This window comes from Leptosomus discolor, chromosome 1 (genome assembly GCF_034619465.1).
Source record: "Leptosomus discolor isolate bLepDis1 chromosome 1, bLepDis1.hap2, whole genome shotgun sequence".
Taxonomy (NCBI): Eukaryota; Metazoa; Chordata; class Aves; order Leptosomiformes; family Leptosomidae; genus Leptosomus; species Leptosomus discolor.
Genome location: NC_141391.1, coordinates 31,829,790 through 31,901,878, shown reverse-complemented (window position 1 = coordinate 31,901,878; position 72,089 = coordinate 31,829,790). Strand labels below are relative to the sequence as shown.

Below are 72,089 nucleotides of genomic sequence, written 5' to 3'. Positions count from 1 at the left end.
ATGGCAACAAGCATTTGTAAGAAGTCAACAAAACTGTTTTCATTTCAAGGTTAGGCAACATAACAGCATGGTGACAGGAACTGTCACGAGGAAAGAAATTCCACTTTGATAAGAAACATGGCTATTTCTGCTTACATGAACAAAAATATTTTGTAAAATATTCAGGTATCTGAAACAGAATTTTTTTTACTGCAGTTTTACAGTGCTTTATCTTTGGGGAAATCAATTCCAGAATTATGCTGACCTCCTTTGCCAAAACTTTTGGAATCGCTGATTTAAGTGTGATGTGAAAGGTATGTGCTGCCACTCTGCTGTCCCAAATACTTCAACATTAGAGTTTTAACCATGGTTTTCCATCCTGCGGTACCCAGTTTAAACAGGCTGAGAGGAAAGGACCATGGATACGCTAGTTGGAAGGGACCTCTGGAGTTCATCTACCCAAATCTCATGCTCAGTGGGTTACACTGAAATGCAATACTACAAGGAAGGAAACTTTTCCAATGTAAAAGCATACATGCTTACATAGCTCATAGGTATGAGTGTTCCCAGCTAAAACAGTTACAGAATCACAGAACATAGGTGTTGGAAGGGACCTCTGGAGATCATCTAGTCCAACCCCCCTGCCAAAGCAGGTTCACCTACAGCAGGTTACACAGGACTGCATCCAAGCGGGTTTTGAGTATCTCCAGAGAAGAAGACTCCACAACCTCTCTGGGCAGCCTGTTCCAGTGCTCTGCCACCCTCAGAGTAATGAAGTTTTTCCTCAGGTTCAGGCAGAGCTTCCTGTGCTCAAATTTGTGCCCTCTGCCCCTTGTCCTGTCACTGGGCACCACTGAAAAGAGCCTGGCCCCATCCTCTTGACACCCACCCTTTAGATATTTATAAGCATTGACAAGATCCCCTCTCAGCCTTCTCTTCTCCAGGCTAAAGAGCACCAGGTCTCTCAGCTTTCCCTCATAAAAGAGATGCTCCAGTTCCCTCATCATCTTCGTAGCCCTCTGCTGGACTCTCTCTGGTAGTTCACTGTCCCTCTTGAACTGAGGAGCCTAGAACTGGACACAGTACTCCAGATGTGGCCTCACTAGGGCCTCGACCTGCTGGCCACACTCTTTTTAATGTGCCCCAGGATACCATTGGCCTTCTTAGCCACAAGGGCCACTTTCTGCAGGATAAGGGCTTGCAAGAACAGAATGAAATGTGTGGACCTGCGATTTTCATTAAAGAAAAAACCCTACAAAACAACTTCAGTGGCTCCCTGAAGCAGCAGTAGTCAAGGTTGTGCATTCATAAGCTAATAAAGGTCTACTAGTGCTAAAATATCACAACAGGAAAGGAAGAGTAAATATTGAAGGTTCAATAATGAAAACCAACAAAGATAAATAAATTTTAAATTAGAAAAATATTTAAAACATTGATTCAGCATAAAAACCAAAAAAAAAAGTATAAGGATGATCACAATAGAAACAGATTAAATATGACTAAAGCAGATCAAAGAATAAATTAGGTTTATTCAAAGTGCTGATTAAGTGGACTAGCTATCTTCCCATAGGACAGAATGAATCTTCCCGTGAGAAGGAAATGAATGCACAGTAAATGCTACGGGTCACCAGGTCACTAGGTAGGGCAGGAAGGAAAAGAGGAAGTCTAGGGACTGCAGGTGTTTACACAGGGAGTATTCCCTTCCCTAAGACTGAGCATCCAACTCAGGCTCCTAAGCCTGCATGCAGCAGGACCAACTTCAGGACTCCCGAGAGCTGGCTGGGTCAGGGGCTCTGCTCAGGTACTCTCCAGAGGGTCTCTGCCCACAAGCAGCACAGGTAAAGCCTGAAAAAAAGCAATATACTGAGAGAAAAGAAGCAGATGTTTTCTTTGCAGAGTCCATCATCAATTTAGAAAACCATCCCTCAAATCCACCTTGTAATGCTATTACCAATTTGTGAATTTTTCAGTTGCGTGCTCCCTATGCCACCAATACTAAAGGTCAGTAGGAAGGACTAGCAGCATGGTCCTAGCTTCTTCTTGATGAAAATCATTCCGTTTTGGTAATCCACACTGTTACATTTGGTACTTATTTCATCCAGCCCTCAAAACTGAAATCTGGATTTTCTAATAAGAAGGAAGAGACTATAATGTCTGATGAATGATTGTATTTTCGTGAGAAAAACCTGCAGGTTATCTGTAAAATAAATAAATACATACACACATAAATAAATAAGTCTGGTTATTTAGCAATAGTACACATTATATATGTGCATGCAGAGGAGCAGAAGATATTTATCTCTGAGTTCCTCCTCTTGATCTCCCAGCATTGCTCCCAACACAACCCTGCCTATGGTTCCTCGCTGCTCCTTTCTTTGATTTTGCGTGGATGATCGTAGGGTAGAAGTTTTCTGAGCGCTTATTTCTTAGCAAGGGCTACCTGAAGTGTGCATTGCACATGGGAAAATTCAGGAATTGCAGGTCTGTCCTGGAGACAGTGAGGGGACACTAGAAGGAAAGTTAATGCTGAGGAAGCACCATGTGGTGTTGCGGGAAAGGGAGTTTCATCTGAGTTTCATCTTTTTTTTCTAACTCAGGAGTAGTTCTAAAAACTATTCTATTCTAATGGTGAGGAAGCACTGCGTGAGTAGTCAAACATTGGAATAGGCTGCCCAGGGAAGTGGTTGAGTCACCATCCCTGGAGGTATTCAAAAGATAGGTAGATGTGGCACTTCAGGACATGGTTTAGTGGGCATGTTGGTATTAGGTCAACGATTGGACTTGATAATCTCAGAGGTATCTTCCGACCTAACGATTCTATGATTCTATGATGTGGTGTGAGAAAGGGAGTTTCATCTGAGTTTCATCTTGTTTTCTGACTCAGGAATGACATGTATAGCATATTCCATCACTGCTTTACTACTGTTGCTGACCTTCTCACTCACAATTATACATCTTAACAATTTTTAAAGGAATGGAGGGGATACTTTTGGAAGCAGCTGATGGAAGCACCGTCCAACCAGTCACTCAAGACAGATCACCAACAGAGATCAGTGCCAGACACTGCTGGTGATCTGGGCCACAGTCCCTCCCACATGTCTTATCAAACCAGGCACCTGCTCAGATGGCTGTGCCACCACCCAGCTGCTGTCACGGCCCCTGCCATCACTGTGGGAAAGGTCTGGAACAGAAAATGGAAAAAGGCTCTTTCCCCATCAAGGAAAAGTCACACAAGCCTTTGAGTGAGATGGTGGTTTAAACACAGCTCTTCTAACTATCTTTTATGCTGAAACTAAAAAAAAAAAGATAGGCCTTGATCTTGCAAACACAAAGGCCACCTTATTCCTCTCATCTGAAAGGAGAAAAAAGCCTAATCCCATTGAAACCTGGAGTTTTGCCAGGAGCCCCTATAAGTGCAGAATTTCATCCTGCCTGCAGAATACAGGAGGTGAAACTCAGTCAGGAGAGGAAGCTTATCACACTCCGATATTTGACAAGTAGGGTTTCCAGTCTGGGGTCCGCATATTATCTAGCACTGGTCCATACAGACACCGCTGCAGAGCCAGGAGACGGTATTGCAGGAGAGGTTTCCCCTACCACCCCTGCCAGCAGGTACCTGGCAGAAGGGACCTGGCCAAGCCTAAGCACGTTACCATCATCAGCTGTAGCTGGGCTGACCTGACATCCCACCTGCCAAGCACTTGGCTTCATGCGTGTTGGTGAAACTACTAACCCTGCTGAAGTCAGTGCTCTGGTGAAGAAAAATTAAAAGCCTTGGCAAGGGTTTGTTGGATTATCTCTATTGGCAGCCATAAAATTCCACATTTACCTCCAAGCAAAGACTGCAACACAGTATTTCACTGTCAATAGCATGAACACATACAAAATGTTTCAGTAGGAGGATTCTGGTATCCTTGGGCACCCTTCTAGCCTTCCTCAGGGTGCCACCTTCAGTGCACATGCCAACATCTGACCAGGGGACTCAGGAGTGTTGTCTGGGCTCCCAGGTCTGGTTGCTCACCCTGGTCATACCCTAACTCCAAACCCAAAGGCAGGCATGAACACCCCCATTCTGCCTCCCAGAGAAAGGGCTGCCGGGGCAGGAAGCGAGGTGTCCCCCAACCCTGAGCACCGCACTGTGGGCCGCCACACCATGGGGGGAGGTGCAACCGTTGGTACTGCGCAGAAATGGTGACACCAGAGGTCCTACCCAAATGAGCTTACAGCCTAATGGGGGAGACCTTGAGATTTCGTACGGCACGCACCTAACATGCATTTCTTAATTGGGACGTTTTGCTTTGAGGCTCACACTGCTAAGTACAAAAGTCAATGATAAAAGACATCACCCAGGCACAGTATTGATTCTTGAATGACGATTACATAAAAAAATGTAAATGCTTTGGAGTGTTAAATAATTCCCCCTTGGCATCTACTATACACGTTGCAGCCATATTTTTAATTTCATTTAGGCAGTTTCTTTTGAGGAAAGACATCCAAATTTTTCCCTCAGCCTATTCCACTCACTTTACACAGCGGAGTATGTGCAAAGGAAGAGCAGAAGCAGAGGCAAGAAAGGGAAATTGATTGCTGCCAGCCCGGTAGGGAAACGTTAACCTTGCAGGCAGGGGACAAACAGCAGAGTCATCTGCAATATGCAAACCAGCTTCTTCATTTCCATAGCGAGGCAAAGGAAATGCCCTTCAGAAATTCTCAAAACTATTACTGCTATAAAGAAGTTGTCTTTAGCAGGACCCTGTGGACAAAAAGGAATTTTAAAAATAAATACTAAGATTAAATGTATCAGCTAAGCAGTTTTTGACACAGAAAACGATGCTGGGTGGTCAGTGTTCACATAACGCAGATGCAAACTACCCGTCAGTCCCTAAATGCAACCTAATGGGATCACGTTCAGCTAACAGAGATGCTAAAACTGCCTCCACCTCGGTGTCCCTGCCCTGCCCAGCCCCCCTCTCTGCCCTATTCCACATTTCTAATTGCCTCACAACAGACTTTATACCCAGGCAAGATTCCTATCACGCTAGATCAAATGGTGTTTTCTTGATTCAGGACTGCAGGGCCGGGTCTATTTCTGAAATTAATTCTATTTCCAAGATTAATTTGAAGAGGTTTGGCTCAGCTCGACCCAGTTTGCATTAAGAAGCACCAGATCCACACCCGCTCCCCCATCCCGGCAGCGCACCCGCGGCCACCGGGGGCTGCTGTGGCAGGGCAGAAGCGGAAAACCAACAGCACCCCAGCCCCGTTTCCCGCCCCTCTGACGACGGCTGGTACCCGTAGACGCCTCCGCCCCCGCACACAAGCTCTCAGCCGCCCACCGGCCCCGGCGTCCCCGGGCGACACCCCCGCCCCCGCGCTGAACCACTCCCGCACCGCTCCCCGCCGGCTCCGCGGCGGACGGGGTCACCGGCCGCTCCGCGCCCGCACTCCCGGCTCCTCCCTGGCCAGCGGCGAGGGCTCAGTTTAATTTTAATTTTTTTTTTTTCCCGGGAGAACCGAGGGGGAAATAATAATAACAATAATAATAATAACAACAACAACAATAACAACAACAACAATAATAATAATAGTGATCATGATGATGATAATACAATACAAATGGTAATTATCAGAGAACGGTTACCGGCGAGGAGCGGCGCTCAACAGGCGATGCCGGGCGGCCGGGCTGCCGCATCCCCTCCGCCTGCTCCCGCTGCGCCTGGCCACGCCCACCGCCGGGCCACGCCCCCGGCCACGCCCCTCTCGCAGCGCGGCCGGCCCTCAGCGGGTGTCGCAGCGGCGGGAAGCCGCGGTTTGGCTGTGAGGGAGCTGGCACCCCTGGCTATCCCAAAGCCTCCTCGGGGCTGGGGTAGCCTTACACCGGGGTGAGGGGCGCCCGGCCGCCCTCGGCTCGCCCCGGCTCCCCCAGGCCCGTGCCGCTGCCGTGGAAGGGAGGAAGGAGAATTTTCTGGGAGACTTGGCGCAGGGAGAGCCTCGGCTCCCAGCCTGAGGGCCGGCAGCAGGGTGCCCGGAGCAGCCCCGGGCAGCAATGGGTGAATCAAAGCGAGATGTCCTGAGCGCCGTGTACGGTGTTTGGGGATGTCTACGTGGTGTGGCTGGGCCACTCTTTCGTCGGTGGGAGGCAGGAGCTAAGTCTGGTCAGAGGTTCGTCCGTTGTGCTGGTGTTGGACAGTGCTGTGCAAGGCACCTTTTAAACAAAGACATAAAATCCATGATAAGGAGAAGGGAAAATTTCAACTTAAAGATGGGAAAGATTTGGGAACAGAACCAAGAGCAGTGTTGTATCTTATTGGTGTGTATGACACTGTACAGTTACTACATTGCTCAAGAAAATACGTTTTTAAGAGGGTACCCCTGTGAAGAGTTTTGCTCTAAGATGACACAGGGAACAGAGGCTTTTTCCTGATCAGTGTTAACCTGGTTTTGATGCCATGCAGCAGAAGGTTCCTAATACTTGGCCATGGTTAGAGCAGAACACAACTGTATCAAGGTTTCTTTTGATCCACATCTGAAGCCGCTCTGTGCTGCTCTCCCTCTTATGTTTATTGCAAGTTGTTTCCCCCTTCTCTTCTGCCCAACTTTGCTCCTCTCCCATAGCAAGGTCTCAGCCCAGCAGGGTCCATCACAGACGCCTCCTTCCTTTGCTCCTGTATCTTTCGTTCTCCTCCTGCACATTCACCAGGCTGAATTTCCCCACTACTAATTTTCTTCTTCCCTTCTTCAGCATCGATGAGTCTTGTTGGCTCAACTGTCTGTTGCCTTGAACTGAATTACACCTACAGTAGCGACCACAGCTGGGGTAATTTGCAGGCAGTGCTCCTCAAGACACTGGTGATTTCTTCTTAACCAAATCTGTGAATGTTTCGCACCATCCTTGATCTGTCAGACAGTTTCAACACAGGTTACCTATAAATGAGAGAAAACAAGAACATTTATCCATCTTTAGATGTGTGCCCTAACCAGATATGCACTCTATGTCTTGATTTTTATCAAGGTTGGAAGGAAGCCTGGTGGCTGCTCAGAGGAGTTGTGGGGTCTCCATCTTTGGGTAAAGCTCTGAGTAATCTGCTCAGCACTCACAGTCAACCCTGCTGTGAGCAGGAGGTTGGACTAGAGACCTCCTGAGGTTTTTTCGAAGTTGGATCATTCCCTATGCTACGATCCATGTGGCAGGTGCCAGCACCCTTACCCTGAAGAGTGAAAGACTGGAATGACAAGACACAGAGTATCACCAGGGAAGTCCAGACATAGCTATAGCGTGTTTTGTTCCTGTTCTTGAAAATCAACTTCTTTGGCTTTTTAGGATGTCGTGCATTGTGTTTTGTTGTTGTTGTTCTTGGGTTGTTTGCTTTTTCTTTTTTAAATATTATATTCTTCTTCCTGTGCCCACAGTTTATTGCAATGATGCTGTCCCCAGCCTGTGGTTAACGTCATGAACCATGCCAGATTCCAGTTATTTTTCTGTAGTGATAGCTCATCTCGTTGCAATGTTTGACCGTTTATTCAAACTCAGCACGTCTATAATTGAACTCCAGGCTTCCTTTTCAAACTTCCTCTGCTTTTTCCTTTCTCCAACCCCTTGTCTAACTGTCATTCAAGTCCATTAGCTAAGTGTCAAACCTGAACTCAGTCCTGCTTATACGCTTCAGGACTGTTTGTTCTTTTCATTGCGGTATTTTTCCTTTTCATCACTGTTTTATATTAGGCTACACTACATTTAGATTAATCTTGTTCACGTGCAAAATTGCACTGAAGTCTCAAGTTCACCTGCTTTCAAATTAAACTACTGAAATTTTTTTTTTATTAGAGATGTCCTTGCTTCTAGCTGTACTTGACAATTTTCTTAATCTTTGTAAATCTTCCTGTGAGCCATTAGTTTCCTGATGGCACTTCCAGTTCCTCTTCAAAGTCACCTTCATCAGTGCTTTCCCTTCTGTGTTTTCCTTCTGATTTCCAATTGTTTAGGACAAAGTCTTTATCCTGTGGGATGTCTTTTTATGTTTTTGCCCTACACCAAAAAAAACACCCAAACCCCAATCTCTGCAATTTAGGATGTAGATAATTTTGAGATATCAGAGATTTGCTAAACTTGGCTACTAATAAAAAGATTTCTGAAACAAAATCAGGGTGTTTTTTTTGACTGAAATCAGTATCATTGTATTCATATATAAACTAATAGGAAACCAGAAAGAAGTATAAAATTGCTGCTTGCAGACTTGGCCTTTTACCAGGGTTAACTGTTGTTCTTATTAAATCTGTTTATCCAGCAGAAAACTGTTTCTGGGAGCTTTGAGAATGCTTGACATGGGGTGTTTCTCTATTTTACTGTTTTTCCTTGCCTCACCTTTTCTGACAGTGGTGCTGAAAAGCATTCTTTAATGCAAGCATTCAAAAATTAATAGTTCTTTACTTTTTTTTTTTTTTTTAATAATATCAGTGATATATTTCCTTAAACGTTAACGAAAACTAGAAAAACTGTTGAATCGGTCACTAACAGAACAAATGGCCTTTTTGGCCAATCTCCTGCTTTACGATTCTTCTGTCACCTGGTTTATCAGACATTTATATCTCAGCACCTTAAACTAGAGATGACTATTTCTTTTGTTTTCCTTGTCAGATTTTCCTGATTTTTTTTGAATCATATTCAGTCATCTGACAGGATCAAAGGCGAAGCAGAAAATGGTTGAGCAGCCAAAACTGCTTCACAGACCTCTGCCTCCTAAGCTGCCATCTAAACTGTCTGCACCAAGGGAGAATGTTGGTAAAGGTACAAAGACAATTCCTGTAGTGCATGGTTTCAAATTCCGTGTTCTCTAAAATTAGCATAGAAGAAGATAGATTGGAAGTTAAGCTACTAGTGCAACGCAGTGTGAATAACACTGCAGTATGAACCGTATGGCCTGTGTCTCTTTGGGAGACTCTTCATGTAAACAGAAGAGTGTACTGGGGCAGGTCCTGGAACCTGAGTCCTCCACCTATCAGACTTGAACACTACTCACTGCATAACAGAGGCATTCCCTCTAGCTTATCCAAAAATGTGAGAAATAACATGAAAAACTGCTCGCATCAAGAAAAGTTAAATTAGATCACATGGAGTCAGACCATAGGGGAAGTGAGATAAAACTTTGATTTGGACAAAATGAAAAAAATGAGATTTTGTGGGCTGGGTCCTGCTCTTTTCAGAATATGCATCGATGTAGAAAGACATACCTTAGCTTATATTATTTTTAAATCATCAGGATTTCTAATGAGAACAAAGGACTTGCAGTGCCATATGGTTCAGAAATAGCTGGACATTTTGTGTGCCTGTATATGTGAATGAAAAGCTCTTTCCTGTTTATATAAAGCAGCTATTGATTAAATATTTAAGGACTAACCTTTTAAAACTACAGTGAAAAACAATAACATGATCTATAATCAAAACTTTTTTAACCTAAGTAATAAAAAAAAAAAAAAGCTGGAAACTAGGCACCAATCCTGAAATCAGATCTGTAGAGAAGGACCCTGGCATCTGAACAGGTTCACTGATTTCTGTCAAAAATGGCAGGCCCCAGGATCTGCTGTAGAACTATAGCAGACAGAAATGCTAAAATGTTTTTTTTCACAGATTGGCACAGTAGAATGAAGTGGTAGCATGAAAAAAAAAATGCTGTCCCTACAAGCTGAGTTAAAGACAGCAAAGTAAGCTTTTTTTTCCCATCTAGCTTTTGTAATTCTGTAGGAGTATCTAAATAGCTAAACATCTCAGTCTTCACATAGTCAATAAAGGAGGCAAACAGAAAGAAAATATTTTTTTTTTTAATGCTTGAAAAAAATGGTAAATAATTTGACTTCTGTTTTGTTTTGGTTTACAATACTGTCATACTATATTTGGTATTATCATTATGTAATATTAATTTAAAAGGAACAACAATAATATATTAAAAGCAATACCTTTATAACAGTATTAAAAATAGTAAAGAAAATTCAGTTAGAGAAGTAAGGTTGAAAAGTCAGTGATATAATATTTGGCCTCTTAATATTATTAAGCCTGTCTGAATATTATTTTGAAAGGCTGGTAAAATCTATTTCTGTACCATACATTTCCAGTCTGGCACTGTCCAAAGAGATGTAAATATTTCTGGCTCACTACCAGAACTGTGCTTCAATGATTTAAACCTTTTTAAAAGTGATAGATAAACCTTTTATCCTGAAACAAAGTTCTGTTGCGAGGGCTCTCCTTGTAGCAGTACATATTAGTGATGGATGCTGTTTATAGATTATGTGTTTACATAGCAACCTGACAAGAATCTAAGAGCTGCACAGTAAAGTTCGTTCAAGGATCATTTCTCCAAATGTAACCATTACACCTGAAAGATATTTGTAGAGCAGGATGCCCATTGATCAGCAAGCAACTCTTCAGCAATGGTAATTCGATCATCTTGCTGGGTGGAATTGTTTTGCGCTTCATGAAGTGTGAGACAGAACTGAGAGCGGGATCCCTGGGCTAGGAAAAAAAGATACTGTGGTGTGGCAAAAATGTCTTTTCCCCTGCAGGGAGGTACAGAAAGTGAGGATGTAACACAGTGAAGCAGTTGTCTGAAAAGGCAGCAGAAATGTTGCATAGGAGATAGGAGCATAGGAGATTCCACATTAACATAAGGAAAAACTTTCTCACTGTGAGGGTGACAGCACTGGAACAGGCTGCTCAGAGAGGTGGTGGAGTCTCCTTCTCTGGAGACATTCAAAACCCACCTGGACACATTCCTGTGTGGACTACTCTAGGTGGTTCTGCTCTGGCAGGGGGGTTGAACTGGATGATCTTTCGAGGTCCCTTCCAACCCCTCACATTCTGTGATTCTGTGATTCTGTGATTCTGTGATTCTGTGATTCTGTGATTCTGTGATTCTTTGAAATGTCAGGGGGTGTACTGTGCCCAGCAGAGGGCTGGAAGCTGGCAACCACTGTGGTGGAGGGCAAGAAAGCCAGGGAGATAAGCCAACGGTCCCAGCTTTCTTTGAGAGCTGAGTTGTAGCAGAGAGCTATAAAGAGTAACTTCTCCCTCAGCAGGTCCCTGGAAATGAGTCTCCCTAGCAAAGGGAACAGTACATCAACCTTGTGGAACTGCACAGGCCAAATGAAGGATGAATTACTAAGTATTTCTTTGTCGACAAGAATGCTCAGGACTAAGTGACCGCTGACTGCAGTACTGTTCGGAAATTGGAGACTGGCTAAGGAACCAACTGACCTCCAGAATGAGGTCTTTGGGAGTAGCCCTGGTAGCAAAGTCCCAGTCCAGTTCTAGTGTGAGGTGTATGAAATGAACCTCGGCCACAGTAGTGTAGGACACTAAGGCTCAGTGCCATCCCACCACACACGTGGTCATTGAACAGAGGTGAATAAGTAAATAGAGTTTATAAGCCTCTTGGTAATCAGTGAAGAGTGAGCAATCAGTAAGCAATTTCAGTGAGTTCAGCTGGCTGAAGAACTGATTCACTCTCTGAAAAGAGGAACTGTAGATCATGTTTTATTACTAAAAGGATCCAGGACAGAGCAGACAGGCCTTGGACTCTGGTGCTTCAGCTGAGAGTCTAACAGTAGAAAGATGAATCAGACCTCAGGGGCTAATAGTGCATCTGCAGAGGCACGATAAATTCTGTGAAGCTGCTTATGACTTGTAAAAGACCCTGCAGTCACTTTTGGGACAACTTCCAGAAGATGAATCCCCTGTTCCTTTCACAGTCTGACCACAACTGGCCTCACTTGCATCATCATACCTTAAACAAGTCCATTCCATGGTGCTTTTTTCATACGGAAGTTGCCTGAATGTTTGCCCCGTTCCCATTCGGTAGGGTTAGCATGAGGTTTAGGTGGTTGCTGTGGTTGAGCCTACACATCTGGCAACAAAGCACTGCGCAGCTGATCACTCACCCCTACCCTGTCCCCTGAGGAATGGGGAGGAGAAAATACAACCAAAAAATCTTGAGGGTCGAGACAAAGGACAGGGAGGGCTCACTCACCGGTTATGGTCACAAGCAAAAGATGGACTTGAGGATAACAACACAAATTTAATACAAACAACAACCACCATCAAGGATAATGAGAGATACAGCCAGGTCTTAAATACAGCACACCTTCCCCCCAACCCCTCCGGTCTTGCCAGGCTCAGCTCTGCTCCCTCTTCCCCCCCAGCAGTGCAGGGGGCAGGGAATGGGGGTTACAGTCCGTCCGGCACAAGATGTCTCTGCTTCTCTTTCCTCCTCAGGGAGAGGGGCCCTCGCAGCCCTCCCCTGCCCCACCGCGGGGTCCCTCTCACGGCAGACAGCCCTCCACCCACTGCTCCAAGGGGAGTCCTTCCCGCGGGGCCGCAGCTCCCCAGAACCGCCCCAGCGCGGGTCCCTCCCGGGGCTGCCGCCCTCCCACCGACGGGCGGCTCCAGCGCGGGCTGCCTCGGAGTCACGGCTGCTTCGGGCCGGGTCCCTGCTCCTCCGGCCTGGGGCCCTCCGCGGGCTGCAGGCCAACCTCTGGGCCACCGCTGGGCTCCAGGGGCTGCAGGGGCTCAGCCGCCACCCCACCATGGGCCGCAGGGGAACCTCTGCTCCGGCACAGCTCCACCTCTCCTTCCTCACTGACCTGGGTGTCTGCAGGGCTGTCTCTCTCCCATCCTCCTTCTCTCTCCAGCTCATCAACACAGACAAAACAAAAGCAGATTGTCAACAGGTTCTTTTTCTCTTAAACAGTTATTCGCAGAGGCGCCGTTGGTCTGGCCTTGGCCAGAGGCAGGTCCGAAATTGGAGCCAGGGGAGCTTCTTGAAGCCTTTCACGGAAGCCACCTCTGTAGTCCCCTCCCCGCTACCAAAACCCTACTAAAACCCCACCAGACACTGAACCACTGTAGTGATATGGGGAACACCATGGACCGTATGGAAGAACACTCACCAAAGGAGCCCCATCTACTTCTCAGGTGAAAGATCTGATGGTGTTGGCACATGGCACCTTGCAGAATCGATTCAGGATCACTGAACAGGGACTTGTCAGCAATACAAATGGCCATATTTCACATTCAGTAGGACATTGCTCGTGCATTCTTCATTAAACTATGTAGCTCATAAGGTACCTTTGAAAACCTGCCCTTTCCATCCTGCTTACTATCTAACTTTCTGCATACTACACATCATTCAATGTAGTGTGTAAGTGAATTCCATTTGTCTTGAAAAAAAATACATATTTTGTGATTAGCAGTGCTGGAATGCTTAGTCCTGACTGTTGGTGCATTTCCTCTGAACAAGAAAAATCCATATGGGACATGGAGAATTTGTCACATAACCTTTTCCTCAGAAAGGATGCCAGAGTATGCCTCGTTATATATGTCTGTCTTTTATCTTCAGCAGGCAGGATTTTTGGACAAAACCTAACTGGAGTGATAAAGTGTACAAATGATGAAAATGGAAAAGCAGTGTCTGGCCGTGCTCAAGGGCAAGTCAAGCAGACAGATGCCTCCCTCAGCAATGAGCACAGTCCCTTGCAGATCCAACCTGAGGATACATGCCTGTCTGTTCATAAAATGTGCCGTAGTCAAACATAAATCCAACTCAAAAGACACCCTTCTTCAGACTCAGTTCCAGCCTGGCAGGACACAGCCCCAGTTTGACCACATTTCTTCTTGCTCAGTTCGTTTCCAACACAGATATGCCTGCCTCCTTAATCAAGGTAGTCACCATGGGCAAATATAGTTCCAGAAAGGTGATAGATACTCTCCAGGACAAATTCATAAGAATAACAACCCTGCATGTTGGTCATTACCAGGTGCTACTGCAAGCATTCCTGTCTACTCAAGCAGCAAAATGCCAAACCAAAGCAAAAAGAAAAACATTTTTTCTGTCCAAACTCCTAAGAGAGATTTTATTATTACTAAAAATGCTAGTGGGCCTGATAGCTTCCTGTCTTGCAAAAATCATAGATTCTTTTAGATGAAGCACAAGAAAATCCCAGAAGGCAATTTTTACTACCCCACGATAAACGTCTAAGATGGGTGAAATGAATCAAGCACAAAATAAATATCTGCTTTTTGTCCATTTATAGTAAAATAGTTTTCCAGTGTCATTTGCTGGCTGACACTCGATGTTATACACCCATGGTCAGCTGCAAAACTGCATAAAAAGCAGCAAACCGTATTAGCTGAATTTTAAGCACAGAAATAGCTGTTCACTGCAGCCAGTGCTGAGGCTCTGTACTGGCTGCTTACACTGCAGAAGCAGGTGTGGTGGTTGTGGCTGAGAGGAGGGAGGTATCTGAGATTGATTGTGCAAACCAGTAAGTTGAGTGTACACAGCTGTTAAGTTATATATTTATTCACCACCTGGTACTGGTCAGGCATATTATCGTTTAATCTCGGTTTTTGAAGCTGAGAATGCTTTTTTATGAAATTGTTTCATAATATCTGCATTACCATATAACCATTTTATGATTGTTGGTGGGTTGACCTTGACTGGCTGCCAGACCCCCCACCCAGCCACTCTCTCACTCCTCTTCCTCAGCAGGACAGGGGGAGAAAATAAGATGGACATCATCATGGGTTGAGGTAAAGGCAGTTTAATGAGAAAAGCTGCACACAGAAGCAAACCAAAAAGAGGAGAATTATTCACCATCAGCAGGTGATGTCCAGCTACTTCCTGGGAAGCAGGGCCTCCATAGGCGTAGCGGTTGCTTTGGAAGACAAATGCCTTAACAACCAATGGCCTCCCGCAGAGGATGGGGAACGGAGGTTAGGGTCAGGCCACAACACTTCATCTCTGCTGCTCCTTCTTCATACTTTTTCCCTGCTCCAGAGTGGGGTCCTTCCCATGGGATATAGTCCTTCAAGAACTGCTCCAGCGTGGGTCCCCCATGGGCTACAGGTCCTGCCAGAAAACCTGCTTCTGCAATGGCTCTCCATGGGCTGCAGGTGAATATCTCTTTCGATGTGGACCTCCGTGGGCTGCAGGGGAGCAGGCTGCCTCACCATGGTCTTTATCACGGGCTGCAGGTACTCTCACACCTGGAGCACCTCCTCCCCCTCCTTGTTCCCTGACCCTGGTGTCTGCAGGGCTGTTTATCTCAGATTTTTCTCATTCCTCTCTGTCCAGCTGCTGAGCAGTGTTTTGACCTTCTTTAAATATTTTCCCCAAGTTGCCACCATCTTGGCTGACAGTCTCAGCTGTGCCCTGCAGTGAGTCTGTTGGAGCTGTCTGGAACCAGCTGTGTACAGCATGGGAGTGGCCCCTGGCCTCTTCTCACAGAGGCCACTGCTGCAGCCCCCTGCTACCAAAACCTTGCCATGTATACCCAATACAATGACAAACTACAGATTTCCTGGGACATAATTACCCGTCATGCACTAGGCTGGTGTCAAATGGCTAGAAAGTGCCTTTGTAGAAAAGGACCAGGGGTCCCCGTGGATGACAAGTTGGACATAAGCCAGCGTCATGCCCCTGTGGCAAAGAAAACCAACCATATGCTGGCTGTATTAACAGCAGCATAGACAGTAGGCCAAGGGAAGTGATTATAACCCAGTAGTCAGAACTTGTAAAACTGTGTTTGCAGTACTGTGTCCAGTCTGGGGCTCTCCAGTATGAGGTGGATATTGACACACACTGACAGAGGCCCACCAAGATGGTCAGAGGGCTGGAGCTCATGACATGTAAGGAGAGGCTGAGAGAGGTGGTTTTGTTCAGCCTTAAGAGGAGATGCTTGAAGGGACATCCTACTGCTGGCTTCAGCTGGAGTCAAACTCAGAACAGAAGAAGAGGCAACTGGCACAAGGTGGAAAATCAGAAATTCTGGTGAGATACAAGGAAAACAATTTTCCCCATGAGGTTGGTCAAACGCTGGCACAGGTTGCTGAGAGAAGTTGTGGGTTTACATCCTTGGAAAGATTCAGGAGTCAGCAGGAAAAGGCCCTGAGCAACCTGATCTAGGCCTGGTTTGAGCAGGGAGTTGGATCAGATGATCTCCCAGAAGTCCCTTCCAATATGAATCATTTTATGGCTCTATGTCATTCTTGAAACTATACATGCTTTAAAATTAATTTCTTATGTTTAAGGTCTTTCTGACTGCATTTAAGTAATGTATAGGGCTTTTGCGCAAGAAGGTTCTGAGCCACACGTATAAAGGAATCTGGTTCTTGTACATGCAACATGTCTTCCACTATTATTTTGCACTTCTCTTTAGAAATTACCTTGGAAAACCTGATTCACCAGAAGAACTTTTGCAAGACGAAAAGAAAGAAAAGGTGTATACTATACATTACTTAAAGCTACCTGAACTTGAAAGAGAAGAAGGTGCCTTTACAGGTAGGATCAAGAAGTATATGTCACTTTTGAGAGAGACTAGACAGATGACATGGGTTGATAGTCATAAAATGGCACTATGGGAAACAGAGTTCTCGGAAACGCAGCATGCCACTTGTAGACTCTGGAGGACTACAACTGGTACATCCTGTTGCATTAGCAAAATAGTGGAATTATAATGTAACAGATGAATCTGTGATCTTGATTTGGCATTGAAGTGACAGTGAGATTGAAGGTACAAGACCTTAAGCACTCAGGAGAAGGATGCCCTTTCTGAACTGTTTCGGGCTGAGTACACTCCAGCACAATGAGAAGCCTGTAGTGCCTGTAACCACAAATGGTAGCTATGGAGGAAGGCAAACTACTGCCACTACTGTAGGCCATAATCCAATTCTCCTTGCAGGCCCCTTTTCTCTGTACCTGGAGATTTATTCTTCTCCCACCAAAGGAAAAAGAAATTAATTGTTTGTAAGGAACCTGCAATCTTTCTATCTTCATGCACATATTCATGAGTTAATCGATTACTGTGTGAGAGCTTTATCTGAGTATGGCAACAGAGGATCTCAAGGGTTAGATGTAGGAGATTTGCAGAATACGTCTCATTCGGTCTTTATTTTCTAATGTTCACTTTCCCCTGCGAAGTTCTGTAATGCCTGACATCCTTTTTTTTATATCATAGACTCTAATAATGCCCCTGATGGCAATAGTGTGGAGGATGTTTGGGAAATTAATTTCCATTTTATAGCACGCAAGCAAGACCAAAAGGAAAAACTGATATCTAGGTCCCAAGTGGAAGTATTATGTTGCTTCTTGTACCAGAAGGTTACTCTTAGCCTTCAGGTATATCCTTTAAAGATGCATTACTCATGTTGCTGTGTTTAATAGTCAATAGCAGCTTTCATTCAAAGTGTCTTTTGGCTTTGTAACCTCATCCACAGACAAATGATCTTAAATTTCTTATTGTACCACTGCACGAAAAAGAAGTGCTTAAAATGATTTAAAATTCTTTTGTTAACGTTAGAGCAGCTGTAGGGGTAACTGATTTACATGCTTTTCTTCTATAGTTCCTTTGCCTTAAACTCTCCATTGTTTATTTCTTCTTTTCTTTTGTCTCACCTTCTTTCGCAATTTCCTCTGTACTTTTACTGTGTCTTATTATCTTTCTGATGCAACCTGTATAATTTCCATGGCACTTGCTCAGCACTGTACCTATGGCCAAAGTGCAATTCAACGTAAGTTATGTCAGCAGCATATAAAGTATTTGTCAAATGTGGAAAATGAGAGAAGGTGCCTCTTGCTTTTGGTAAGGAGCTAGAGATTTAATAGTTCATGGTTTCTGGGAATTTGCCTGCGATCTAAACTTTGTCCATTGGTGGGTCTAAACCAGCAGTTTAGTTTACAGGCTGAACAAGATAGAGGAAGCTTCACCCAGACTCCCATGTGGATTTTCTGCCAGAATTTACATTTCTGCCTTCATGGAGGACAAAATCCCTGGTAGTTGGCATGAGGAAATGGTTTTCTAAGCCACCTTTGTACAAATGGTTTGTAGGCTTCAACAAATTCTCAACTGCAGGCTTCCATTAGAATAGGAGTTGCTATCTGGATAAACAAGGTCCTCCTTGGTGGTTGATAGTGGATTTCAGGTATGGACTTACTTCAGAATAAATGTATCTAATAAGAGGGTAGAACAGGAATAATTGATTAGGCACTTATGGAATAATTCTAGCCAGATACATTCTGCTCTAAATGAACCTCCATCTTAAGCAAATGCTCTGTGTAAATTAACTTTAAATATTCCATTCCTTTTTTCATGACCTTGAAAGAATTGGTATTATTGTTCTCTTTCCTGTTCTATGATCTAGAAAACGTGTTGAAGTGTCAGTATTCACAGTGAATTTGCTTGGTACATGAAAATGTTATCCTATGATATGACTGTGTTTGGAAGCTGTGACAAGAAGTATCCTATGTTGTTGTAGCAATACAGCACAATTTTTGCCTGATACCTATTTATTTTGAGGTTCTTTGGTACCATATTCATAATTATCAAATCAAACAGATTACATCACTTTATTCTCCATTTCTGCAAGTGTGACCAAAATGGAAAGTGGCAATGACAGAGATGGAAATACCAGAACCATCATCACAAGCAAACAGTGCTGGGAGTTCTTTTTCTTGGTACTATAAAAAACAGTTATTGATGTTTCATGTTCTTGCCAGCAATACCCGTATGTAGGTGTAGAGAAAAGCATTTAGAATCGTAGAATCATTTAGGTTGGAAAAGACCTTTAAGGTCATCAAGTCCAACCATTAACCTAGCACTGCCAAGTCCACCACTAAACCATGTCACTAAGCGCCACATCTACACATCTTTTAAACACCTCCAGGGATGGTGACTCCACCACTTCCCTGGGCAGCCTGTTCCAGCGCTTAATAATCCTTTTAGTGAAGAGATTTTTCCTAGTATCTAAAGACCCCCTGGCACAACTTGAGGCCATTTCCTCTTCTCCTATCACTTGATAGTTGGGAGAAGAGACTGACCCCCACCTCACAACAACCTCCTTTCAGGTAGTTGTAGAGAGCAATAAAGTCTCCCCTCAGCCTCCTTTTCTCCAGACTAAATAATCCCGGTTCCCTTAGACGCTCCTCATAAGACCTGTTCTCCAGACCCCTCACCAGCTTTGTTGCCCTTCTCTGGACACGCTCCAGCACCTCAATGTCTGTCTTGTAGTGAGGGGCCCAAAACCACACACAGTATTCAAGGTGCGGCCTCACCAGTGCCGAGTACAGGGGCACGATCACCTCCCTACTCCTGCTGGCCACACTATTGCTGATACAGGCCAGGATGCTGTTGGCCTTCTTGGCCACCTGAGCACACTGCCGGCTCACATTCAGTCGGCTGTTGGCCAGCACCCCCAGGTCCTTTTCCACCAGGCAGCTTTCCAGCCGCGCATCCCCAAACCTGTAGCGCTGCATGGGGTTGTTGTGACCCAAGTGCAGTACCAGGCATTTGGCCTTGTTAAACTTCATACAATTGGCCTCAGACCATCAATCCAGCCTGTCCAGGTCCCTCTTCAGAGCCTTCCTGCTCTTAAGCAGATCAAAGTTCCCACCCAACTTAGTGCCATCTGCAAACTTACTGAGGGAGCACTCAATCCCCTCATCCAGATTATCAATAAAAATAGTAAACAAGCCTGGCCCCAGTACTGAGCCCTGGGGGACACTGCTTGTGACTGGCTGCCAGCTGGATTTAACTCCATTCACCACAACTCTTTGGTGAACGGCCATCCAGCTGTTTTTTAACCCAGCGAAGAGTATGCCCATCCAAGCCATGAGCAGCCAGTTTCTCCCGGAGAATGCTGTGGGAAACAGTCAAAGGCTTTACTAAAGCCCAGGTAGACAACATCCACAGCCTTTCCCTCATCCACCAAGCAGGTCACCTGGTCATAGAAGGAGATCTGGTTAGTCAAGCAGGACTCGACTTTCATAAACCCTTGCTGACTGGGCCTAATCATCTAGTTGTCCTGTAAGCATCACGTGATGGCACTCAAGATGAACCGCTCCATAACCTTCCCTGGTACCGAGGTCAGGCTGACAGGTCTGTAGTTCCCTGGATCCTCCTTCTGGCCCTTCTTGTAGATAGGCATCACATTTGCTAACCTCCAGTCAACTGGGACCTCCTGGTTAGCCAGGACTGCTGGTAAATGATGGCAAGTGGCTTGGTGAGCACTTCTGCCAGTTCCCTCAGTACTCTCGGGTGGGTCCCATACCACCTCATAGACTTGTGTATGTCTAGGTGGTGTAGCAGGCTAATAGTTTATAGATCTTTTTTTCTCTTTGCTGAAAAGTAAACAGTATATGAATTCCTCAGCTGTATAAATCATCTCCAAAGCATCCAAATCAATGGATCTATACCCCACTTTACCAGATGAGATCCTGAAATGACCCTTCCTCCTTATCTTATTCAACTTCTCTACACATTGCCTGCTGTTTATTAAGAGAATTATTTGCTAACACTACTATCATTTTGCTGACTTTTTGAGAGGGGAAAGACTAGTCAAATTATTTTTAGCAGACGATCAGGCCTTGCCCCGTACTAAAAAGATTCTTGGTTCATGGTCATCATGCAGATGACACGAAATTAAGCAGGAGTGTCGATCTGCTTGAGGGTAGAGAGGCTCTGCAGAGGGATCTGGACAGGCTGGATCGATGGGCTGAGGTCAATAGTATGGACAATACTGCACATGATTTGTCCCCCTTTTCCATATTAATTTAATGCTTTAGGGCTTGTCACCCTCTACCCTTCTGTATGCTACTGTACACACTATAAAGACATCAGTATAGTAGCCTTCAGGAAGCGTCCTCACTTTATTTCAGACTCTGAAATAAATCTGAAGAAAACCTACCTTGCAATATAATAATTGTGCATGAAAGCAGAGAGGACACCATGGCCCAGTGCTATACAGTACAGGTGCAGTCTGCTCTCCAGCAGGTAAGCAGGCAGTCTGCACATATGCCACGCTGGACCTCACAACCCACGGCCAGGGATTGCTCCTTGAGTGGATGAATTTTGCAGAAAGTCCAATTGTGGACTGTGTCCACCTTGACAAAGCGAACAGGTTATTTGGATTTGATGGAAGGGAGCAGGAATGACAGTGAAGGATTTTGTGGCAAGGGGCAAGGTGGGCTGGGCTTTGAGATGCTAATATGGCCCTCAGGCGTACCTTTGACACTGCTCCACAGGGGACTCAAACTGTATTTCTGGCTTTGTTTCACGGTAAATCTGTGAGCCCTGAGGAGTTGTTCTTAAGGATGTTACTTTTTTGCATTTAAATGAAGAGGCTGAGAGGTCTCTTTATGAAGCCAATTCTTTTTTTATGCGTCTTTTAGGCCTAGTTTTGTTCCAACTCCCAGACCTGGACCCTTTAATGGATACCTTGGTCTGTCTTAACTTTTCATTCAATAGTTTACTCTTCTTTCCTATAGAGGTACGTGCTGCTTATTTTTCGTGACTTTACTAAAATGACGTGAGGCTGAAATTTTACAGTTTAAATATAAAAAATAACTTTCAAGGAGTCACGATTTAATCAGTGAGGCTAAAGAAATGAAAAATAATGATTTACAATATTCAACTTCTTTACCTTTTTGGTTATTTGGAATTCAGTAAGAATCACGGGAAGAATCACAGAAGTCCTCATGGCTGCCCTCCCAGGCTCCTGTCTGCTTGCATGGGTCTTCCTGTCTCTTACCCCCAATCTTCCCCCAGAACTGAGCACCGTGTAGGTACAATTCCCAGTGGTCTCAGCCTGGACAGCTCATGTAAGGTATCCAGACATGATCAGCAGCAGCTAAACACCTGCAGTTACTGGGAAAATCTAAATTAGAGCAGGTTTAGTGTGAGCAGAATCACTAGGACTGAATAGCTACTAAAATCTAGAAAACATTTAGTGAACATGGGCTGACTATATGTTTTGCAAACACTTGCAGTTTAAGCAAATTCCTGATGATGCCGACAGATAATGTCCGTTTTAGGAGACTGTGGACATTTCCCTGCTCCTTCTTTTTGCAAACCTGGGACAGCACACCCACCGCCGTGCTACCTGATGCCATGGTAGCTACAGGGTTACATGGTCTCCCCTCGTCAGGCCCAGGGCTGTGTCTGCCTTGGCAAAGGCTGTCCTTGGACAGTTTACAGTTGTAGATGCAGTCTGGAAGGGAGCTCTGGAGGTCATCTAGTCCAAACCCCCACTCAGAGCAGTTTAGATCTTCAGCTGTTTCCCTCAGGAACACAGGGCTCGAGCTAAGGAGCTAAACTAGCATTTTTCAAACTCTTCTAAAATGTGATCCTCCTCCTCCTTGCCTTTCTGACTTGCCACCTGCATGCAGCCAACTGTATAAGACCTTAAAAAGTCAGATGAGTAACTTAAATGAAAGTCCTTCTAATAGTTAAACCTCTCTTTTGAAAACATTCACTATTCCTTTTGTGGTTTTGATCCGTGATTTGAAAAACACTGCCCTTTCAAAAGCAGGAAATATTGGGGGTTTGGGTCTTTTTTAAATGCTGACCAAACAAAATATTTTTTTGGTTTCCTTTCATATGGTTTTAGCAAAAACATTCTTCAAGCACGCACTTAAGACATGGAGAATTTAGTCTCAGAAAGTTAGGCTGTGGCACCAGGAGCAAAACCAAGGCTTATAAAGGGAAATGCTGGACTGTCTTTACACCCAGCAGCACTGGCAGCTCTGCTTTGCAATTCCCAGTCACGGTGTTCGAAGTGATACAGTAAGTGATCGGCAATTGTATCTCATGCTATATCTGCAGTAACGCTTACAGAAGTTAGCTGTATCTATGCATACAGTACTTGTACTAGCTGATCTTACAGTTTTTCTTTCCCAGTTCTTCCAGCACAGTTTACTGATACTAGCAATACAGCATATTTATAACAGAACTGTGACATGCTTTGTGATGGGCAGCCATTGTTTTTTCCACTCACTGTCCCCTCCCGTCCTCAGGTGTTTCATATTAAAACCTTACAAGTTCTGGTGCTCTGGAACAACCCCATCAAAGAAATCTCTAATGACATTCTCACACTGAGGTCACTGAATAAATTTTAGTTTCCTTCAGTTTGCCATCACATCTTCCACCTGGGTAAGATATTTTTGTTAACTCAGAGGATTGCAGCATTTATAAGCGCAAACAAGGATTTCTGTCTTGACCTATATTATAATCATTCACTAATTTCCATTCTAGCCATGCAATTAACCCAAACAAAAAAGACTTTCTCGTAGCAGTAGAAGACAAAAGTACTGAAAGTTAATTGTGATGCTTACTAAAACACCTTGCCATATTCAATCTCCGCTACATAAATGTATTAGTCAGTTGTGTCTCCTTTTCAGTAAATAGACATTCTACCTGTAAACATTTTGAGAAAGAATGGTCTGCTTTAGCCTAAATTATTCTGACCCCATAGTTCTGTGTCATTTCTGTTTCTAATTCATCATTCTGTTTTCTTTCATCGTAGGTTGTTTTTATTAGAAGATCTCTAGTATCTGGACACATTTTTGATGTGTCTGTCTCCTTCCCCATGAAGCCATGCAGACTGTGCATTAAAGCACTTCACAATAGTGTGGGCCTCCGCTGAAATGGAGCTGAGGAAGTTCAAACATCTTCTCCACCAATGAACGATAGTCATTTTGAGGCCAGATAATTTCTTTAATTCACATTTGCGAGGAGGAAGTTGAACTGCTGTGGGTGTGTGTATAGTCTTAGAAGGATGACACAAAGTTTTTGACCCAGTTTCTTCCTCATTGTAGTTTTATTGTCTGTGGTTGCTGCAGTGGTCCTCGGTATGGCAAAGGACTTTGGCTTGTCTGACGTTACAGGAACATATTTAGATTTGGAAGGCTTCCCTTTTACTTCCATGCCTGCTCATCATCATGCCATAGAAACTTCACGTCTCAGACTGAGGCTTGACACCAGTACTTTGTGCAAAGTGATCTGGATTAGAGCAGAGAAACTGCAAATGGGATAAAATAGTTAAGAAACACAAGATCTCTTGTTATTTTATTCTGTTGGACTACTTGGGACTCAGCTGGAGTGATGGGATCACTTGCTGCGTACTGTTGCCATACCTTTCTTAGAGTCCTTTCAGCTCTGAATGGTCTGTTTCGTGTCAGTTAATATAGAGTTGAATCAATATGAAAGGCAGACTCAGCCCTATATAAAATCAATGATCTTGTATGCTGACCCTGTGTTTCCTGCAGTGATATCTGGAGAGGGATCAGATTCTTCCCCACTACTAGCAATATGTCATTTTACATCATAATACTTGTAATTGCTTTAAACAACGCTGTACAGGCAGTTGGGACGCAGAGACAGAAGAGGGAAATGCTAAGGGAGAGATAAAAAACTGATGACATAGGCCTTCTTTGAACCCAGGCACTGCTATGGACAGAGGGACACCTTTGCTCCAGTGATAAGAACACAGAATTTGTCCCAAAATAGTTGTTGGATAAATTGCATCAGTAACATCAAGGACAGGGCTCAACACATGGGCCTCCTGCTGTTATGAGCATTGAGCCACAAAGGCAGGTGCCTTCTGCTGACTTCTTGCTCTGGCCTCATGAATCTTGCATGCTGACAGCTGTGGTAGTCCCCCTTTCCCTCCCCATCACCCCTTCTGCTTTCCACTGCCCATCACTTCATTCCTATTGACTTGTGGCTCGTGAGCTCTGCTGAAATATGGTTACTCAGAGAGAAGAAGGAAAGCTTTTCACCTCCTGGTAAGGGCTCCAACTCCTGCACGGTTGTGCAGACACAGTTTCCCTTCTCTTCTTCTCCCAGCAATTTCAAGTGAACTCATGTTGTCTTCGTGTGGTTTCCATAAAATGGTAACCCATCCAAGCGTGCAGCAGCAAGCCTTCAAGTGCCTTGGGGAGCTGCAAGGAGAATTTAGGTGGACAAAGGCCAAACCAAGGATGCAGCTAGGTTTCACTCTGCTAGCTCAACGCAATTGAAATCTGGTTTCTGTGGAGCTGAATGCAACTTTGTGACTCTTTCTCCACTTGCTGTATTAGAAAAAAAACTCAGACCACTTTGTCCCTGTTGGGATTTTCACTGGAGTCAGTTAATTCAGCTGATTTTTTTCTCAGTGCAAGTACCCAGCTACAGGTTGCCAGAAATGGGGATAGGCAGCAGGGTGAACTGGGAGTGAAGTTAGAGAAATTTAAATGCAGAAGCAGAAATGGATGTTGCAGAAAGAGAACTGAAAGAGGGAATTCAGAGTTTTAGTAGAACTCATGGGCTTTACAGTGAAGAGAGAAGATCTGAAGTAGTTTGTGCAAATGATAATAAACAAACACAGAAAACAGGGAAATGTATCACTTGCATGAAGATTGCCATTTGCTAAGTGTTAAACCTTCACATACAGAGTAGAAAACTGATTTAGGCACCACGGCAGTGTCAATGCCTTCCATGGAGCAAGTGGTCTGGACAACCACCGCATGATTCTGAGAGGAGCAAGAAGAGAAAAGCTCTGTGGTACAGAAGGGAGATTTTTATTTTTCTTTAGAGTTGTTTGGGACTGATGTAGTCCAGAGGATTTGTGCATGCTGAACAGCCCATGGCTGAAATTTATAATGATTTCAAAGCATCACCAAATCCAGAAACTATCAAGATCCCCAGTAAACTTGCCAGCAGCCTTTGGCTTTCTCTCACCTCTTCCTGGCTGCTCATGGCGAGGCAAATGAGCTCTGGAGCTGCAGAGTACAGTAGGTGCTTCGCCAAGGGGGGATGCAGGCACAGGTAAACACAGACACGTATGACCTCCTGTGCTCTGGGCTTGGAGTCGGCTGGCAGAGGAGGAGCTGTGAGCTGCGGTTACATTGTCTTCCATACAAATCGATAGTATTAGTATCTCAAGTGCAGCACTGCTTCATTCTCTGGCTTCCAAGTGAGAGCTGGGCTGTGCCAGGCTAGCATGGAAGAGGCGGTATGTGTCAGTTCCCGCCTGAATAGATACACCTTTAAGGAACAGTAGTCCTGTGTCTTCCAAAGAAAAATGTTCCCTAACATTGAGCTGCTCTAGGGATATCTTTAAGCAATTTCTTCCATTATTTTAGGAATGGCTGTAAAGCTTCCCAGGACTAATTAAGATAAAGTTTTTCTGGACAAAAAGAGCTCCAAGTGCATTTCAGGATTTCTGGATCAGACTCATGGCCTCTCCGCCAGGCTCCAAGGTCAGGCGGCTGTACCCTCTGCATTGCTAACTTGGCAGCAGCAGAGAGAGTTGGCGCTTGGTGTGTCTTTCACAAAACGTGAATAAAGGAATTAAGGGAATGTAGAAATAGAGGTGGAGCAAGCCCGGAGGTGTGAGAATGAGGAGCCAGCGGCTGAAGCGAACACATGGTGCAGCTGTGTTCTGCAGGCACTAGAACTGCTGGTTCCTCGGGATGACCCTTAGCTCATCTCCAGCTTGGGGTGGCTCTGCGGGCGCACCTTTGGAGCGGAGAGCAGCACCAACACAGCAGCGCAACACTGCCGAGGTTAGCGCTCTGGGTTCTGCCCCTGGTTCCGGGCAGGTTTTGCACTTTATGTGGCTACAGCTACACTGAGGGGTGTTTGCACAGGCTGGTGGTGTCCCTTGGGGCTGCACCGGCCACGTCCCTGCAGTGGTACTGAGGCACCAAGACAGCGATCGCTGTATCTTACCCTGCAGTGCAGAACCTTAAATCGAGCTGTGTACAACCAGCCCCCTCTAGTGGTACTTTTCCCGTGAAGTTTTAATGCTTTGTGAAACTGGGTAGAGTTTTTTTAAATTTATTTTACACACGTGGCATGGTGCGACGAGACAGTGACGTGATCCAGGTTTAAACTGCTTGAATCACTTATAGTCTCTCTTACCCTGCAGAGCAAAGCATACGGAGCTGGTTGCCTTCTGAATTTTCTGTGACAGAGTGATATGAAAATTATGATCAAACTGTTCAAACGTGAACAAAGCTGCTGCTTGGGAATACACAGCTTTTCAGTTCAACACTAATGCTTCTCTCATCTCCTCTGTGAAATCTTCAAGCCTTATTTGCCTTCTTCTTCACCCAGGGCACTTCCAAACACACCTTTAAATGTAAAGCTAGTGTTAGAGGAGATCCACTCCCTAAAACTATACTTGATCATTTTACTAGCAGTATTTATTGCAGTGTAACTTAAGGCACATGCTCAAGCACTGGCATCATATTTTACATGTGACAGCCTATATACAGAGCTCATGCTTACACACTTCCTCAAAGAAAGGACTGGAAAAGCTTAAAATTACAGCCAGCTTCTGCTGGGGGGCTGTTTGATCTTCCCACTAACTCGGGATTTTGAAATTGTGTACCTTGGAGGCAGAGGTCAAAGCTTCAGTGAGGTTAGAAGAAAAATCATTACCTTGTCCTATCAAAAGATCATTAAAAATACAACTCTGACTTTCACATCATGAGTAGGTAGAGCAGCAATGGCTTATTACTGGGTGATCAATACGCAGCACGCCTGCTTCTCAGATGTGGCCACATTTGGAGACTAGAGGGTGTAATTCAGCCAAAGTTAAACTTGCCATTTCTTGATGGTCTCCTTTAAACACACGTGTGTGTGTGTGCATGTGCATACAAGGAGGTGTGTTCACATACCTGCACAGGCAGGGTTAGAGGGGAAGGAACCTTTTTATTGCAAGTCCTTTCACAGCTCCAGTCAGCTGGAAAGTGGCTTAAGGGTGCAGGTAATACAGATGCTGTAGCAAGACAGTCCGAGAGCTCTTCCCTTTGCATGCAGAGGATAAGGTACCTGTGAGCAACATACACCCATGCACTGATTTCGCACAGCCAGTGGGGAGGATTTGGGCCACAGCCAGTAACTGACAGGCATGTCCTCTCCCGTCGCTTACGGAGGAAAAGCCCATGACCGAGGACTGTGTACTGCACTCCTTGGTTGCGTGGCTGCACCTGTGGCATGTTGTACCTCTAAAATACAAACAGGTTTCCAGGCCAACACACAGGGCTGGGGGTTGGACCAGCTGGAGCGTGGGGTGTGCTCGCCTGGTCCGTTCTAGAGCATGTCCTCCTCCCAGGAAGCCCAGTCGTGCATTAGGCAAGCACAGGAAAGATGTGCGTGCAGGGGGAGTGAAGTGAAGCTTACAACAGGAAAACCCACAACGTATCTGTGCTTAACAGCACCGCACTGTTGCCCCATCAGATTTACAAAACTCCCAACAGACTTGCTCCTGCTGTTACGAGCTTTTGCTTTTCACTCTTATCTGCGCCTCATTTTTAGCTCTCACTGAGCTCAGTGCACTTAGATACTTTCTCGGCTATTCCTGTCACCCGCAACAGCCCCATCCCCTATGCCATCTGCACTGAGCCGCTTCGCAATGAGAGGAAAAGAGGTTTCTGCTTTACTGATTGAAGCTGGGGCGGGGGGAAGGGAGGTGGTGAACAGATACAAGGCACTGCTCTCCTCAGTCTTTCCTGCCTGTGAACTGTGCCAAATCCCTCCGGAAGTCCAGGAGCATCTTTCTGATCAACATGTGAAACACACCCCTCTTCATTCCTTTCTTGCCCTCGTCTTGGTTTAGGGCAAAGTCCTCGGGCAGTGCACAGGGCAAAATTGAAGTGATGTCTTATTTTTCAGTGTCCAGTTGCCTGTGGCTGAGAAGCCCAGGACAAGGCCCAACAACATACCTACTTGTGCAGGCACATAGCTGACCATTAAATACCAGACTGGCCACCTGGGCTTCCCACAAGCAGTTTACAACTGTCACGCATAACCAGAAGCTCAGGCTTATGTTTAAATTTCACAATTTCCTGCAGCCCCAGTGCACGAACCGCCACACGGTGTGTCAAACGCCATGCCAGAGCCTCTTGGTTGAGTGGCACCCTGGCACCCCCACTGCTCAGCCTCGGTGCGACCCTAGGACCTCTTTCTCACTCCGTGACCCTCAGGTGCCAAATGCTGTAGCACTGCATGTCATAGTGCAAATGCAGGGATCGACACCTCACACACACACCCACACACCCCCCCTTCTGATGCCCTCACACACCCTCTCTGAGCAGAGAGGAGGGATGGGACAAAGATTTTTTTGCAAAAAAGCAGGAAATCCCTGGGTCAGCTTTTATTTCACTAGGGCAGAAAGAGAAATGATTCAGTGTCAGCAACTTCCCTCTTGTTCCTTCTTCCCCTGACTCAGGCAGAACTCTGGAGAGAAGTCCTGTGTAGCCACATGTCACCTAGACATTAGACACAGTTTTGTACAATATCCTTGGTCAGTCAGGATGAAATAGCAGCAAACAGTAAATACCAGCTGCCCCCCGCCCCTGCACGAGCAGCGCTCGAAATGATCTATGACGCAGCAGAGTGGCAAGGACCAGCAGGTAAGTTTTATGCCGTCTGCATCATTGTTTGAGCTATCTGCCCTTAGGCACTGGCATGGTTTCAGCATTTGTTTTCCTGTTAAGACCCAGTGCACATAAAAGACTGGAAGCACCTATAGATTTGCAGACTTGGCGAAGAGTGCCCTGAGGACAGTCAGATACTACAGCGCACACGGTCACAGCCCACCTTTGAAGACAAAGAAGTGTCATTTTTTCATGATGCACGGTAAATGGCATTTCTAGATCTAGAGCAGGTGTGACTCCCTGGATTATAAAATCTGAGGATTTACAATCAATTCCTTTTTCTGAGAAAAAAAAGCATGTGCTTGTGTTCTGTCCTCAACAGGATGTGGGAAGCAAAAGTGTGAGCTAGCTCAGTCTTACACCATCAGAAAGAGGGTTTTTCCTGGAAGTTTGACTGGAATTCCAAATTCCTTGGACAGGGAAGTTATGCAGGTGAACAAAGGTCAATGGGAAACAAGAGTCACAGTTGGTGTTTCAGGCTTCACTGGCAGTCAGGTCATGCTGGAAGAAAGGATGGGTGATGAAAAGCTACCTGGCAGAGAGCAGTGGGGATTTCAGTCAAGGAGAAAGTGAAGTCTCTTAGTAATAGTCAAAAGCTAATTCCTGTGATACGCACTGCAAAACTAGAGTTCTTTGGGTTGCTCCTCTAGAGGAGGAACAGGGATAGCGAGCAGGGGAGTACTTGGGCCTGAGGTGAGTGCCCAGGAAAGACAGTGGCTAGAGGCAATAAGCTGCAGGGACCAGGTGCACCTTCTTGGCAGGTAAGGTGTGAAGGAAGGAATGCTGAAGGCTCTGGACAACCACTGGTAGCAGATACCAGAGGAAGAAGGCAGGAAATGCTAGAGGGAATAGGTGTGGCTGTGGAAGCTAGGAACCCTTGGGAAGGGAGGAGTGAATGACGTGTCTGCAGGAACTCAAAGAGGTAAGGATGGGGTAGGATGGCCTGAAGAGTTTCCTCATGGAAAGGAGATCTGTGAAGAAAAAAATAGGAGGAAAATTGCTGTGAAAATACAGGAGTAAGGTCATCATATTCCTTTGGTGAGCGCTCAGCACAGTGCTGGGACAAGACCGTCATGGAGACAGGCCCTGGACCCAGCATCAGAGTCCAGATCCAGAGTCAGTAGATGGGCTGTTAGTAGATTTTTTTCCTGGTGGCAGAAGCAACTGGAATGTTGACTTGGGGACGTGTCACGGCCGTCTCCAGCCAGCACCTCCTGGAGCAGCAGTTGTGCACACTCGCTCTGTAAAAGGGGAAGTGCGTGTGTTAACTAGCCAGAAAGCAGTTTTGAAATAGGAAGTGTGTAGGATATGCTGGTAGTTATTTCTGCTTTCCCATCAGTCTGTCAAATACATAAATCCTGGGGATTGGGGTTAAGGGGGTGTCCAGCCTGTCTAACTCTGGTACAGGCCCTGTGCCTGATCACTGGGACCTACTGAAGGAGCACTGCTACAGAGAATGCAGTGCGATTCAACGAGGAGAGCGAGCTGGGTGTCCTCGAAGGCATTTAGAGGGAGTCTGGGGCAACCAGATCCTTCATGTTAAGCAGACTCTGAGAGGGAAGGTCAATGAGCGGTGCTGTTAACGTGTTGACAAATACATTGATGAAACATAGGATAATCAGATTTTTCTTCACTATGGGGGACAGGGCCTCTTCGCCCTTCTCTACGCATTTCACCCTTCCTGGGAAAGTCTGTCTCCATCACTGTTGCGTCTCTCAAGGTTAGAAAAGAAAGATGCTCCTCTGTTCAGGATGCTGGTCTAGATCTGCGGTGTGCTTCCATCTGTACCATCCACTTCCTCAGGGCTGTTTCAGACTCAGCTTGGCTGCATTTTGCTATCCACAAAACAATGCAAACACTTTTCTCCAATTGCTCATCCTATCATCTCATCATATTTTCCTACTTAAAGTGACTTCTCAATCTTTTGTTAAACTTCTAAGTAGCCCTGGGGCTCTGCTTCAGTCATAGACCCACAAACTTTTTTCTAGCATGACACAGCACAATACGTTGTCCACATTAGGGCTGGGCTGGCACAGGAAAATGCTGTGCCAAGGCATTTTCCTGCGAGAGGAACATTGCTGTGGCAGCCAGATGTTACTAGGGTCTGAGTTCACTTAGGAAATCCTGGATTTATCCTCTGTGCTGTGTTAGCACATAAACTGCTACTCACATGTCTCACCCGTGAAACATGCAGGAGGCCTGAAAGCATACCCTATTCCAGTAAAACCATTCCTGCTTTGATTTAGTTTCACCTTCTGAGAACCCAGGGAGGGGGAACTTGATTTACAGTAACTGTTGGACCAAGATGAGAGCACAGTAAAATGGCTCCCAGTTCCAGGTGAGGCAAATAAATTCTCCTTTCCCACACCACGCTTCTTGATGCACAACAGCAGCATTTCAGCAGAGTCACTGACTTGCTTTGAAGTGACCACAACACCACATTCCTTCTACTTTATGCAAGGCACTGTGATTTCTCCCAGGGAATGCTTCTCGGTGTTGTCTCTTAAGGCAGCAGGCAGGTCTTTCCAAGGACCTGTCTGTGCTACCCTACAGCACTACTTCTTTTCTTCAGGCTGAATTTGCCTCCTTTTTTTTTTTAACTGATGTCTTCTTCACTGTCATCCTTAGGTTATGGAATAGCAAAAGTGTTTTATTATATTACTTGTTTTATCCTAAGAGGCACATCTCAAAGAAATTCATCTGGGCTCTAAAGAGGTAAAAATTATTTAGAAAGTGAATAAAAGAGGCCTAGGAGAAGAAGGTCTAGTGACATTGAGGGTTCACCTCTCGGTTTCATTTTGCCTCTACGGACAAGTGGAAAGGCCTTGACTAAAATAGCAAGAGAAAGAAATCCAAGCAGAACTGCTGCTGCTGCTTGGGGAAGTAAGGCAAGTCAGACCCTTTCAGATAAGTGACACAAGGACAGCGGGAGCAGCTGTCAAAAATCAGCCCAGGTCAGCTCCTACAAATGTCCATTGTCCAAACAGCTCTGGGTTTGTCCAGATCCTGCACCGTTTGCAGCATCAGCAACACAGTGCTGGGGCACAAGACAGGCACTTCAATAAAATTGTATTTCCAGCTAAAAGCTGACATTGAGAGATGCTCCAAAAGTATTTCATCCTGTTCCCTAAGCTCACTCTTACAGCAAGTATCTGTCCATCACTCACGTAGAATTCCAGGCAGGCACAGGCAGCAAACTAGAATCAAGCTGCTCAGACTAGGGCAATTCTGGGCCTGATGAGGAGGAGCCCTTCAGGCAATAGAAGAGTCTTTACTGGAAAGGACCATCCAATTAAGGGTTCCATAAGACCGAAATTTTTTTACTCAAGTTTCTCCTTAATCCCTATTTCATCACTTTTTATGGGATCCAGGCCATTAGCATCTGGCTTGTTTGCTCCGCAAGGGTGGTCAGGTGCCCGCCCTGAGTCCACGGAATGGGCACTCTTCCCACAAAAATCCATGCCATGGATATAGCCCCTATAGCTGAACACTCCACTGCTTTAGTGTCCAACTCTTACTGCCTTCTTGTGTCACATCTTTCCGTCCATGTGGTGATCTGCTCATACCATCCGTGCCCGCACCTACGCAGGTTCTCCATGACATTTCCATAGATACTCACCCTTAGGTCCATGACGGTCATTGATAATCTGGTTCTTTATCACCAGAACCAGTTAGGCAATTCAATGCTTATGCTTCTGCTGTTTTTTTAGGCAGAAGGTGCTTTGCTACTCTTTCCCCTGTATATCCAGTACACTCACAGAATTTATTTGGCCCCCAAATCCCCCTGCTGTCCAGCCCCGCCCTTGGAAGAGCAGTTGTCATTAGGCTGGCACCAGGTTTGGTTGCAAATTAACAAACTTTAAATGAAACATCTGCATAGTGGGGAGAAATAAAAAAAAACACTTCCTTTTTCTTCTTCCTTAAGACATACTCCGTCAAAAGCCCCAAAATAACACAACTTCAGAATTTAGTGGGGAAAAATAAATATAGAGATGCCATCATTTTGTGGAAGGTGAGCAATTGGCAGCTACCAAGGTGTAAAGTTCCCTAAGCATACGAGTGGTTACACCAACCACTGACAGCCACAGAAGTGGTTTTTTTCGAAGTAAATTATGGACGCCTACACTGGCAAACTGTTAAGACTAAATGTGACAATTCTGGCCCATGACAGCAAATACAGATCAGGAGTTCACACGGACATAGGGCCATTCACAACAGGTATGCTAGATTTGGTGACCCCATGGTAAATAAAAGTATGGAGTATTTGAACATGGCCCATCTTGCACCATCTGCCCTCAGTACCAAAGACCACTCCTGGGCAAGTTTAATTTACTGATGACAGATTTAACCTGCATTTCTATTTTTAATCTAGTCAAATGTAAACTGTCATCATCCTTTGTAGACAGAATGGAGGATTTATTTGGTGCAGAGCTTCTTTTACTGCTGCCAGTCTTTCTCAGCGCTCTCCATACTCCACTAAAGCATACATTACCCAAGCCTTTCTTGTAAATCATGTCGATGCTGAACCACATCAGTACAACTGGTACCTGAGAGAAGACTTCAGGTGTTTTTCAGAGTATTTAGATTGCTGGCCTAAAAGAAAACTGTATCAAGCAGCAGTCACAGAGCAAATGTGGGGAGAGAGTAGTAAATTTCCTTTAAAAAGAAAAAAATTAAACCATGGGAATAGGCACATCAAGAGGTGAAAGACTTCTGCTGAAGGAGTTTGTGCTGCAAAACCAGACAAAATATCATTTCTCACACAACAGGTAGATATTTTCTTCTCCAAGTGAATGGGTGTGACAGACATCCCTGGAATTATATGGGCCCATAAAACTACTTAATTACTTGACATACTTGCTTACAGTTGCAACAAGACCTGTATTTGTGAGTCCATACTACACCTGGCAATTAGTATTATTCTATTATTTACAGTAACAGCTGTGTGATGTATCATGAAAGACCCCAGCTGCAACACACTGTATGAAGTCTTAGCAAAGCACTTCTACCTCCACAGAACTTGCAACTGAAACTAAGAGGAAAAATAGAACAAATCAGTATAGAGAAATAACTAGTGGAAAAGCAGGTAAAATAGTTAGCAGCAAGAGCAAGATACTGGTATTGTGTTCCTTTGAAAACCTGCTCCTATGGAAATAGTTAATAAAACTGTCTTGACCCAAATTCTGCCTGTGGAGAGAGGCAGGCAGTTAACTAGGAATAGGTTTCTCTGCCTCTTAAATGTCTGAGAGTGTTCCTCCAGTATGGTCCTCAGAGGTGCTCCTGTTGCAGCCACATGGCATCATGAAAACCCACTGTTAAGAACAAGCACTGGTTATCCCTCATTGAAAGGCCTGACGATTCTTTTTCTTTCCCCAGCTGAAGAGTCATGTCTCTTGTCACTGTCCTCTGTGAAACACGTTCAGCTCTCTAGCTAGCAGGCAGCTTATTTTGAACTGGCTCAACTCCTTGGTAAGGCAGCCCAACCCTTCTATGTCTTCTCCTCTCAAAGAATTTACACGTTGGATTTTACTTCCTGCAAAGACGTTCACTGTGGCCATATAGCTTTTGTTTCCCAAAACATTCTTAACTTGTATCTGCCTTCTCATCTGGTTTAACCTCAGAAATTGTCAAACTCAGTACTTATCCATAGAGACACGTTCAGAAAGAGCATAGCATTGAGCGAAGAAGCTTAGCGAGTCTCAAAACTTGATTCAGAGAACATGGCTACACCCTAAAGACACCTAGAGAGTTTGAGCACCGAAGTCGCCCCTTTCCTGTCCAAGCCGCTCTCATCACCACATACAGGAAGATACAGCGTATCCTTTCAGTTTTATTGTGGTTGCTTTATACTAAACCAGGGTAGCAGCTGAGTTCACTTCAGGAACGCTGAGAACATCTTGTGGCTACAGGTCTCATCACCCATGCCTTGCTTTTCACCAGAGGAGGCTTCAGCACATTCCTGTGGTATCTTGTGCCTACACCAGCACACAAGAACGTGGTTTTGGTGTGACCCTCCTCCACACCTGACAGTCAAGAGCACCACCCCCTCAAAAGCAGCAAATAGCATCCTCTGTTATTCCTTTCAACTTGCGGCCAACCTGTTGGCACCTCACAACTTGGTCCTTCTTACTTTAGCTTCAGCAGCAGCACATTTTAACTAGTTTTACTTGGATTATAGGTGTGCTGATCCTCTTGGGTCCTTTGCTTTCTGCCAGCTACTCAAGCTCATTAAGGCTCTTCTCTTGCTGCAATATACATCGTGGTACCTTGCAATAACTAGTCAGCGTAAGCTGTACAGGCTCTATGGAGACCTGGTCTGAACTGAGTGGATGTAAAGTATCAATGCTTGATGCATGAAACTCACTCTCTGATACTCTCCCTCCTGCGTACCACTGCTGTTTAGTGAGACTAACATTTGTGAAAAGCACAGCCAGAAACCAGATCAGCCCTTCTAAATTCATGAATAATGAAAAAGATGCATTCAGTTGCCCGGCAGGTTATCCCACAGGATTATTCAAGTGAGCTCCTTCATAAGCAGAAAATCCCTACAGCAAGGCCTTTCATGTGATGCAGTTAGTTGTGCACCAAACTTCAATGAGAATTTACTCTTGCATAACGCTAAATACAGTCAGCTGCATAAGCAGGCTCTTTCTCACCACATCTTACTCAAGATCACCACACGGATACTGATGTAGGGTAAGAGATGATAATCTTGCTTCTGAGCAGCAAGTGGGTAAGCTGTTTTTGGCCGCAGGAAAAATAGCCAACTGGAAGAGTTAGTGAGCTTACTAGTACTGTGAGCATTAGCATGGAGGTGAACTTACACAGACCATGGTAACAGACAGCTGATCTTTTCCTTGCTAAAAGCTGGAGCAGCAGGTGAGGAGAGGAAGAACAAAGCACAAAATGAGAACAGTAAATTAAAAATATTAGGAACACCCCACTGGAGAGATCAGAACTTTGGCACATGCTTTCAAGTTCTGGGGTTTCTCTGTTCACTGGCATTTCGTATGTGGCAGAAACAGAAAAATGGTTTACAGGTTCAAGCAGCTGCTCTGCATCTCTGTGCAGCGGCTGCTTCCTCAGCCAGTTTCATCAGAAGTAACCAACCAGGCTGGGAAAGAAAGCTGCTTTCAACTTCCAGCACTTCACCTTTAGGCAAGGAATCAGTCTGCAAGCGTGAGGGTGGATTTCCACAGCAGCGTCTCTCCTGCTCGCTCACTGCCTCTCCTCACATTTCTAAGTGCTCTAGAAAGAAACTTCTGGAGCAGTGTACTGGGTGTAGGTGGCAAGCTGTTGGCAGTGGGGGGCTGCAGGGTTGCCTCTGTGTGGAGGCCAGGACTGCCCCATGCCAGAAACAATTGCTTCCAGCCAGCTCCGACGGACCCACCACAGGACACAGCTGAGCACCTCAGCCAAGGCAGTGGTACCCCTGAGAAAATGCATTTATGAGCAAGCAAAACACCACATAGGCAGGGGTGGAGGTGAAGAAGCAGCCCTGCAGATACCAGGGTCAGCGAAGGAGGAGGGGGAAGAGGTGCTCCACGTACCAGAGCAGAGATTCTCTCTTCCATCTTATTTCCTCCCCGTCCTGTTGAGGAGGGGGAGTGAAAGAGCAGCTGGATGGGTATCTAGCAGCAGGCCAAGGTCAACCCACCACAGGCTGTTGCATACATCTGTTTAAAAGAAATTTAAAACCCACTGGTTCACATGAAGCATTTGCCAGAACAGAATTTCAGATCAGCATCTGCCTGAAGCTTGCAGACAAGCTTGTTCTAAATTGTAGAGCTTTTGAGAGAATGGATTTCGTACTTTACCACTTTTTCATATTTCCAAAATCTGACACAGGTATGGATTTCCAACACTCATTTACTATCTATACATTATTTGCAGAATTACAGAGAAGAATGATTTTTATATGGAAAAATATAATATTAAAAATCTTACATACAGGATAAACCATAGCAACAAAAGGCTCCTCACAGAATTAACATCCAGTCCTTCTGCCACCAGTTAAGATGAAACTCCCTTAGTGTGAGTTTGACAATGACATTGTGTTGTGGTTTTTTTCTCTTTTTTTTTTTTTAAACCCCCCATAAAGGAGACATGCATTAAAAATAGTAATGTCTAAAACAACATTAATTCTTAGTCAGGCACCTGAAGATTTGGCTTTGAGAATCTTCTGAAATCAGCAGTCAAAAGAATCCAGTTTCACGGAGGCACCAGCGACAGAGTTTCTGAAAGTGTCCTCCGAGCTGCGATCCGCAGACATTTGGGGCAGCCTCCAGACTTGAAGCAGGCTTTGTGAAAGCATGTTTTACACTCTGTTTATACATACAAGCAGTTCAATGTTCAGGGGAAAAAAAAAAAAACCACAAAAATTAATCAATAGCTGTTTTTCCTTGAAGGCTGTTCTGCCTAGTTCACCCAAGTATAAAAGTAAACAGAAGCAGTACAAAGCTAGGACAACAACAACACTGTAGTAACTATGACTAAACATTTTGCTTAAGGTTCACAGGATTTACAGTGAGTGTCGGCAAGATGTGATATAGCAGCAGTATAGCACTGGCCTAGGCTCTCTCTCATATGCAGACCAGAAAAATAGTCTGCCCCTCCAGCCACAGTTATGTTCAGGCAAGTCCTCCCTGGTTTCGCTGTCTGAATTCACTGATGGAAAGCAGCTGCCACAGGTTGGTTTTCAAAGGTACATGCTACCCATGGTTTTCAAATATACATGAAGGTTTTTGAATATACAAGCTTTCTCAAGTTCTCAATGTTCTCCTAAAATAAGTCTGAACAGTTTTACACTAACATCCCCCCCAAGGAAGAAAGAAAAATGTTTGGTCTGGAACATACCTGTGCACCTTTTGCATTTGGCAATCTGGTATGGAAAGAGCAGATCTGCGCTCTGACAGAATTCACAGATAAACCCCTTCGCTTGACAGAGCTACAAGGACAACAAAAGAGTTGATTTACCTTTAATCTAAGAAAAAAAATTATTTGGGAATGTCAGCAGATATTCCTCACACTAGCAGCTGCAAGGACACTAAGAGCCCTGTTTTTTCCTTACCTCGCAACCATCCACATGGGAGGTGGAGCTCTTCAGAATATCTCTAAGAAGGGGCAGTAACTGCCCTCGCTTGATCTTCACCAGATCATCCAGTGAGAAGAGATGCAGGTCCTCTGTCAGATGGTTGGGGACCTGTTCAAACTCTTTCAGTACACTGCAAAGAGAAAGAAAAAACAAATCAAGTTAGAAAAAGTTGTTTTTCAATTATATTTGAAGAATAAGCCTCTTTCACATCTCTAGCCACTCAGGGATCATACAAGGCAAGTCCATGCTAAATCCTACCTCCCCTCCCAATTTGAAATCCCATTAACAAAAACTGCAGGGTTTGGGACTTAGAATGAAACATCTGCTTTAAATGTGCATTCCTCTGGCATTGGAGTTGTCAGGCTCAGTTACGCCAGCAAGTCCTAAATAACGTGTAAAGGACTCTCCCCTACCTCAGGAACAGCAGGTAAAATGCCACATAATATCTAATGCAATAAGCTAGGGTACTTACTTTTTTTTTGCAAAGAGAATTTTGAAGGGTTTTATCCTGCATAGGTTGCTAGTGGCTGAAACTATGCTTGTACTGAGCAGGTAAACATTGAAAATATAGCTATTGCTTTTAAAATATCACCTATGTAGAAGGTACAGTGAGGATTCTAATGCTTACTTCTATAACGGAATCACAGGTGGTTGTCCAGAAGAGAGAGACATTAAGATATGTTTCCATTTAATTCTGGTGAACAACATGTAATTGATGCATAAGAGAAGTCCATGTCAAAGAAAGAACAGAATCTACTTTTAAAGCCTACCTTCCTTTCATTGGTTTTTAAAAGAGGTCAGCAATTCTGCAGTGAAGGTTTTATCATTCACATGCCTACCTATTAGTCATGCCCATAGTTTTGGAAGGTGAATACCAAAAATCTTTCATTTGCAGCAACAAGCAAGGCCGTGTTTTGGTATTTATCACTTTTGGTTGCTACTTTCATACGAATACATTTATAAAATAAACTGAATTAAGCATTATGATAGATTTCTGGAAAGAAAAACCCTCCAGGAACACATTTGTTTTTTGTTTTTTTTTTTTTTTAAGATTTTCATTTACAGATAAATCATCTCAGAGATCCACAGAACTATCTTTGACCTTTTAAGAACAAGTGAGAACCTAAGAGAGACAGAGTAGAAAAAAACCCATACACCTAACAAAAATCATTCAACATTTAAAACCAAATATCTAAGTACAAGAAACAGAAAGCTACCACATAAAACCTGTTCTTCACTCAACATTTGCAGTGCAACAGAAGTAAGTTTTGTTACCAGAATTTTCTGTAATCCTCGTATTAACTCATTTAAAACTCCACTCAAATGTCTCTAGAGAAGAAGCCTCTATAACCACCTCAGGTACATTTTTAATAAGCTATTTTTCATGCACGATCACGGCCCATACCTTTCACCAAACCTGCAGGTTTTCAAAAGCTTTTTTAAGTGAAAAAGCTGTTCTTGCACCTCCTAAAAGATGAAGGAGAAATAAAGAAAACAATTTTTAAATGAAAAGCAATCGCATTTATATATTCATAAGTGAGGAACACCACTATCTGAGTCAGCCACCCTCATCAGTACATCAAGCCACACCTAAAACCAGCAATTTCACACCCAGCACAGAATTAAACAAATGGATTTTCTAATGCATGAAAGGCCAAGGAAGGCAAAGGCTACTTTTATTGCCTGACAAGGGAAGCAATTCCTAACGCTACAAATGGCTCCACGTCAGCCCACCAGGATGCTAGACCCAAACCTGTGTAAGAACAGGTAAGTGTCTCCTCAGCCAAGAAGGGAACGCATGGCAACTTGTAATCTTCAGCAGAGCACCCCTCCTCAAGCTGCAGGAGGTACAACCCTTCAATGAGCCAAGGGTGTTTTCTCTAACGGCCCACAAAATTAAGGAGTCATTCAGAACTTCTGAAGCTTTCCAACAGCCTAACTGCCAAGCAGAGGTAAATATTTACTGCAGGATTCCAGTGTGTGTCCCCCCCCGCCCATGAACTAAAACTGGAAACCAATAAGGAAACGCCTCCCAGAGACAAGGCGGGAAATGAGACCTCTGGCATAGGTTGAAAACTTCTCCCTCCTCACCCTTCATCCCCCCTTCTCCCAGGGGAGAGAGGGGGCACATCCCAGAAGCAGTGATGGGACACGTCTAAGTGCAGAGAAACTGCCTCTTTCCCACGTACACACATGGCAAAGAACAACCTGCCCCAAGGGTTCTTCACAAAAGTCTCAGACGCACAAATTCCCAACAAAAAAAGGCCATACTTACCCTCACCCTGTCCATTTCTTTACTTTTCGTGTAGAGGGCTTTGTTAATACACATCACATTGAAAACTGGGTGTTGCCATATGCTGTCCAGTAGGTGTTTGGAGAAGTTGCATACATAGTATTTTTTGAAGTCCCACTTCAAAAGTATTCGGGCAGGAATGGAAGACTGGGCATAGCTGTGGCAGCAGTCACAGAAGTATTTCCCCAGGTAGTCACAATAGCGGAGTCTCCTGATATATTCTGCAGGTAGACAGCAATGAAATTGTGAATATTTCTTTTACTTGCAGGACATAGATCTTGTCTGTATGCCTATTCTGTCTAAATAACTCAGATCTACTGCAGTGAGAGGCAAGGGATAATTTCATTATTATTTTTTACATAGGGTGCTTTAGTGTAGGGTGCTTTATTATTGTGGTAAACACATGCATAAGGTCTGTACTTTGCATTAGGAGAGAAAGCTTTCCTCATTTCCACATTTGTCAAACGGAAGCGATTACATTTATCATCTTGAGATCTTACAGAAACCATTGTTGCTTTACCGGCAAAAAAGAGACTCAAGATAAAACACACAACAAAATACTTCCACCCAATGGAGAGACCAGCTGATCTTGGAGTCAAATTTCTATAATACTTTTTCATATAAAGAGGCTTGTGGGTTTTCCCCAGCTATCTCAGCATCTCAGGTTTGCTCGAGTTAGTGTGCCACCGCAGATTGTTGATACTTTACAGGTCATCACAAATGCTGCTCTTTTGTGAGCAGACCCAGAATAGGTCGTCAAAGCCACTTCAAAGATTTCTTCGGTATGATCTGGTTGTCAGACCTGTAAATCATCATGCTTTCAAGTTGTTCTCACAAAGCATCACAAGTAAAACACAAGTAGGATTTTGTGATCAAGATTTAAAGGAAAAAAGTAGTTAAAAAACCACCCCAAAAGAGCAAAACCACACTTCTATAAGCTTGTATAAAGCTTCCATAAATTCTCTAAAAAGATGCTTTTGGAAAAGTGTAAATTGGCACAGAGAAAGAATTATTGAAAGAAACCACTGGAAGATGTGAAAACCAACACTTTCCAGCTTGGAAGCTTGGTGGGGGGGTTTTTTGTTTGTTTTTTTGGGTTGGTTTTTTGTTTGTTTGGGGTTTTTTGGTGGTTTGTTGTTGTTGTTGTTGTTGGGGTTTTTTTAATAGCTTTGCTTTTCCTGTTTTGTTGTTGACTGTCATGAATTTTTACTGTGTACGAGAAGAACACCTATCAAGTATTGTATTCTGTCTGCAATGATAAATTCCATGCAGTGCTAAAGATCCCACTGCCTGCTTTATTATTGCAGGCACATCCAACAGTGAGATCTTCCATCTAGCTCAGACACTTTTACATCTGCGGTACCTCTATGTTGGTGTGCTGGTTTGGGCTAGGATGGAGTCAATTTTCTCCATAGTAGCTGGTATGAGGTGATGTTTTGGATTTGAGACCAAAACAGCGTTGGTAACACAGGGATGTTTCAGTTACTGCTGAGCAGTGATTACACAGAGCCAAGGCCCCTTCTGCTCCTCACATCACCCCACCTGTGAGTGGGCCGGGGGTGCAGGAGTTGGGAGGGGACACAGCTGGGACAGCTGACCTCAACTGACCAAAGGGATCCCCCACACCATATGACATCATGATCAGCATATAAAGCTGGGGGAAGGAGGAGGAAGCAGGGGGACAATCAGAGTGATGGCGTTTGTCTTCCCAAATAATCCTTACATGTGACAGGGCCCTGCTTTCCTGGTGATGGCTGAACACTTGCTGGCTGATGGAAAGAGGTGAATGAACTCCTTGTTTTGCTTTACCTATTAAACTGTCTTTATCTCAACCCACAAGTTTTCTCACTTGTGCCTTTCCAATTCTCTCCCCATCACACTGTGAGGGGAGTGAGTGAGCAAGTGGCTGGTTGGGACTTAGCTGCCAGCTGGGGTTAAACTATGACAGTTGGTGAATATTACAGGCTGATTATTAGTAATGGATTTATGAGGTTTTTTCACTTTTGGTAATACTTACTGCTTTCTATTGGGGTTCCACAACCAACACATGTAAAGTTTTGGGCAGCCACCACTGCATCTCTCCTGCATACAGAGACAAAGAGTTACACCTTTCAGCATCCAAAATATGGACTAGTTAACATTCCCCCAAAGTGCAAGAGAGCTACACTGGCACCAGTGAAAATGTCCAAGTTAGGAGCTGACTCCTGCTCCTCCACATGAAGCAGCATATTTCGGAAGGAGATGCAGATGATTATTTTTGTGGGAGTCTCTAAGCTATTCTGTGGAGAATATACCATCAATTACTGCTTCTAAATACAGCTTGTTGCAAGAATTAAATTCTTTTCCATTTCTTAAGGTGACATCAATATCAAGGGGGAGGGGGAAATCCACATCTGCAACTGAAAAAGCAACTGGACCTGCAGCAGGACAGGGAAGTAGCCAGTTTGCATACTGTATGCATTTAACAGCACTTTATGCAGAGTGAGACAGTAGTTTCCCCAAACACGACCTGTTTTCTCCCCACTTCCTGAAAACCTACTACCCAGAAAATATCTGCAGGGAAGCGGGGAAACTCTTAAGAGTATTCTCCAGGTAGTCTCACAAAGTGAAACTTTTATGCATCCAGCTAAGCACGCTGCCACCATAACACCAAATGGAACATGTATTAATCACATGTAAAAGTACATGTGCCACATTAATCAGGACGTGCCAACAGAGGGGAAAAAGATGCCATCTGCTTTCTAGCAAAGCCGGTGACAGACACTGCAGACGGCTGCACCATGCACTGCACTAGCTCTAACCTTAGGTTCTGTTAAATCACCCAGGCTCCTTCCATCAACTTCAGAAGGTTTTAGACAAATCCCCATGCTGGACTAAACGATAAGGCTCAGATCCCTTCGACTTACTTGACTGAAGGGTGAATATTAAATATAATCTGCGATCTTGGTGGGGCCCAGCCAGAAGAGCCTCTTAATTTGGATATGATCTTTATTTCTTCAGCCAGATTCAAACTGGACTCAAGCTCTCTTGGAATCTCTTCTTTCAGCACAGACTATTGAGAAAGACAAAGTCATGAACAGCCCATCAGCTGGACATATGTTAAATGCTATGCAGCATCTCCCTCTGTACTCCAGGATTTTAAACTTCAATTTTCACCTGCATGTAGTCCCCCCTCAGTTAAAACTCCCTTGTAACAGTCCCAGAAGAAAGTACTTTCTGATTGTTTACAACTGCACTTCTTAAATATGCTGAAAATTGCTAGAGAAATTTTCTAACAATTTATCTAAAGTGAACTAATAAACTGCAAGTACTCATCTGTATTTATCCCCCCACCCCCTGGCTTTTTTTTTTTTTTTTTAAATATACAGCTTCCCCCTTTCACTAACAGTGAAGCAGCTGCAATGATACAATGATTATTTGGGGAACTGAATAAAGAGCCCGCTGTTTTCAGCTCAGACTCACTCTTTCCTTAGACAAGCTCAGGCAACCAGACAGTTGAACTGCAGAGTTTGTCTGCAACCAGTGTCTTCTGAAAGCTCTGCACAACTCCTGGGCTGTTGCTTCAGCTGAATTGCTGCCTGGTTCAAAAGATGATCTGAAAGTTAAGCAATACAGACAGTGAAAAATAGCAGCATGTCATCAGCAGCTCCGCTGCCTTTTCTGCATCCCTGAAAAGTTTTCTCCCATCCCTTGCTTTGATACACCCAGGCTTTCGCAGAGCCACAGCCACCACCCTCCAGCGAGACTCCAGAACCAGAGAAACGCTCTGCTAAGCCAAGAGCCACAGACATTTGCTGTCAAGCAGCATTCCTTCCCCTTCCTTGGGAGGACCAAATTTACCACTCCCACACCTTTCCCCGCCCCAGCCAGAAGAGCCACCAGAAAGCTGGTCCAGCAGAAAAGGCAGTGCCACCAGGCTATTGAAGATACACAGCATTACCTTTCATCTGCGGTGACAGACAGATTTTCAAGGTCTTCAAGCTCTGCAGTAAAGGAGAAAATTTTATCAAGCCATCTAAGAAACAAAGCTTCTGTTACTCAGCACTGTTTTAAATCCACCTTCTGTGTTACCACAGCGTCACTTTCAAATATATTCACCTTTGCAACACCCTTGCTGGATATGGGAAATAACTTCAGCCCTAGTCATAAACCAGGCATATAGTCTTATCTCCTCTGCAGTTCTCTGACCAAACTGCTGCAGATCCACTGATGAATACTACTCCTTAACAGCTACGCATCATACCATCACTATCACTCTCCCCTCAAGAGCAGGAGAATTGGTAAGGAGAGACTAAGTGCCTGCTAACCAGGTCCAGCCAGAAGGCACTAAACATAAATTATAATACACAGATCCAACAGAATGCACATTATTTTTTTTTGACACTGACCAATATTTGGAGACACCGATCACAAACATGCCAACTAAAGCTATAAACCAGCTAGTAACAGGTGAGATGAACAGAATTAAAGCACACACTTCATTATGTTTATATAGACAAAATATGCAGACAAGTTCCCATTGGTAGCATTAGTTTTGGCCATGCATATTGTTCTCAAAACAAATGCTTCCCCATTCATACATGCCAAAATAACTCCTGCTACCAGAAATACAGTTTTGGGAGCTAGTTCTTCATTCTTAGTTTAGGGAAAGAAGAGGTGAAAAAAATAAGTAAATTTCTAAAACCAAAGGGAGCAACAAAAAAAAAAAAAAAAAACCCACGCATTTGTTAACAGGAAAAAAAAAAGTAGTTAAGTGTTGCTCAGGCTACTTTTAAGGGTTTATATTTCTGTATATGTAAAAACCAGAAACTAGCCAAAGAAACTCAAGATATCCTGAAGACAAGCAGAGCACTGGTGATTATAAGGGGACAGAGACATTTTGTTCTAGTCCTAAAGCAGAGGGAGGGTTGCTTAAAATCTAGTCAATCTAATCAACCTGTTTAATGAGGAAATGATCAAGTCCTAAATTCCCTCAAACAATGCTGCTATAGTTGGCTGAGGTTGTGCCATTTTCACACTGTTCACCCACATTCATTTGGTTTAATCCTTAGACATAATTTCATTCTCTGTATCGGGTTTGCATAGCAAAGTTTTGGTAGCAGGGGGGGCTACAGGGGTGGCTTCTGTGAGAAGCTGCTAGAAGCTTCCCCCATGTCTGACAGAGCAAAAGCCAGCCGGATCCAAGACAGACCCACCACTGGCCAAGGCTGAGCCCATCAGTGATGGTGGTAGCATCTCTGGAATAACAGACTTAAGAAGGCAGGGTAGGGGGGAACTGTGCGACAACCTGCAGCCAGAGAGAGGAGAATGTGTGAGAGAAACAACTCTACAGACACCAAGGTCAGTGAAGAAGGAAGGGGAGGCAGTGCTCCAGGTGCCGGAACAGATACTCCCTTCCAGCCTGTGGTGAAGACCATGGCAAGGCAGGCTGTCCCTCTGCAGCCCGTGGAGGTCCATGGTGGAGCAGATATCCACCTGCAGCCATGGAGGACCCCACACTGCAGCAGGCAGATGTGTCCAAAGGAGGCTGTGACCCCATGGGAAGCCCACGCTGGAGCAGGTTTGCTGGCAGGACCTGTGACCCTGGGGGGGACCCACACTGGAGCAGTCTGTTCCTGAGGGACAGCACCCCATGGAGGGGACCCACACTGGAGCAGTTTGTGAGGAACTGCAGCCTGTGGGAAGGACTCACATTGGAGAAATTCATGGAGGACTGTCTCCCGTGGGAGGGACCCCAGACTGGAGCAAGGGAAGAGCATGAGGAGTCCTCCCCCTGAGGAAGGAGTGTCAGAAACAACAGTGTGATGAACTGACCTCAACCCCCATTCCCCATCACCCTGCGCTGCTGGTGGGGAGGAGGCAGAAAATTCAGAAGTGTAGTTAAACCCAGGAAGAAGGGAGGGGTGGGGGGGAAGTTGTTTTAAAATTTGGGTTTCTTTCTCATTATTATACTCTGATTTGATTAGTAATAAAATAAATTTCCCCAAGTCAAGTCTGTTTTGCCCATGATGGTAACAAATGAATGATCTCTCCCTGTCCTTATCTCGACCCATGAGCCTTTTGTCTTATTTTCTCTCCTCTGTCCAGCTGAGGAGAGAAGTGATAGAGAGGCTTTGGTGGGCACCTGGTGTCCAGCCAGGGTCAACCCACCATACCCTCAAACAGCAAAGAAAAGGAGATCCTGCACCAGTCTGGTATTTCTGCATGTGTTCTAATAAGGAGTCATGCATACATCATTCCTTCAATTTTCTCATATTACTTCTCATACACAACAGCTACTAAGTTTTCCAAATGATGCATATTCAGCTGAACAATGGAGATGTTTCTGCAGTTATAATTTTAAAGTCTTACCAATAATTACATATTCATCCTCTGAGTCACTGTGGCAACGAAATCTGGTAACCTCATGACGTAATGGTATACGCACTGGGGAGCTGACAGGCAGCAGAGCACAGCCTATCCGGAACAAAGACAACACCAGTTAAACTTTTCCAGCATTTATAGAGTAGCTGCAATTATATTTATATCTGTCTTTGTTTACCAAAACTTCAGCACACAGCCTGTACTTACAGAGCAATTTTATTTATTTATTTTTATACACACACAGAAAGTCTAGTCTTGGGAGTCTGTCATACAGCATGTCCCTCAGTTTCTTAGGAAGAAGCTTCTAGAAATGAAACCAAAAGTACGCTCACTCGCTCTCTCTCATGTGCAAGCACACCATTCATTTTTCCCCAGAACTTATGCCATTTAGACTTTAGACTTAAGTTACGTCACTAAAATCTGTATTACATTAACAGACTGAAGTCTACTTAAAAATGCATATGCTCACTCAAGCATTATAGTGCCAAGAGCATTTATTTTCTTGCCTCAAACTATATGTGAATGAATTCTCTGTGCAGTTTCTCTCAAATCAATTGCATGGCCTGATCTGCACACTGCAGAAGTAAGCAGAGAAGGGAAGAGCCAAGTTTCAAATCCTGCAAAAAAGGATTTAAGCAGAGAGAAATTCAGAGAGCTACAGGCATGCTCTATGGAGAGTTGTGCTTGGCATGTGACACTTGAACCTTACATTTTCTTTCTCATGTAAAAAAAATTAATTATAATAAATAAAACACATATCTGAGCATTCACAAGGAAGAACTTGACTCACAGGGAAAACACTTGTGGCACAATGATCCTCAGGGAACACAGCCTTTGAGAAACTCAAAGGAGATAACAGAGGGTTTGGTTCCAAGCAATGCCCAAATTCACTTAGTATTTTGTTGCACAAAAATAAACAGCAAAGGCTGTCGGACAAGGCTACATTATAGTCCAAGTAACTTGCCTTCGTAGCCACTGTCTGAAGAGGCAACAGAAGAATCCGACTTCTTCACTCCACGGTAAGAAGATAACTCCGAATCAGTGTGATAGCTGCCATCTGATCCACTTGTTTCCTCCACACCCCAGGACTCTGCTTGTTGGCTTAGGATATTACATTTCATTTTTTCTAGCAATGCTATAATCATATCTGCAACAAAAAAGTGCGCGTTTTCCTGGACACAAGATAGGAATACTCATTAGTACACAGAATATTTATTTAAGATGAAGTGAAATACATAATTTTTCCCCGTACTTTTTCAGCTCAAGAAATCAAAATGTAAGGCTATCTCACCTTTCATTTTAACACCAAAAAAAAAACATCCCAAGGGCAACTCGGAAACAATATGCAAAAGGCAACTGCCCAGATAATTGTCTCACCCTTGATTAAAACATACCATTTACTTTAATCTTACCCATCTATTAGATAAAAAGAAACTTGATTACATGCCTAATTGATGAATATGTATGCATTTTAGGGCCATAGTCTTCTAATTACACTGCATTACTTAGTATGCAAATGTGAATCCATGTAACCTATTTAACAGGATATAATTTCAAGTTAGCGTGTACAAGCAGTTCTGCAGGCATGCTAACTTGGATGGGGCCAGAACTGGCACGTTTCGAAGGGATTGTAGATGTTCAGGTGGTGGGTAGCACAGAAACTAGTAAAATGCTTTCATGTGCTAGGAGTTAAAGCAGTGAAGTAGGAAATACGCAGTGACATAGCTTACACAGTCAACTCAAGGCTGCACGGAAAGTCTGTGGTAAGGGGGAACCCAGCTCCCCCAGGGTTCACACTGCCTTAAATAAAAGGAGGCCGTTTCAAAGCTTCACTGTAGCACTTCCCTGACAGACAACTCCTCCCCATGGTGTCCCTTACCATCATGCCTGCCTGGGTCACCCATTCTCTGTGAAAATGGAACCTGTAAAGCCACCTCCAGCACCACTGAGACATCCAGATAAATCTAGGGCTCCCTGCCCAATGTCACTGTCATATCCCTTGCCTCCTGTGGTTTAACAGAGCATCCCACCAGCCCCACCTGCACTACTGCTGCTGGCCTCAGCACAGCTTCCCAGCCCAGGCTCAGCTCAAAAGTGGGTGCATCATGGAGAGACAGGTGCACTCAGGAGCATGGATGGAAACCCAGAGATGCCCTGGATACTCTCCCCCTCTCTCCTTAACTGCACATGTTTGCACTGTGCAAAGCTAAACCTCCATCTAAAAAAAAAAAACCACAGCAGTATCTAAGGCTAGCGATTCTGAGTGCAGAATTAAGCAAAGCTTTATAAGAAGTGGCTTATGCTCAGAAAATTGTACCACTCAATGTCAGTATTCATAACACCCCGTACAACCTGTATGGGAAGCATGAAAAAAGACTTCAGTGGTTAGAAACAGCCAAATCTTAAGGAAGACAACAGACATCACTGCTTTCTTATTGTCCACAGCCAAATGCATTTAGAAGAGATTAATCTCAACATTAGAGAGAGCCCACAAGCCCCTGTGGTGTTTGAATAGACTTTTATCTTTTCCCTAACACTGATTAACATCACTTGCTTATTGCACAGTTTCTCCAGAGACAACTTCCAGTGAACTTCAGGACACAACATTAGCAAAGGAAAGAAATAAACAGCCTTTTTCCTTTTGGGAGATAAAGACAACATCTCCTACTTTGAAGATTCAGAAAGCCCGTGCGGCGCTGGTTAACCCCAAGTTAGCGGCAGAGCACAGCATATCAGCATGTCCTGCTGATAAAAGCAATTATGAGCACATCTGAGAAAGCTGCATTGCAAAAAGATAGAAGAGGACACAGGCACTCCTGTACTCAGCATGACTATCAGCTTTCGGCTCTGCCTCCTGATAGGTCCATCACCCTAGGAAGCAGTCCCAACTCAGCTGTGACACACCAAATTTCTCATACCTCCCGCTCACATCAGTGGAAAACCCGTGTAGATTATCTGGACCATCTCCTTCCTGGCACACAACTAGAACTCTCAGACTTGCTGACAGTGCATGTATATGTTAGTTTTCAGTCTCCTAATTTTCAAAAAGATTATTTCACATCTAAGTTTTGGGCTTTCGAGAATCACCTCCTGGGAGGTGATTCTCCCCCTGTACTCTGTCCTAGTGAGACCCCACCTGGAGTACTGTGTCAGGCTCTGGTGTCCTAAGCAGAAGAAAAACATGGACCTGTTGGAGCAGGTCCAGAGGAGGGCCACAAAAATGATCAGGGGGCTGGAACACCTCTCTTACGAGGGACAGGCTGAGAGAGTTGGGGTGGTTCAGCCTGGAGAAAAGAAGGCTCCAGGGAGATCTTATACCAGCCTTCCAGCGCTTAAAGGGGGCCTATAAGATGGGGGCAACCTTTCAGCAGGGCCTGTTGTGATAGGATAAGGAGAAATGGTTTTAAGCCAAAAAAGGGTAGGTTTAGACTAGATATAAGGAAGACATTTTTTACAATGAGGGCAGAGAAACACTGGCACAAGCTGCCCAGAGAGGTGGTAGAAGCCCCATCCCTGGAGACATTCAAGATCAGGTTGGATGGGGCTCTGAGCAACCTTATTTAGGTAAAGATGTCCCTGCTCACTGCAGGGGGATTGGACTAGATCACCTATGAAGGTCCCTTCCAACCCAAACTATACTATGAGTCTATAAAATGGAAAAAACATTATGACAATAGTCTTTGTTGTCCTCACCTTCTCTACATCTTCTGGAAGCATGCAGATGTCCTGCAATGAACGATTCACAGGTATAGCACTTATGTTCAAAGGAGCAGCAGAACCTGTGGGTATAAGAACTTTTATTAGCTATTTCTTTCTCCCAGGATGTGTGCAGGGTGATTTCCAGAAAGCAAAGCAAACTTTCTTTCCCAAAACTGAACACCATTAGGGCTGGAGGTTGTGCTGGAAGTTATGGAGGAGATAGAAATGTGAGGAACAGGTTGGCATTTGAACCACCCTGACAACCTGAAGCATGAACGAGTATTAACTACCAGGAAAACAGCTTAAATGCCATGGGGTGGCAGCACCACTGCACTCCCAACACCAGCCCTCTCCCAGCTATAGCCCGAGCTGCTGGGGACAACCACGGCCAGAACCTCAGGCTGGGATTACAGTGATGCTCTGCAGTTTGCAACACAGCCAGCTCATTCACAATAGCTGGAAGTAAAAGAAATCTCATTGCTGTCTGGGCATGCAGAGAGATGCATCAGCCTTAAAAGATTTCCTGAATGATTGCTGGTATCACGTGACTGTAACAGTTTCAGAAAAAACTTTGTCGTTAGGTTTCAATACCTTGAGGAAATCTCCCTCCTGTTTCCAAATGCAACCCATACTGGATGGCAATATGTACAACTGGAGCAGACACGTTAGCTGCAGCACCCCCCCCCCCCCCCCGCTTCCCAGAATAGCAGTTTCGTTTTCCTGGCATTTGCTGTTCAGTAGGATAAGCGTGCAAAGCAAAATTCACCTCTTTCTCCCCTGTTAATAACTTTCCACTAAGCAGCAGAGCACGCATCTGGTTTTCTATAGATGTACCATGGATTGCTTTTTATATATGAATACATATATATAGTCACAATCTTCTTCCTCAGTGAATTGAAGGTGAGAGATCATGCCCTCATGTTTTGTTTACAAAGCACTTGCAACCCCTGCTACAATAAATTTGCTGGAAGGATGATGAAGATTATATGTAATGTCTGTGGATGTACACACAAATGAGATATGGAAGGAAATGACTCCTGAGGGGGGAGGTTGTTGGTTTTTTTGGGGGTGGGTTTTGGTGTTTGGTTTTTTTTTTTTTTTCTTTTCTTCACTGACTGGTGTTTGTTTACTACCTCATCTCTGACCTTATAACCAAGGAATTGCTGTTTCCCTGTGGTGATGTTTACAGGACAAAATAGACTATATCTAAATGCTATCACCACACACACCATTTAAAGCTATTGCAGATAACATGGCTTAATGAAAGGTTCTTTGTAAAAAAAAAAAATTAAGAAAAATTTAAGAGTGGCATTTTTAAGTCACAGAAACGATAAAGAGGTCCCACAAAATAAGAGAATAATTTATGAAAACTTTTTCTCCAACTAAAGGGCACTGACTCTCAGGCCTAGTTTAGATACTTTATATTGCCTTATTTACAGGAACCATGTTACACTGCCTTAAGCATCAGTAACATCAGGCTGGAAAGTCAATACTGTGCTCGCGCATAGTGACACAGATGTAGTGTTTTTGTACAGAATTATTAATACCTCCATTGTGTATGGAAAGGCTGATGACTGGACTTTGCAAAACAGATTTAATCACCTAATTAGGTTATTGTCATGCCTATTTGATGCTTCATCTTACCAGGTTAGCAGTGTGTGGGTAGTACAGGTAAGCGCTAAAGGCTCTATAGCTTGATAAAAGGCTACATTCTCATCAATTAAGATAACAAACATTACTTTCTAAACTAAAAATAATAAGCAGAAATAAGGAAATGGAAAATTACTCCTTTCTCTTTAAAATGTAAGATGCAATTAATCTTCAGTAGAATTTTGAAATCTAATGGGAGCTTTCTCTTTTGTTTAGCTCCTGCATCCCACTCGCATCTTCTAAGTACAAAGATTGTAGCGTGGGATGGAGCATGGGGAAGGAGCCCAGCACATCACACATCCAGCAACGGGACGCAACTTTGGGTCTGATGCAAAAAATAACCTGGTTGCCCTTCTGCTCCTGAGCACTGTTGCCTGGAGGCTGCTGGGGCTGGGGAAGGAGCCCTCAAGAGCCACAGAAGGAAATTACCTTTATGCACATAGAGGTTTACAGCAAGAATAAGCCTTGTGAACCACCAGTGACACACTAGCCACAACAAAGCCCCTGGAAAACATCAAATTCAGTCACTAGCTCTTCATTAACAATGATGGAGTCTTTCCAGAAGGTTGCATGAAGCCACCAGAGAATGGGCCTTAAAAGTATGAATAAGGCCTAACAGGAGTCTCACAGGATCAGCACAAAATCTCACTGAAAAAAATTATTTATTCTGATTTAAGTCATCTTAGGTAATTTTCTTACATCTTGTGCATCCTTCACCAATTCTCCTGAGAGAAACAAAAGTGAGAATCCTCCACCTCTGAGACAGCAATGGAAAGGACAGCAAGTCAGCAGATGCTGTTGTGCAATTCCTGCCTTCAAATTAGGCATTTTATCTTTTTTTTTTATTTTATTTTCTTTTTTCAGTTTGCCATTTGCCTTTCCTGTCCTCATAGGATGGGGGGCAGGGGAGGATGAAACCTCACTTCCCCAGCCCCACGCTACCCAGTGGGGAGTTAAATGTCTGGAAGTAACAAGAAACAATGAAATGCAGAAATTTTCACTTTGCACAGAACAGACCAAAGTCTAATGCAGCCAGAGCCCACCACGTTGCACTGTCTCTAACAGGATCCTAGTAAAACCAAGGACGCCACTTGTCCAGTCACCTGGCCACCATATTTCTCCGTTTGCTTCTGGAGAGGCAGCAGCTTTACTGACCCAACACAAGCTTGTGACATGTTCTGCTCGTGCCAGAGAACTGAGTCATGCACGATTTCTTTGCTCTTATACACGTGCCTCGCGGTCCCCGCTGACACAGAGAGCCTGGGCTGTGTTTTCCAGACCTGGTTACCCAAACCTGCGCGACTGGCCCCAGCTGGCTCCAACCACCGGGTGCGGTTTCCCTCGCCCTGACGTACACCTCTCAAATGCATGGGGCCAATAAATCACCCAACAGAAGGAAACAACCATAATGGTCGCCATACTAACTGTTGACGACAGCCTATCCCAGATGACAAAGCTGTTATTATTAAAAGCTCCCTGTCCTGCAATGGCACATGCCTATTTGAGATCTTGCTGCCAACTTGAGGCCTTGGAGGAGCTCTGAGTGAACAGCTAGGAAGGACCAGAGCTTGGAAGCGGTGCTCAACGGAGTGTCACCACTAGGACTACTGCTGACCAAAGGGAAAAGGAAAAAATAAATAAACCAAAAAACACCCCAGCCTTTGCCATTTTTATCTATAATACAAAGGCAGGCTGAGTGCTCCCTGCTGTTTGCCTTCTTTCCAGTAGGAAATCAGGCCTCAGTTGCACCATCTTTCCAAGGATCAGTATCTATTAAGAATAATCACTTAGATACTGATAACACCCTTTATAAATAAAATACAAATGCTTCATCTTGCTGTAGTGGAGGCTGTTCATACCAACACTAGGTATGAAGCATGAGGGGACTGTTCTTCTGCCCTAGCCAAGGGGCATCGGCCCTGGCCCGCAGCCCAGGAAGGCTGGTGTGCCTCATGGAGGCACACAAAGCCCAGAGGCCAGGTCAGTTGCTCCACCAGCCATCTTGGGGGCACTGTGCCTGTGCTGCCCTGAGGCGCCCCTGCTCAGGAGGCACCCTTTGCTAGCAGCCCTCCGGCTGCATCCCTTCACAGACAACATGTGGGGTATCCACACAGTTGGAAACTGGTGAGGGGTAAAAAGATCCTGATCTGATACAGGGGATATGTGTATTCAAGACAGCAGGTGCACTTGGAAAGCAGAAGAGGAAAAAGAATCCTGCTCTGGCACAAGCCAATTTAGTCATAACGAGAAGACATGTTAATGCCCTGTCTTCAAAATCCCAGGATCAAATGACTCCCTGTCCTCCAGCTCACATCAAACACAAGGAGATGTCCCAGGGAGCCCACAAACAGCAATGAATCACTGCCAAATACCCAGATCCACGCTATCTGCTTTTGGGAGAAGGGTAATGGTGAAAACATGATCAAGTTGGTGGACGCCTCATCCAGTAGATGTTCTACATTGCCCACAGTTCAGCGACTTCACATTTTACCAAAGGTTGCACATTAGAGAAGCATTTCTGCATCACGAGACAGATGATTACTGCAAGTACAAGTGTCTGTTTTACCAACCCTCTGGTTCTCCTTCGTTTTTAAGTTTTCTCTTTCTCCCCTCTCTCTTATTTTGAATGACAGCATTTGTCTAATTCACAATCACCATAAACAAGGCCCATTTCAGTTACAGTTGCCCTTTCTAGCACAGAAATCTTAAAACAAAGATGGACCTGTAAAGTTACCTGTTTGATTGACTGGCTCTGACTGGGAAAATCCACTGGGAGAAATGCTGTCACTGTTGCTGACGGGTGCAGGATCCAAAGTATCAGGGTATTTCAACAGATCTGCTGGCTTACCAACAGTTGAATCGGAAAGAAACATTGTGTAAGTCAACTCTTGTTTGGGGGAGGTATACGGTTCTTTTCCAGAACACAAAACAGCCGATGTGACAGTGCCTCCTGTTAACGTCACCTGGGTAAAACAGTCCCGCTTCAGAGGGGACACGTCTGAAAGAGTGAAACCATTCAAGGAGGAAGTAGCAGGATCCCTGTCAGAGTAACGGGGACAAAAGAAAGTATCCGGTGAAGGTTTAGAGGACTCGCAGCACGTGTTGTCCCAACATGCCCGGTGCCTTGTAAACCGAATGTCTGTTTGTGTACAGGCGGCATTGTGATGTGCAGAATCGCTGTCACTGTCATCACAGCTATCCCCAGCACTGCTTTCTTCCCACTGTTCCATGCCACTGTCTGGATGCTCAGCTCCCTGCATTGTGGTCTGCTCTGGCACCAAGGAGGGCTTCAAATCAGATGCATTTAAAACAGACACAAGAATGTCTTTGATAGCTTCAGCACTGTCTGGGTACGATGCAAAACTTCCAGCATGTCCAATCACCGCTGGCCTCAAGTATTCATCTGTTTAGAAAAGGGAAGAAACTGAGAGGTTAGGGAAGAACCCTAAAAGAAAAATAAATAAAAAAATCAAACTCTTAATTTACAAGATGAATAAAAGGCATGTTATTTTTAACATGGGTGAGAAGGGAAGAATTGAATTCACACACTGCTCTCTGTTGCCTCTTCCTGCAAGAAAGCTCTTGCAGTCAGGAAGCAATTCTGTGGTTGATAAGGCTAGGTAATAAACCAACAGTAAAGTATGCTGCTGCTAGCCAAACACAATTAGTTAGGACTTTAATGGTGACAGATTATCAGCGTGCTCGAAAACATCATTGTTCCAGAAAACTGGATTAGGCACAGTTACCAGTACAGGTACTGGTTCTATTGCCAGTAAAAGAGAAGGACACATTTTAGCAAGATGTATGGAGTACCAATACAGCAGGAAGAAACAAAAAAATACACACGTAGTAATAAAAGGCCCCACGCTTGTGTGTTTCTGTTAGTCAGACACTCTTCCTCATGTGGAAAAGGCTAAAGTAACCTTCAGTCCGTTATTCATAAGCGTGGCAACATTTATGTGGACCCAAAAAGAAAATTAGTTCTGTCACAGCGACTTCATTATAATGCCTTTGAAGGAATCAAAAATACTGCCTGCCAATGTCCTACGTGATCTACTGCAAAACTGTAGTTCAATAGCAAATAGAAAAACTGATTTTAGTGGCAAACATGGCAACATTAGCATGATGTAGAAGTGCATACTGCAACCAGTAGCTATTCAGGAGCAAACTGAAGTCCTATACCTCAAACAAAAAGCCTCACAGGAACTGCCATCATCCAAGCAATGGAGAGACTAGACACAAAGTCTATGTTTGAGAAGAAACTATCAACCACATCACAACAATGAAGTCAACAACTGTCTCCTTTGGGAAAGATAAGCCAGTTGTAAAATTCTAAGAATAGATACAATCAAGTAGATTCATTTCCAGGGCAAAGAACTCTTCGTTAGGACCACAAGGAATGTTAAACACCATGGGTGAAAAAAGCAGCAAGTCTTGGAGACTTTGCCCAGAGGTTGCCCTCCTTGAACATATCTCAGTGGAAAACAGTAAACCTCTCCACAAGTCACTCACCTGGAAGCCAGCATTGACTCAAACTGCATGATAAGAAAGTTTACTAATGAAGTGATCAAAAACAAAACACCCCCGCACACACACGTACTGTCTGTATAAAGAGCAGTCCTCATCAAGAGAAAGCTGAAAAAAATTAAGACCATTACATGTAAGCTATACTGCAAGAGCTGCTGGCAATGCTGTCCTAGTAAAGCCAAGTCAAAATTAGCCAAAGAGCGATTGGGACCAGCCACCTGCCACTTATCAAGACAAAGCTCTTGCAGAAACAGCAGCAAAACTGCTCATTTTACTGGCTGCACTTGCAAAGAAACAGCTTGCCAATACAGCCAGCCATGGCAGCGTAAGGGCAGGCATGGGAAAATAAAAGCTAGCTGACTTTCAAGCAAACATATTTTCATCTTTTCAGGAAAAGAAAGCAATTTCGGTTATTACTGACATTTCAGTTCCACAGGAATACCTTAACCTGGGCTGCAAACAGCATCTGTTCTGTGCAAGACAAAACATTTAGTCTTACTGTCTTCAACTCTTCTGCCCTGCTCTCTTATTGCAAAGCCCATCTGACAGCCTTCCTTTCCAGCCCTGCTCATTTTTGTCATCTTCACTACTCCAGCACCACGGAGCATCTCTAGCACTCATCATATAACCATGCTGACTTACTCTGCTGAATACTTGGTCTTAGTGGATTGTAAGAGAAAAAGGAATAATTTTCAAAAATTTAAATCATGCTTCTGCTCTGCTGAGCTTAAAAAAACCAACAAAACAACAACAACAAAAAACAAGCAAGCAAACCAAACCCCACATTTTAAGCTACTACCAGAAAGAAGTTAGTTCCAATAAAATCTCAAATTCAGTTTTGCAACTGATACTCACGTGAGTAATTATGGTAATCTGTTAAGATCTGAGAAAGTATTTCTTGAACAAACAAAGAGTTAACCTGCCAAGAATCATCTGAACAGTTCAAGTATTTTATTCTTGAGCACTCAGATGCCAGCATAACTAAAATGGCCAAACTACCATTAAAAAAAGGCAAAACCCCACGTATTTTCAAATTGTATAATACACTCTGATATTGTCCCATCTTCAAACCCAATAACCAAGGTTCCCGCTCCAACCAGACTACACTTGTTTAGTACACACAAACATCAATAGCTTTTGCTAGCATTACAAGCACCAGCAATGCTCCCCAGAGGGAGGCATTTTAGAACAAATTGGCTTACCTGAGAGAACAGAGATTTGAGGTGTCGGAGCAAGGCAGCTAACCCTTGCTGAAGGATTTGAAGAATACGCCGACTCAGTAAAAGCCACCTTTAGGCTTTCGTGGTTTAACTAGAACAAGAACACATAGGCAGACAATTTGTTTATAAGACAACAGTGCTCTGGTAATGATACCCATGGTCTCAGTCAGCCCAGCAGGAAGAACACCAAGTTAAGTCACCTAACCACTGCCTGTATTTCTGGTTGTCTGAAAATCTCCCCAGAAGCATACACTGTCTGAAGAGCACTGGCATCTCAACTCTGCGTCTCCCATTTCACTGCAGAAGGCAGGTGACCAAAAGAAACTCTCCACTGTAGAAGGATTAAACACGTGCAAAGGCATATATGAGATAAAGTGCTGAATCAGCTGTCTATTTGTCAAAACAGCAGCAATGAAGTGGAAAAGAATTCAAGAAACCACAGGCATATTTAGATTTATACGAGCTATGAGCTAAATCTATGAGGCCCGAACTCCACAAGTACCTGATCTGTGTGCTACTTATCTCCCAGCTGTATCGACTGGGAACAAGCATGGTTACATTCTCACATCTGCCTAATTTGATAGAACATCGTACATGTGCTTCACATCAGCAACGTGGCTGACCCAGCACAAAGCAAGAAGCGACACAAATAGATAATACTTGACCTGGCATACAGCCTGCCAAAAATTTTGAATGCATTTGAACTGACTGAGCAGGTTTGTACCAGATCAGCGTTTCACTTTGTGCAGTCATGACGCTTCCGATTCAGTATTTCTAACCCCAAAGCTGGATTTACCATATTGTCAAACCAGCATAAGCTAAACCAGGGCAAGCAGTTTAGCGCAGATACCAAGAGGCTAATTCCAACAAGAGAGTAAGATACACTCAGGACAGCAAAGCAACAGGTCTCCTCCCCAAGCTCACAAATTCCTTGTGAGGGCACACATTTGTCTCCCGCTCCCAGGTACATCATGGACCTGCAGAGCACATTACAGAAAGCAGGGAAGTAATCAAAGGGCTGCCCTGCTCTGACAGGAGCATCATGAAAAGACATTAACCAAGGTGTACCTCGTGCCTTCCCCCGACTCACAGACCTCACCGAGATGTCTCCACACAGAAGCATCCCGAGGAAGCCTCTCACCTTCCCCTGCACTCTGTGACCCCATACAAAGAAAAGGGAGTTAAAAGGCACGCTGTCCTCTGCCACCCAGTGTTGACCTCCATGTTCCCCATGTGTCCCATGGACAGAGAGGTGACTGAGAACAGATCTAGTCCAAACACCCTTCAGACTCACGGAAAGCAGAAGAAATAAAAACCCACAAGAAAATTTTCCTTTTAACTGAAGAATAACATTTTGGGCCAAAAATAGTATGCTGAATTCCCAATGTTTAGTGTTTGATTATGCCAGTGCTTAGAAAAACACTCAGAAAAAAAAAATCTCATAGCGCTTTCTTTCTTTTTTCCTTTGCACTAATTTAGAGAAACCATCATGCATGCAGGCTTTATACATATAAATACCACATTGTCAACATTATTGGATAAAGTAGTTCTAACAAGAACTTATTTATCAATTACTTTTTTTAAAAAAAAAAATAGGTTTAATAGCAACAGTTAACAGACTCTACCTCTTAGGATGCAAGTATCACAACTGCATGACACTAGGGTGAATGCAAGGACCTTAACAGGGAGCATAAATAGTAAGAGCACTAGTTTTAAGATCTTTTTTTAAACAACCCTCCCATCTCTTTGATCTTTTCAGAAGCAACTTCCGAGAACTCAGATAAAAGATTAACATTTACTTTCAAGATGTTATGATTTCAGCTATATCACAGATTGGGAAAGAACACCTTTAACTATCAAACTAAAAAAAAAAAAAACAAACAAACCCAAAACGTACTTAAATTAAAGAGCACTTATAAGGAAATAGGACACCAGAAGTGTGTGAAAAGCACCACAACATGCTGCCACTGATGGTTTGGTATCCTTCCCAGCATAAACGTGTCAACCTTTCCCCCACGCAATTTTCCAAATTATCTCCGTAATGAAACCACTAGATGTAAAAATAAAGTATTTACCACAACCACTGACAACGAAAAGCTTTTTTTTTTTTTTTTTTTTTTTTTAGAAAAAGGAAAGCCCCCCGCAGCTAACGGAGACACCGAGCCAACATTCAGACCCTTCCTTGCCTTACCTTTTTGGAGCGGGGGTGCTTGAAGACTTCTGTGCTGCCGTAACTGGCCAGAGCTACTGCATGGAGAGACATGATGGGGAAATACTCATTTTCTGCTGTGGTTAAGTACCTGGAAGCAATAGAGCAAGAATTAAAAACATCGCCACGTTAACCGCGATCCTCCATGTGTTTTGCAGACTCTAATTTAATTTTCTGAACTGTTTTCGGTCTTGACTCTGCACGCTTGTGACCTTACCGAAGAGCACAGCTCAGCAACAATGGAAATCTGTGTAGAAAGAGCCTAATTTAGACATTTTTTAACACACAAAAAAAAAAACAAACACAAAAACAAAAACAACACAACGGGAATGCCTACCGCCGGCATAAGAGGAACGTATTGATCTTTGTACCCCCACTTCGCTGTAAAAGGAGGAAGGGACGGAGCGGTCCCGGTGGCAACGAAGCCCCCGCACTGCGCTCCGCAACAGGGAGCCGCTCTCCCCGCCGCGCCGGGCCCGGGAACGCACCGGCGGCGAAGAAAACCCGGCGGTGCCCTCCCGGCACGGCGCTGCAAAGCCGCGCAGCCCTTCCCACGGGAACGTTCAGCCTGCCGGCCAGCTCTGGATAGCGTTTAACCCGCACAGAGGCACCGAAACATCACGCCGCCACCCCAGCAAGAGCGCACCGTGCGCCCTGCAAGACGCCCGCCCGTCTCCAGCCCCGGCTCCCCCGGCCCCGGCGTCCCACCTGCAGCCGGGGCGCCGGGTTCCTCCTGCCCGCCGGGAGACAGCGCCGCTCCCGCCACTGCCGCGCTCCAGCGGCGGCGGCCTCCGCTGACCCTCCCGGGGCGGGAGAGTGAAGCGCGGCTGGGCGGGGCCGAGCGGAGACCCGCCCCGGGGCGGGGCCACACGCGGGAGGGCGGGGCCGTCCGGCGGCGCGGGGCCTCGCCCGCAGCCTCGGCAACCGCGAGGGGCGGCCCGGGGGCGGCGGTGGGTCCCTGAGGCGGCGTGGAGCGACCCGGCTCTCTGCTAGCGGAAGGGCAGCCCTCGGTGCCGCAGAACACCTCGGTGAAAACAAAACCCAACAAAACCGACCCAGGCAACGGCAAAAAACCGGGGCGGTTCTGGACTCTGGGTTTGTCTGGTTTGGAGAAAAGGAGGCCGAGGGGCGACCTCGTTGCTCTCCACGGCTTCCTCCGGAGGGGACGTGCGGAGGAAGGTGTTGTTCTCTTCTCCCTGGGATCCAGCGATAGGACGCGTGGGAATGGCTCAAAGCCGCACCAGGGGAGGTTCAGACTGGACATCAGGAAGCATTTCTTTACCGAGAGGGTGGTCAAACACTGGGACAGGCTTCCTGGAGAGGTGGCTGATACCCCAAGCCTGTCAGTGTTTGAGAGGCATTCGGCCAATGCCCTTAACAACATGCTTTAACTTCTGGTCAGACCTGAATTGCTCAGGCAGTTGGACTAGATGGTCCTTGTGGGTCCCTTCCAACTGAAATAGTCCTCTTCTTGATGACACAAAATTAAGCAGGAGTGTCCTTCTGCTTGAGGGTAGATAGGCTCTGCAGAGGGATCTGGACAGGCTGGCTCGATGGGCCGAGGCCCATTGTATGAGATTTAACAAGTCCAAGTACCGGATCCTGCCCTTGGGTCACCACAACCCCATGCAGCGCTACAGTCTTGGGGACGAGTGGCTGGAAAGCTGCCTGGCAGAAAAGGACGTGGGGGTGCTGGTCGACAGCCGGCTGAACATGAGCCAGCAGTGTGCCCAAGTGGCCAAGAAGGCCAACAGCATCCTGGCCTGTATCAGCAATAGTGTGGCCAGCAGGAGCAGGGAGGTGATCGTGCCCCTGTACTCAGCACTGGTGAGGCTGCACCTCGAGTACTGTGTGTGGTTTTGGGCCTCTCACTACCAGACAGACATTGAGGTGCGGGAGCATGTCCAGAGAAGGGCAATGAAGCTGGTGAGGGGTCTGGAGAACAGGTCTTATGAGGAGCGTCTAAGGGAACTTGGATTATTTATTCTGGAGAAAAGGAGGCTCAGAGGAGACCTTACTGCTCTCTACAACTACGTAAAAGGAAGATGTATTGGGGCCAGTGTTGGAGAAGAGGTATGGCCTTAAGTTGCACCAGGGGAGATTTAGATTGGATATTAGGAAAAATTTCTTTACTGAAAGAGTGGTTAGACATTGGAACAGGCTGCCCAGGGAAGTGGTGGAGTCACTGTCCCTGGAGGTGTTCAAAAGATGTGTAGATGTGGTGCTTAGGGACATGGTTTAGTGGTGGGCTTGGTAGTGTTAGGGTAATGGTTGGACCTGATGATCTTAAAGGTCTTTTCCAACCAAAATTATTCTGATTCCCTTCCCTAACAAACCCAAGATAAGCCAATTGGGAGTGAATGGAGGGTGGTGTCTCAGTCAGGGTAGGGCGGAGGATGTGAAGGCCCGCAGGCAACATGTGCAGACACGCCTCAAGGCTCAGCTCTATTGGAGCATTTGCAGCCAGCTGGCATATCAGAAATGACAAAGGTCCATTCTCACTTAGCTTTAGAAGGGGATTGAGCCATCTGCCAGGGCGGTCTCTGAGTCAGCTGCCTTAGCAGGCTCAAAGCTAGCGAACTGCAGCTCTCTAATAGCCAGTTTGGGCTAAAAATAAAGTGAAGGAATGCTGAGATGTATTCGTGGAGCTGAAAAATTGCTGATTGTCCATAAAATGCAAAAAATATATGCAGGAACTTAGGAAATTGCAAACCATGAGGAAGTAGAAAGGAGGTTGAATACAGATGGCACCATGCAGAAATAAGGAGAAGCAGTAAACAGAATGCAAAACACAGCTGCAGTTGAAAATGTGGCTTTCAGATGCTCTGGAGTAATTGCCTCCCTTTGTAAGCACAGATGATGGCTTGGCCAGTAAACAGGGCAGTGGATTTGGGCTGCAGAAACTTAGGGGTAGCCATTGGCCAAGCTGCACAGTTGTCTGAACTTGGTCTGGATGTTATCCTCTGGTGTGTGTTTCAAATTCCCAGCTGTAAAATGATAATTTCACATGGCTATGTGTAAAAATAAATTCTACTTTTGAGAAACTTACATGTCCAGGTGAGGAAGAACAGGTAGTAATGTGGGAAAGACTATAGATTTATTCATAGTTCTGCTGGATTTCTTATTAAAGTCTGGCAAAAATCAGCTAGGGAATTTGCTCTTCGTTCCCATAAAGTTTTCCAAAATTCTTACATGAAAAGCGTCACACAAATGCAAAATACTAAATATGTCTGAAAACAATACTGTGGAAGAAGAGTGTGGTAGTCTTTCAAAGACTTTCATATCCATTTGTTGGTTTTTGTTTTTTTTTTCTCTCCATGCTGCTCTCTTTATCTACACGTGTATTGCCAGGAACCCTTGTATTGTGTCAGACCCTTTGCTTGGGATGTGAATAAAAGCCTCTTCACTTTTTGAAGATGTCACCAACAGAAATATTAGAAAACTGGACAGATGCAGAATCACAAGGAAAAATAGGAGGGAAATGCCCAACTGTTTTTAAAGCTGGCAAGGTGGAAACTCACTGAGACCAGAGTGCACCAAACTGGCATCTTGCCCTAATGCCAGACTGACCCTAAACATTGGTTTAGGAAGAGGAAAACACTAAGCTATTTTGTCTAGTGTGTATGCCAAAACAAGAAGCATCAGCAAAAACCTCCCCAAAACCTTCCAGCAGAATGTAAAAAAACCCCAGAATATTGAGTTTGGGAGCAGAGATGGTAGATTAAGAGCTCACACCAATGGGCTTCTGCAGAGGAATCTTCCTACTTTCCACATCTTGGGCATGGAAGTAAATGGATTGTAGACCTCAGCAGTAGCCAAGATATATAGCACAGAGAGATCTTTGAGCCACGAAAGGGTACACTGGGGAGAACTGAAAGCAGATATCTCTGGTGTCTCTAATACAGCTTATTTAAACACATTCAAGGCATTGTTCCTGACAGGGGCCCGAGACAGTGCCAACTCCATAATGTTTGCATCAGATTGTGTGAAAGAAACATGCCTGCTTTTTAAATCAGGGAAAGGAGTATTTTTAATCACACAACTAAAATAGCTCAAGCTTGGCAATTATTTGGAAGATTTCTACAGCAAAGCCCCAAAAGCTTTTTTTTTAAAGTTTTAAGGGTAATGTTGCAGAATGACTGAATTCTACCTTTTGTAATGAATCATTATTCTGACTTCTCCAGGAAAGAGCTACCTGGAGTAGGCTTGAAGTTAAAAATATCAGCAGTATGCTGAAAGAAGGAAGTATAAAAATAATTGCATATAAACCCAAAATAATTACAAGGATAGGATAACTATCCCAAGCCAAACGTACATCCAGGAAATTCGTGGTCAGCTGACCCCCTAAAGAATTCCAGACATGCTGATTTACAAGCATCCAGCCAAAATACAAAACACGTCTGAGGATGCTGGTACCCTGGCAGAGAACAACAGCTTGTGACAGTGTCCTCAGCTTTCTGCCCAGCTGCTGGGTGGCTGGCCACACTGCTTCTGAGTGAGCTACCGTAGCCTCAGTTTGCTGGTAGACCTTACGGTGCCGTGGCACATCTCCATTCAGACCAATGCACATCCTGCTTTGTTCTGGTGGATATTTCTTTACAAATATGTAGTCAGTGCTAATATATCCAAAGACCATAATTTCTGTGACAACATAATTTAATCCTAGTAGTTTGACAGCTGTGTTAGGAGAGGCTCAGCCACCCAAGTTGGAAGGGCAAGGAGAGTGAAGGCACCTTAGCCATTCCTGCTCGGGAACTCTGACTCTTTGCATTACTGGTACTATGCAACAGCCATAATTAATACACATTCACGGTTTAGATGAGATTAAGCCCCTTTTAAAGACCCTGTAGTGAGTGAAATGATTGTCGTTAGAAGAAACAAGTGCATGTCCACCAATCCTTTTAACCAGTGGAAATCATGGAGTGGAGAAAAGGACGGAGCAGAACTGATCTGAGGAGGAGTAGAGCTGGACTCAGGAGGTCAAGGAAAGAAAAATGAAAAGACCTTGCAGTTTTCCATTAAAATCAGGCTGTAAAGGCTTTCCAGTATTGTCCGTTTCAAGGCAGATGGGAAAACTTGGCATCTTGGGAAAAGGCTAATCCTTGTAGCTATGAATTGAACATCAGAAACAGTTGAAAAAACATGACTTTTGGATGTTTTTAATGGTAAGCCTGTACCAATACCAGTGCTGAGGCAAGGATTATACAGCGTCTTAAAGTCAGTGAAATACCATATGTGCATGCATATTTAAGTAACTTCTGCTTTTAACCTCTTGCATAGCTCAGGACACAACTATTCCTTATGAGTACAACTTAAAAAACCCCAATAATGTAGAAACATGATTTGCATAGCAATTTCTGAAGTGAAGCCTGTGGGGAAGCGTGGATTAAGTAGAAAAGGGGAGAAGGGTGAATCACACGGTAGGTTAAAGACACAGGAAATAGAGACATTTAAGACACAGGAAATGGAGACATTTAAGAACTCACTCTTGACTGCGTTAAGTCCTCTTTAGGTAGGGTAAAGAATGGAGCTTACATACTGCTTGCTGATGATGGAGTTTCTTGGCTATGTGTGTGACAGAGAGGGAACAGATGTTAACGTGGACTATACTTCTCCATATCCCATCTGGGTAGATACATAATGTATTTTCTTGGATGGCAAAACTAGGTTAAGAAGTTCTTGTCCTTGCTGTCACCTATCTTGACTCATAGCTATGTTCCCACATCTACTCTGCGGTTTATTGCTCCTTCAGTTGCCAGTGCCACTGTAATTCAGACTATACGTTAAAAAGAAAAAAAAAATCAAGAGGTATTATAGCTTATTATTAAATTTCATTATTTAGCTATCCAATGTACAGCATAGCTCCACAAGACTGATACAGACGAGGAAGTGTGTGTGTATGTGAGAAGAGCAGATGGGGGCAAAATATGGGACTGGTTGCCTGTTAAACCAGTTTGTCACAGAAGAAAATGGATCAAGGATCTACAGCTGTATTACTGGATTAGTCACTTTTACAAAGATGGTTTTTCCTTTTTCATTTTGCCCATCACAGATTCTGAATAACTTACTACTAGGAAAGAATTTGTTCTTCTGACAAAACTTTGGTAGCAAATCAAATTATTTCACCTGCATTAAATAATGCAGGAAGACACCCAAAATAAAAATGCTGAGAACCGTAGTTGCAAATAGAGAAAGTAAAAGATAAAGTGGTATTAGTCACTGCAAATCATTGAAATGAGTGAGCCTGATAGACAAAGCTTCTTTTTTCCAGTCTTTGCTGCAACATTTGGGAAAACTATGCAAAGCAAATGAAAATGTGAAGTCAGTGCACCAAATTTACATTAAGGTCTCTCCTTCATTTAAACAGAGCAAAAGGGCTCTTTTCTATCGAAGTGTTCAGCACCCAACTGAGAAGTGATAAATCCCAGAATCACAAGTTTGACTTCTGACGTCTGAACTGTGTAACTGCTGCATTGGAGAGCTGCATGATGAGGAAGTGACACGTCATCTGGCAGTTCCGAGCCAACGTGCTGGAAGAACTGAGTATTTTCACAGGATGTCTTACCCTGGAAATGTTAGAGCGGCTGCTGAGAGAGGTCCACCTGTCAAAGGCAGACCCTCAAAAGCTTCTGTATCATAATGCTTCTTCTCATGCCACTTCCTAAGCCTTCAGGGCTGCTGCTTAAAGGATCAATGTCTAAGATAAGTCCTGGTGACATCTGCTGTTTGTTATGAAAAAAAGTATATGTATGAAAGCATCATGAAAAAAAAAAATCACTGACGAGTGATCAAGCAGCAAAAGCAAGAAAAGCGACATCAGATTACAAAATATTTTCAGTTGCTTCAAGATACTTGCTCTTGCCTCTGTCATCGAGCTTCTAGGTCATTATCCGCATGGAAAAGTAGACTGAAAGTGTACCAGTTCAGCAGAAAAATTTATTTTTTTCCTCCAAGTATTTTGTCTTCACAGTAGACAGTAAAGTGATTACAGTTGGTACATTTCATCGCGGTTAACAATGTTGATGGAAATGCAGATGTTCGCAGTTCAGCATCTTTGAAACAGATGACTAGTCATTCGCTTACTTCTGCCTTCCATTTTTAAACAGGAGTTCTGCTATTTAGACATCCACTGTCCTTTCACTGTAACGTGAACCAGTCCGTGTGCCGAGGTCCTTTTCTTAACTTCTGCTTTTCAGTATTTGCAACACTAAATTGTTTAACTAAACAAATCTCGCAAAAGCGTTTAAACTTTATCTCCAGGACAGTCTCGCATTTATTTAATTAGACTTGACTTATGAGCTGGTGTGGTACTTGTACTGCAGGCAGAGCCAAAAGTCTCATTTTTGGAATAGCATTCACACACAAAGAGCCCCAGGAAATTGTGAGGAGTGTACAGAGGCACGGCTGCCCACCCAGGCAAACCCAATGTCATGGTTTGGCTGGAGTAGAATCACAGCCAAGCCGTGCTAGGTGGGCCCTCAGCAGCTTTGAGTCAGCCAAGGCAGCTGACCTGAGTTAGCCACAGGTGTAGCCCATACCATAATGTCATGCTTGTTATAAAGGGAGGAGGTTTGCTGAAGAAGGAGAGCTTTTGTGGGGTTCCTGATAGAGTTTCGCCTCTTCCTGTACCTTTCTGGTTTCTCCCTGAGGACCCCTCTCTTGTCGATTGTGACTGCTGCATAGTCTTTTGGCTGAGTATAACTGTATGCCTTTTCTTGATGTTAGTGCTGTTTCATTAAGTCTGCTTTCACTTCAACCCATGGATCTCCTTTCCTTCTCCCGATTCCCCTTCCTGGCTGGTGAGGACTTGTTGGGTGATAGAGCAACTGTTACAGTTTAGCTCTGGGTATGGGCTGAATGTAGACACTGGGTGGGAGCAATCCAGTTGAAAGCTCCTTGCCAGAGAAGTTTTCTTGTTGTGATAGAACAGTCTTATTCATATAGAGGATGCACTCTGCTCACACACTGGTGTGAGAAAACATAGAAATGTCAAGATGCTCTTTCAGAGAGCGAAACTTTTGGGCTTTCAAGTGCTTAGAAGAGAGGCAATGCCTACAGTGCCAGGGTGATATTTTTTATTAGACCAGATGATGCAGTGGTGAAGAATAGTCTGTCTTTCATGAAGAGAAGTGCTTAATCTTAGTAAGGGTGGTGGCCCAGTTCATGGAGCCTGAATTCCATCCAGGGCCATGGTTCTGTGAGATGAGAAACTGGGCCCTAGAGTACAAAGCACTGGATCAAAACAACTGCAGTCACTTGATGCAAAGTGGTACAAACTTGTAATGCCAGCTGAAGTGTCGTATGTATTTTGCAGAGACAATTTTGTCCAAGCAGATTTTACAGTGGATCATATATCTGCAAGCCCCCAGGGACCACAACACTAGTGTAAACACCATCTCCTATGCTCTAACATGACAGAAGTGGTATTGCGTGCTTGCACTTCACATGGATGAAATTGACACTCTACACTCTTAGGTGAGTCTGTAGCGCAAATCTGGTACCAATGGATGAGAAAACACAGTCTAAAAGTGCTTGGTTTAAATTACCTTGTATTTATGAAAGGTTTTCCATTCTAAACATAGATGAAATGTGCATGCACACACAGAGAAATCCTGTGATACTTCTCAGTGAAGTGCTGCTTTTACAAAAAAAAAAATCCCCTCAGTAATATGCTGAAATTTTGTAGTTCTACCTGGAGCTGGAAAAACAGCCTTGTGACCATCACTGAATTTAGTAATGATGGAGAAAGACAATTTTTGGCGTGAAACAAAACACATTTAGTGAAGTTCACATCTGATATTGATACTGTCCTATGTGGGGAAATTCAGCAGAACATCCAAACAGGCCTAGCTATATTTCTACAAATATTGGGGTGGGGGAGGGGTGGAGTGCAGTGGAAAAGTATTATCAGCATTATTATGGAGCTAAATTCCTCCCACATAAACACATTTATATTATCTAGGCTAATGAACATGCTCCTGTCTGCCTCGAATGACAATGAAATGCTGCTGGAGAAGAAAAAGAAAAATCCAGAATTATCAAGTAATTCAGTATTCTACAAGGGTTGTCTCAGGGAGGAACTGTATGAATACACCTGCATTGAAGGTTTTTCAGCCTTACTTCCACTCCAGTCTGTATTTTTGTGGGTGGAGGAAGGGTAGAATTTGCTTGTTCCTGTCACAGGGAAAAACTGCTTGACCCACGTGGTTTCAGTCACAGGGATTCATTAATAATTCGTCATTGATTTATTAATACCATGTAATCACTTGATGATCAGTGTGCTACACATGTGGGATCAGTATCAGCGATACAATGGATAACCCAGAATGTTAACAAACACCTAGAAACGCCTGAACACCCTTCTATGAATAATCCCCTAAATTTTAACCCCCTCCCACGTGCACAGAGCTACAGACACCCATAGTTCACGTACCCCATACTGATGGGGTGATGTCTTGCATTGTCAGGCCAGGTTTCTTTTCCCTCACCATGAACTTCTGTGCTTTGTTTAGGCTTCTTTTGAAGCTGACTCTGGTTTTGTTTGGTGGTGGCTTTTGTTTGTTTTTTTTTTTTTCAGAAGTCTCTGGGTAATTTCCTGGTTACTATTTAATCCAGCTGATGGCCATCTCTTAAGCAAACTTCATTATTGTTATTTTCCTCTTAGCCAGACCTGCTTTGGGGCAAACAACCTGTTACCAACCCCACAGCACTGAGATAGGGGCTGTGCACATTGACCCCATCTCCCAAATGAGAAGCCACATGTTTCATCCAACAACTCCATCCCCACTTCTGAGACAGTCATCCTCAGCCAGGTTGGCACTCGTGCACATTTAGGATGCAATTCAGTTTCTCCTAAGAGGAAACAGCTAGAAGAAATTAGATCTACACAGCAGACATCTAAATTAGGGTCCCAGCTCCAGCCTTTAAAGAATGAATACTTTGTTTAAAGCATTTTCCTAAACGGGAAGGTAGAAATGAGGCTAGCCTGGCTTTTCATGCATGGATAAAGCTAATTGCAAGCAGTGTGTGAGCTGCAGGATTTATGCTGTCAGTCCCTTACCAAGATACATCATGAGAACTTCTCTTCCTGAAGTCACTTATATGGTGACCTAACTTCACCAAATTTAGTTACAGCGCTGATTTCCTCTCACTTTTTTTTTTTTTCTTTGTGTGGCCCAAGGACTTCTGTAACAGCTATGTGAAGGATTTGGGGTTTGGCCTTAAAGTATCCTGCACATGGTTGAGTCTGTGCCAGAGGTTTGTAAGCCAGTGTTCGTTCGCACGCTATTGTGGCTCCCTTCATTTCCATGCAACACATAGAGCGTCAGACCCTAGTTTCACATTGGTGGTAGCACCGCGTAAGCTGCTTTACCAGCTCGATTCTCACCTCTCCATTCATGACTGCTTATTCCCGCCGCCTCCCTGAACCACCCTCGCAGCAGCTTGCACAGCTAGGTGGTGAAACAAGTGGTGGAACGGGGACAGCCTGGAATGACTCAGAAAAAAGAGACTGTTTTCCAGCCAGATCAGTTTGCCACGCGGCTGCACACACACACACCTGATTTGCCTTGGTAAAGGGATAACACAGGCGTGAGAATTTGCAAGGCGAGTGGGAGCTCCATAAGGCAATATTGCCATTCAAACCAATGTCTGCTTGACCACATCCTCCGAGGTCATAAATTAACTTAAATGAATGAGAAAATCTTGCTAGGGAGATCTCTCAGGTGCTGCATGCCTGTTATTGAAGCTCTAGCTGTGCCTGCAGGATGAACTGCATGGTATTTTTCAATTCCCAAACATTTGGAAGGGCCACTGGAGAGGTCTGGCCCTGCACAGCTCTTGAGCTTCTCAGTCCCGCTGCTTTTAGGAGGAGCTGAGATGTTGTGGTACTTCACGGATGGTGATGGTCTTCTCAGGGCTCAGATGGTAAAATAAATCCTGGGAGCACACAGCCACCGGGTAGCATGCTGCAAACCTGGTTCATGTGCGCTGGAAAAAGAGGATGTTGTGGTATATAGCAAATGACCTTGGCAGCAGCCACAGACTTGCGTAAGCCACCTGATGCATGAACATTTATTGTTTACTGCTTCTTCCAAGACATAATTTTTGGCTGTTGCCTCATTATTTACTCTTGTTTAACCCCATTAAATCCATTGGAGAGCTGAGCTGTAACAAAATGTTCACATGCCCTGTAAAAGGTAGGTCACTTTTGTTTACATATCACTGACACTTTCTCTTAAATTCAGACCTAAATGTCAGTGGATAAATATTTAGCAGCAGCAGCCTTCTGCTTTCCTCTCTTAAATATATCACCCTCCCTCAAATATTGACACCATTTTGTTGCTAATTTGAGCAGGTCAGAGTGATTTTCCATGTGTATTATTTTCTTTCAAAAATGCCCTTTGTTGAAAAAAAAACATTTCCATGAAATCATGGCAATTTTGCTAACAAGTTAGTTGCCTTTTTTTTGTTGAAGGAAAAAGAATGACAAGGAATGTCAAAATTTCAATTTAATAGTATTGACATAGCATATTAGGTGCTAGTGTACATAGTACCATATCAAATTATTTTATTTTTCTTTTAATGCATAAATGAGAATATCATCTGTTTCTAGTATTGTTGCATGAGGCTACATTACTTTTCCAAGATATTAAAACCAGCTGGTTTTCAGACCAGGTCTGTAGCTGAAAAATTTTGCTGAAATATTAGATGAGTACAGTAAAACTGAAAAAATTTTCCTACTGTGTGTGCAGCTTATACCAGTAAAACCGAATCCTAGCACACACCACCTATTTCAGACCCTAAAAAT

The 72,089-nt window shown here is 44.3% G+C and overlaps 1 protein-coding gene across 1 annotated transcript; it reads right to left on the bottom strand.

The window, feature by feature from the left end:
• Positions 1-37,436: 37,436 nt before the first annotated feature.
• On the bottom strand, positions 37,437-60,334 carry RUBCNL (rubicon like autophagy enhancer). Its single transcript, XM_009951347.2, has 15 exons — positions 60,263-60,334; positions 58,054-58,162; positions 55,059-55,727; positions 50,669-50,754; positions 47,940-48,147; positions 46,964-47,068; positions 44,553-44,595; positions 44,075-44,207; positions 43,519-43,664; positions 42,630-42,694; positions 40,595-40,833; positions 39,725-39,786; positions 38,296-38,449; positions 38,082-38,172; positions 37,437-37,549 (listed from the first exon to the last, which is right to left on the bottom strand). Exons 1-15 carry the CDS (start codon positions 60,332-60,334, stop codon positions 37,437-37,439), a joined length of 2,295 nt encoding a protein of 764 aa, XP_009949649.2.
• Positions 60,335-72,089: the final 11,755 nt, after the last annotated feature.

What these genes read in the sequence shown, in the direction of transcription:
- RUBCNL (XM_009951347.2), bottom strand. Translation starts at nt 60,334, where the DNA reads ATGTCTCTCCATGCAGTAGCTCTGGCCAGTTACGGCAGCACAGAAGTC. An exon ending in TTCAGACAGTGGCTACGAAG is followed by an intron (nt 47,069 to 47,939) that starts GCAAGTTACTTG and finishes TGTTCCGGATAG; the next exon opens with GCTGTGCTCTGCTGCCTGTC. An exon ending in AATATTCACCCTTCAGTCAA is followed by an intron (nt 42,695 to 43,518) that starts GTAAGTCGAAGG and finishes CTCTGTATGCAG; the next exon opens with GAGAGATGCAGTGGTGGCTG.